The following is a 72,089-nucleotide window of genomic DNA, read 5'->3' as shown; positions in this document are numbered from 1 at the left end:
ATTATTCGTCTTTGATGGTCAAGAGCACGTGAAGGGGCTGTGAAGTTTAAACTTGTTGTCCAATTGAGGTCATACAATTAGGGAAACAATTGGGGTCATTTTTGTGTTTGGTGAAGCCTCAGTTACAAAACTGACCACAAAAGCAAGTTTCAAATTAGTTATGTAGTGCATGTGTGGTTTTTTAAGCTTGGATGAGCAGTTGGCTAGGCTGTTTCAATAGCGATGCTCTCCTTCATTTAAGGGAACATGTTAATTTTTGTCCAAGCTTGGGATTGATAATTGAGGAAGGAACTAGTAGGAAAGGCAATGGAAGTGGAGAAATGACAAATGAGAAGGGAAAATGCAAGTTGCACTAAAGCCAGGGGAAATACCAGTCACTTAGTACCATAAAAGAGAATAAAATCCCTGGTATCTGGCACCTAAGGGGAATGGTAGATGCTGGATAACTGTATTTTATGGTTGCTTGAGACTTTTATAATGCCTAATTAATACACTGATATTAAGAATAAACAGTTTGAAAGACACAAATACTATACTGTTTTGAATAAACTGAATATATAAACCTTAAAGCATTTTGCTTTCCTTTCAGTCATATTCCTTGAAAACATTTAACTGTTGCTGCATCTATAGGTTTCTCCCCCTCCAGGGAGCTGTCTGAAAGACGAACAATAACTTTATAGATAATTAAACAGCCTCCTTCCCCTGCCCCCCCCATCCATCTTTACGTTTACAGATAAAGCCTCTGACCAGGGCAACTCTTACTAAGCAGAAATAAGGAGACGCTTTAAGAGAGTTTCCCATTGCTGTTTCACATAACATTATTTAAACATCTGCAACAAGCAAAGCATGACCAAGACACTCTGCTTCTATCTTCAAAGGTTTGTGTTACTTCAGAGAACATTTACTTTTACAATTTTAAACTTGTGTATTTTTTTTTACCTATTATGATGCTTTTTAAAAAAAATTGATTTCTCTTTGCTGGTTGCTTGAGGCTGTCAGTTGCTTGAATTCTGGGTAACAGGTTTTACTGTATTTTTTAAAACAAATCAAGTAAAATGTAACTCAGTATTTGTATCAATTTTTTCTTGATTTATGTTGTTAATAGATGCTGACATAATGACAGGCAGAATGTATGCAGTCTATAAATCGAGTTGTTTATCTATTGGCAAATAAACTCCTGTTAAAATATCAGTATTACTCAATATTGGAAAGTCCAGGTGTTGTCTGTTTATTTTTCTTTATTTAAAAATTTGATGTTACAATCTTGTGATCTATATTGGCTAATGAAACTTTACAAGGGTGATTCATGTACCTGAATCTTTCCTCTATTGCCCATTCTCACAAGATCTAGGAGCAGAAGGAGCCTCATTGGCCCATCGAGTCTGTTCCACCATTCTAATCATGAGTTAATCTGCCCTCCCCCACCCCACTCAGCCCCATTCCCCGGCATTCTCTCCATAACTAATCAAATCCCTTGACTAATCAAATATCTGTCGATTGCTGCCTTAACCTTGCTTCCACAGCCACCTGTACTAACAAATTCCACAGACTCACAACCCTCCGACTAAAGAATTTTTCTGCATTTGTTTTTTTTCATGGTATTAGTACAACAAATAGCTGAGAGTGAAGCAGCTTTAGATGTGCCATATTTCTATTCTACAATGTCTTCCTACACTACTTTTTATATCTACTGTGCTTGAATCTTAAAATTGCAGTTCCACAGTCTTTCCTGACCTTTCATAGACACCTAATTCTTTATGTAAGGCTTGACATGCAAGTGTTCAAATACTTGCTTTGTTAGTTGGGAAAGGCATTACAGTCATGCCTGATTCATCCTCAATGAATAAATAGTTTTTCCATGAGATGAGAGTTTAATGGCATATGCACAAGTATAATGTGCAGTTGCTCCAAAATTCTTAAATCTTGCAACCACACTGGTATGCAATAATATAAATTAAATTCTCATAAATTACAAGACAAAAGGAATGATTAAAAAAAATAAAAGGGTAGATTCATAGTTCATGGTGCAACCAATTCATAGTTGCAGGTGGTGCAAAAAAAGTGATGCTTCAACAGTGTAGACATTTTTTGGTGGTCCCAGAATAAGGTTAAGGTAGTAAGAAGTTCAAGAATCTGATAACTGTTTGGGGTGGGGGGTGGGGGGTGGGGAACAGTTCTTGAACCTAGAGGTACTGGACTTCAGGATTTTCTGCTTCTGTTTGAAATTGGCAGTGAGAAGAGATTGTGACCAGATGATGGGGGTCCTTTTATTTGGCTGCCTCTTGAGGCACATCTTCAATGTGCATTTCTGTCAATAATTGCTGAATAACAACAGAAAGAGTGAATGTATAATATTTCTTCCCTTGCCCCTATGTCCGAACCAATAATTCTTTCCATCCTGAAAGTGAACTGGTATCTCGTACATTAGATATTGAGTCAGGGAGACTCTCAGCATAGCAATTCACTGTCAAATTAACTGGACAATTTCAATAATTGATTTAATCAACTCAAGAGGACTAAGATATCATTGGAATTTTGTACATGTATTTCATTCTTTTATTCATATTATAGGTTAATGGCAGTAAAAAAATATATTTTATTGGTTATCACAGAACATTAAATTTCATAGGTTCTCCCTGAAGGACAGGGCTGATTGGTGAACTGGGTTTTCACCTCTCTCCACTTTAAAATAGTTGTTCATTTTTAGCAATTTTTGTCTCCACATGCAATATTTAGGATTTGTAAATAATGCACATTAGGCTGGTGTTAGTTGGATTTCTGAATTAACATGAGAATATGAGTTAATAATCCAAAACAGATCTTTGAACTCAAACAAGGAAACATTTAAAATCTAATCATGAAATTGACCAACACATCATGTTGGAATCTGCATGATGAGTTTACTTAGTGGGATGCTGTTGAATGATTTATTGCAATCCAATTGTTGTACAGGAATTAATTCAATGATGTATCAATATGTATCTGCCATCTCGGGAAAGTGTTTTCATTTTTAATTTCATGGTCAAAGAGTATTTTATGGCAGTGGTGGGGGGGAGAGAAATTGGGGAACTCTTGTTCAATAGCCATTCAGGCTGCCCTCACATCTTGTGATAGAATTGAGCAGCATTAGTAGTTGTCCATTAAGAGGGTGGTTGGTTCTCTGGCTGGAGAATTGTATGGAGCAGAGCAATTTTTTTTTTTATGTCATGCTTTAAAGAGAATGAAGCATTCATGGAAATGATAGCTCCAGCTGCCAATATGCCCCATAAACGGCTTTTAATATGGGTTCAATCTACCATAACAGAAAATACATCAGTTATTCTCTGTATACATGTCTTCTCCTATCCAAGATAACTCATTCACTCTAGTTTTGTGGGGTCTGAAGTTCTATTGAGGCCAATGATGGACATTTGAGGATCTCCAGTCCTGCTGCTTAAACATTAAGCCTCTGTGTTCTCAATACCATCCCAAATATTCCTCCTCCATTTTATTTGGTCATGTGGCAAGGATTCCCAGGAGTTGGTAGGGATCCTGCATTCCTTCAGTGGCTTTACTCACTTGAATATTTTCATCTGCCCCATAGCAGCTCAGAATCTATTGGTGTCTGAGTTTGCACAGGCAAACAATATGGCCTGCCCAATGAAGCCACATGTAACTACAAAACATAGGAATAGAAAATGGCTATTCAGCACATTGAGTCTGCCCTGACATTTAATCATGAGGTGATGCATTTTCCCACTCGGCCCCACTGCCTGGCCTTCTGTGTGAGCTGCCTCAATGACTATTGCCCAGTACCACTAACTTCTACTGTAATGAAATGTTTCAAGAGGTTGGTCATGGCCATAACTAAGCAAATACCTGGACCCACTGCAATTTGCCTATTGTCACAATCGTTCCATAGCAGATGCAAAATTGCTGGCTCTCCACTCAGCTCTGGATCACCTCAAACAGCAATTCATATATACGGCTGCTGTTCATTGTCTACAGTTTGGTCTTCAATACCATTATTCTCTCAGTGCTGGTCTGGTCAAGAAGCTACAAACTCTAGGTCACTGTACCACCCTGCTTCCCCCGCAACTGGATTCTGGACTTTCTCATTAGAAGACCTCAGTCTGTACAAATTGGAAACAATGTCTCCTCTTCACTGATCATCAACATAGGTGCATCCCAAAGATGCCTGTTTAGCCCACTGCTCTATTCATTATATACCCATGACTGTGTGGCCAGACACAATTCCAATACTATCTATAAGTTTGCTGATGACACCACAGTTGTTGGCAGAATCACAATCGGTAATGAAGAAGAATACAGAAGGAGATAGATCAGCTCATTGAATAGTGTAATGAGAACAACCTTGAGCTCAAAGTTAGCAAAATCAAGGACATGATTGTGGACTTCAGGAGGAAGTCAGGGAACATGACCCAGTCCTCATCGAGGGCTCAGTAGAAAAGGTCAAGAGCTTCAAATTCCTGGGTGTCATCATCTCTGAGAATCTGTCCTGGAGTCTCCATGTTTTTTTTTTGGTTTTTAAATTTTTTTTTATTTTTCACACTATGAACCATACTGACCAAAATACACATAAACATTTCCCTCTTGAATATACAATGTCATTTTCTCCCCTTTTCCCCCCTCCCTTCCCTCCCTCCCTCTCCCCCCTCCCCACCCACTAAATGTTCAACATATACGATACATTAAACCCATTAAACAATGTCATCACACAATGAAAATAAACAAGAAAATTGTGTCATCTACTTTTACGCATTGGGTCAGTTCATTTCATCTTCTCATTCTGTCTTTTTAGGTGGTGGAGGTCCGCAGTAGGACCTGTTGTGTTCCATGTAAGGTTCCCAAATTTGTTCGAATACTGTGATGTTATTTCTTAAATTATATGTTATTTTTTCCAATGGAATACATTTATTTATTTCTATGTACCATTGCTGTATTCTCAGGCTATCTTCTGATTTCCAGGTTGACACGTGAAGAAATCATGTCACAGTTGCAAATGCAAAGTTTTTCAGCAAATTAGATGCATCATCAGAATTTTGGCAGCTGAAATTGGATGAGGCAAGTTCAAGACTGTACACATTCAATAGTCCATTTGGCAGATACAGATTCCTAAGGTTACCATTCTGAATTGCCTCAGCTCCTGAAGTGTATCACAAAACTATCCATATGGTCTATGAGCACCTGGATGGAGTTGATACCTCAATGGATGACATCATAGTATGGGGAACCACGAGAATGGAGTATGATGAGAGACTAAGGAAAGAGCTCAGGGTGACAGACTAACATTTTCAGGAGATATTATTGGCATTTAGGGCATCAGACCAGATCCCAGAAAGGTGTCCACCATTGGGAACATGCCACAATGTAAAAAGGATGTACAGAGGTTTAATGGAATCATCAACTACATGTGTAAATTCCTATCCAACCTCTCAGAAAAGATGGCTCCATTGAGAAGACTAACAGAAAAGAACATTGAATGGGAGTGGAATCGTGAGCATGAAAAGTCATGGAGGGAACTAAAGAAACTGCTCACAGAGGAACCAGTTCTGAGGTTATACAACGCAGCGAGACCCATCAAGATATCATCAGACATATCACATAGTGGGCTCGGTGCAATTCTTCTGCAAAAATATGATGATACGCTCAAATTGAAAAGGAGCTGATCAGCATCACATACACCTGTGAAAGGTTTCATCAGTGTAGAGACTGACCATAAGCCGTTGATTGCATTGTTCCAAAAGCCATTAAATGAATCTCCATTCAGAATACAAAGAATGACTATTAGGCTGCAGCACTATACACTGAATGTGGTGTACACTCCATGCAGCAGACACGTTGCCTAGATCTGTTGATGTGAGAGACCCTGCAAACACTAAAATGGATGAAGACATGAATGCCTTCATGGACATGATCACAAGTGCACTGCCCATATCAGGTGCACTGCCCATATCAAATGCACAATTGGAGCTCACAAATTCAGAGTCAAAAAGATGAAACTCTGAGATAAAGCATCTTGCATGGATGGCCCAACATGAAGCAGGACTGCTCACCTTACATTTCAGAGTACTGGAATTGCGTGGTGGAACAATCAGAGGTGAAGACATCATCTACAAAGGAAGCAAAATCCTTATCCCAAAGAGTCTGAGGAAAGAGATGCTAAAAAGGATCCATGGAGGACATCTCAGCATCAAAAAGTGTAAGAAAAGAGCACAAGAGGTGATGAATCAACAATGATATCACAAATGAAGTGTCAAACTGTACAATGTGCCGGAAATATCAAGCAAGCAATCCTGCAGAACCACTAAAGCCACACCCAGCACCACACAGACCTTACCAGAAGATAGGCGTTCATGTATTTGTATGTCAAGGGAAGGACTATCTTGTAGTCACAAACTATTACTCCCTGTATCCAGTGGTGTGCAGACTGAACACCACCACTGCAGAAGCTGTAATAACAGGTATGAAAGCCATATTCTCTAGACATGGTGTGGCAAGTGAAGTCTTCACAGACAATGGACTCCAGTTTTGCCAAAGAGTTGCACTTTGTACACATCACCTCAAGTCTCATTTTCCACAGTTCAATGGTCTAATGGAAAAATCAGTACAGTGAAAAGATTGATGTACAAGGCAAAAGACAGTGGAATGGACTTCTACCAGAGCATGCTCGTATACTACACAACGCTGCTTGTGTATGGTATGTCACCAGCCCAACTCCTTATGGGATGTAGGCTAAGATCAAACTTACCTATTCAGGAAAACCACCTAAAAACAAAAGAGGGATAAAGTGAGGAAATTCAAAGAAAACCAAAAGTATTACTTTGACAGAGGAACAAAAAATGTACTGGAACACCTCTGATGACCAAGTAAGGCTAATAGACAAAACAAACTTATGGACTCAGAAGGGAACTGTCCTTAGTGAAGTCCAACCAAGATCATACACCATTCAGACAGATGAAAGTGCTGTTCTGAGAAGAAATCATCGAGATCTTCAAAAGGGGACCAGCCACAGTAGATGGAAAGACGGATACTGTTGAACAACTGAGAAGATATCATTTGAGGCAACAACTCAGATTCAAGGACAATCAGTCAGGAGATTGTCAAGACACATGAAACTTATAGAGCAAATTTAAAGACTCATGTTCTAGAATGAAGTAATGCTATCTTAATTCCTCTTCAAATTTTAGTGTATGTAAATGTGAACACACAAAACCAGTATTAAAAATGTTAACATTGTGGATAATAAAGAAAATATAAGTTTCTGGTGTTAAAGTTAAAATTACAGAGTTATACAAAGAAAACATGTTAGTTAAAAGTAAGCTACTTTTGTTTTAAGAAAGGGAGATGTAATGATAGTGATCATGTTGCAATGCAACTAGCAATGCCTTAAGGATCATAGTTCGTGTTTGATTATACTTGGCTGCCAGCAGGGGGCTCACTCAGACAGGGAGAGTGCTGTATGAGAGCTATGTAATGGAGATTTGCAAGCCTCATGGTGCTGCTTACAACAACTTTAAAGAACGTTTTCCTTCATCCATGTGTTGTCTGAGAACTCGCACATATTTCTTCTTTGGCTTGGCTTTGCAGACTAAGATATATGGAGAGGTATGTCCACATCTGCTGCAGGCTTGTTGGTGACTGACAAGTCTGATGCAGGACAGGCAGGCACGGTTGCAGCGGTTGCAAGGGAAAATTGGTTGGTTGGGGTTGGGTGTTGGGTTTTTCCTCCTTTGTCTTTTGTCAGTGAGGTGGGGTCTGCGGTCTTCTTCAAAGGAGGTTGCTGCCCGCCAAACTGTGAGGCACCAAGATGCACGGTTAGAAGCGATATCAGCCCACTGGCGATGGTCACAAGGAAACCGGAGCCAACAGAGAAAACCCATGGAGATGCAGGGAGATCGAACAAACTCCTTACAGACAGCGAGGGATTCTAAACCAGGTCCAGTCCCGATCCCTGGCACTGTAAATGTGGCACAAACCACTGCACCAACCTTGTGGGCCTATATATATATATATGATCCTTGGAGAAGGTTACAGCAGTTGGAGTGGTTGAAGAAAAGACGACCCAACAATGTACCTCTGATCTAGATTAGACTTGACCCAACAATGTACCTCCGATCTAGATTAGACTTGACCCAGCAATGTACCTCTGATCTAGATTAGACTTGACCCAGCAATTTACCTCTGATCTAGATTAGACTTGACCCAGCAATTTACCTCCGATCTAGATTAGACTTGACCCAGCAATGTACCTCCGATCTAGATTAGACTTGACCCAGCAATGTTCCTCCGATCTAGATTAGACTTGACCCAGCAATGTACCTCCGATCTAGATTAGACTTGACCCAGCAATGTACCTCCGATCTAGATTAGATGACCCAGCAATGTACCTCCGATCTAGATTAGATGGCACGGGAACCCACCCAATGCATCTGTAGTCGGGCACTGATGTTGATGCATCGCCGTTCATGAGACTGCGCCAGAACCGGAGTCACGCCGTTGAGGCGAGCCTGAATCGGCAGCCTGTCCGCATGGCCAAGCAAAAGCGGCAACCTCAGGCTCTCAGGGAAGGGCCAGACCACTCAACCAGGAACTCATGGGGGTGGTTCGGATCCCGCGGGCTGGCCTGCGGCTCTTGCACCCTGCACCTGGAGCCCAGCGGGCCCCCACCAAACATGCACAGGCTGGGCCAGGGGCGAGCCCTAAGACTGCGCCCACCAGAGCGGCCTTGCCTGGGAAACCACCGGGGCGTTTTGCAAGGTGTGGGAAAGGTTGTGGTCCTGTGTGTTCCTGCCCACTTGACCCTGCGTGGTACAGCCAGGCGTGGAATAACCGAGCCGCTTGTCCGGGGGCTCCAGGGCCCAGCAGGAGGGGCAAAAGAAAGCTCGCCCGCACTGCCAACACTTGGCCGCGGCAGGAATAAATGGACCCAGGCCGATTCCAGGGCGCACCACTCCACAACTGTGGACAGCGGTCGTAGATCTCCAGATATGGTTCGACCTAAAAGGGGAGGCAGGCCTCTTCAGCCCGGTTAAGCAACCTGCATAGGAGAAGGACACTCCGATATAAAACCTACGACCCAAGGACCTCGCTGCCACATCCCAGCTTGCTTGGCCAAGGCACACAAACCATGGGTGTAAAGGGTGGGGCCAGTACTGCACACACTGCACTCCACCTAAAAGCTCCTTTGCGCAGGCCCAAGGACATGTTCACGTCCTCCCCCTCAAAAGATGCACACAAACTCAAGCTAGCATGCTGGAACATCGGAACCATGCTAGACAAGGCTGACAGCCATCGACCTGAACGTCGGTTGGCCCTCATCGCACGTGAACTCCTCAGACTCGACATCGACATAGCCGCTCTCAGTGAAGTCCGCCTTGCAGTTGTAGGCAGCCTCCAAGAACATGACTCACACATATAAATACAAGACAAAACACCAGACTTTACTCCATCGAGTTTATCTGCATGATGCGCTGTCTTAAGGAAGCAACCTCTATCCTCAAAGACACCCAGGCCATACCCTCTTCACTCAGGAGCTTAAAGACAAGCTCTCAATGGCAGAGGGATAGCTTCTTCCCTGTTGCCATCAGATTCCTGAAGAACCAAAGACACTGCCTTACTTTTTGTGCACTACTTTTTTATTTATAGTAATGTCATAAGATGGTTATAATATGAATGTTTGCTGTGTGACGCTGCTGCAAACACCTAATTTCATGACTTGTTCATGATAATAAATTCTGATTCTCCCATAACCTTTGTTCTGGTTAATCAGGAACCTGTCTTAAATACAACCAATAATCTGGCCTTCACAACAGCCTGTGGCAATAAGTTGTACAGATTTACCAACATCTGATTGAAGCAATTCCTCTGCATCTGTTCTAAGCAGATGCCCTTTAATCCTGAAGCTGTGCCCTCTTGTCCAACACTTTCCTCCATGGGAAACAACTTTTCAACATTCTCTCTGTCCACGCCTTTCAACATTCAATATGTTTCAGTGAGATCTTTTAAATTCCAACAAGAACAGGCAAAGAGTTATCAAACCCTTTCATTCTCAAAATCATCATTGTGAACCTCCTTTAAACCCTTTCTCCAACAACCTTTCATAAATGAGGAACCCAAAACTGCTTACAAGTGAGGTCTCAGCAGTGCCTTATAAAGGTTCAACATCGCATCCCTGCTCTTGGTTTCTATTCCTCCTGAAATGAATGCTGGCATTTCATTTACCTTCACTCCTGATTCAACATGCAGGCTATCCTGCATGAGGACTCCCAGGGCCCTTAACATCTGGGTATTTTCACTTTTCTCCCCATTAAAAAAAAGTCTACCTGTTTATTATTTTAATACCAAGTGCATGATCGAGCACTTTCCAACATTGTATTTCATTTGCTACTTTGCCCATTCTAATCTAAGTCCTTCTGCAGCCTTCCTGTTTCCTCAACACTTCCTACTCCTCTATCTACCTTTGTGTCATCTCTCTTCTCTTTGGCTTGGCTTCGCGGACGAAGATTTATGGAGGGGGTAAAAGTCCACGTCAGCTGCAGGCTCGTTTGTGGCTAACAAGTCCGATGCGGGACAGGCAGATATGGTTGCAGCGGCTGCAGGGGAAAATTGGTTGGTTGGGGTTGGGTGTTGGGTTTTTCCTCCTTTGCCTTTTGTCAGTGAGGTGGGCTCTGCGGTCTTCTTCAAAGGAGGTTGCTGCCCGCCAAACTGTGAGGCGCCAAGATGCACGGTTTGAGGCGATATCAGCCCACTGGCGGTGGTCAATGTGTCAGGCACCAAGAGATTTCTTTAGGCAGTCCTTGTACCTTTTCTTTGATGCACCTCTGTCACGGTGGCCAGTGGAGAGCTCGCCATATAACACGATCTTGGGAAGGCGATGGTCCTCCATTCTGGAGACGTGACCCACCCAGCGCAGCTGGATCTTCAGCAGCGTGGACTCGATGCTGTCGACCTCTGCCATCTCGAGTACTTCGACGTTAGGGATGAAAGCGCTCCAATGGATGTTGAGGATGGAGCGGAGACAACGCTGGTGGAAGCGTTCTAGGAGCCGTAGGTGATGCCGGTAGAGGACCCATGATTCGGATCCGAACAGGAGTGTGGGTATGAAAACGGCTCTGTATACGCTAATCTTTGTGAGGTTTTTCAGTTGGTTGTTTTTCCAGACTCTTTTGTGTAGTCTTCCAAAGGCGCTATTTGCCTTGGTGAGTCTGTTGTCTATCTCATTGTCGATCCTTGCATCTGATGAAATGGTGCAGCCGAGATAGGTAAACTGGTTGACCGTTTTGAGTTTTGTGTGCCCGATGGAGATGTGGGGGGGCTGGTAGTCATGGTGGGGAGCTGGCTGATGGAGGACCTCAGTTTTCTTCAGGCTGACTTCCAGGCCAAACACTTTGGCAGTTTCCGCAAAGCAGGATGTCAAGCGTTGAAGAGCTGGCTCTGAATGGGCAACTTTGCCATAATGCCATTTATTCTATAATCCAAATCATTAATATACAACATAAAAAGAAACAGTCCCAACACCACTACTGGCAGCCAACCAGAATATGATTGTTGCTTCCTGCCAATCAGCTAATGCTCTATCTACACTAGTATGTTTGTTTATTATACCATGTATTCTTATCTTGTTAAGAAGCCTCCTGTGCAGCAAGCTTTCTGAAAATACAAATACACCACATCCACTGCATCTCCTTTATCTAGCCTGCCTGCTTCTTCACAGAATCCCAATAGGTTTGTCAAGCAAGATCTTCTTTTAAGGAAACCATGTTAGTTTTTCCCCATCTTGTGCATCCAAGTGCTCTGTAACCTCATATAACCATAGAATATAACCATATAACAGTTTACAGCAAAGAAACAGGCCATATCGGCCATACGAGTCCACACTGGTTCGCTTGACAATAGCCTCCAAAATCTTCCCAACCACTAACGTCAGTCTAGCCAGTCTATAATCTCCTCTCTGCCAACTCCCTCCCTTGAATAGTGGGGTGACATTTGCGATTTTTTTTTCTTCTTCTTTCCCCCTCCCCCACCAGAGAACATTCCAGAATTTATTGATTCCAGAAAGATCATCAGCAATGCCGCAATAATTTCTACAGCTATTTCTTTCAGAACCCAAAGGTACAATCCATCTGATCTGGGAGACTTACCTTCCCTTAGATGAATCAACTTTCTGAGCACCTTATTTCCTTGAAATAGTAACTGCACTCACTTCCCTTCCCTGATACCTATCAACATCTTCCACAGTGAAGACTGATGCCAAATTCTCATTTAGTTCTTATGCCATCTCCTTGTCTCCCATTATTTCCAGCCTCATTTTCTAATGGACCTATATCTAATCTAATCTCACCTTTCTTTTACCTTTTTATGTAGCCTACTTTCATAATTCATCTTTTCCCTCCTTTTGAGTTTTGTAGTTACGTTCTGTTTTTTCTAAAAACTTTCCAATTTTTATTTTCCCACCAACATTTGCTTCCTTGTATGCCCACTTATGCTTTTACATAGGCTTTGACTTATCTTCTCAGCCACAATTGTGAAATTTTTCCATTTGAATATTTCCTCTTTTTTTGGAATGTATATATCCTGCATTTTCCTCATTTCTCGCAGAAACTCCTTCCATTGCTGCTCTACTGTCTTCCTACTAGCGCCCCCTTCCAATCTACTTTAGCCAGCTCCTCTCTCATGCTACTGTAATTCCCTTTACTCCACTGAAAATATTGCTACATCCGACTTTAATTTCTCTTTGTTAAATCTCAAATTGAACTCAATCATATTGTGATCACTGCCCCCTAATGGTTCCTTTACTCTAAGCTCTCTAATCACCTCAGATTCATTGCTCAACACCCAATCCAGATATTAATTGGGAATGTTTTATACCCTTCTTGACACTGAGAAATGGCTTCTGAGAAATGAAAGTGATCCAAGTCATTTTTGGATTTGATTTTTCAGGAGTGGCATTACACAGCATAGGTAGATTAGAGGAGGACCTTATTTTCAGTTCAATTTTGTTTATTATCTTCCGATTGCACAAGTACAGCCCAATGGAACAGCATTCTCTGGACCTCTGCAAAACATGCAGGCACACAAGCAGACATAACACACACAAGGACAAACAATGGATGTGTAGAACAAGTATCTGTATATAAAAATAAATAAATATTGTTTAGTTACATAGTGACTCAGATGAGCTGTTCCTTCAGTCATTCAGCATTCTCTCTGCCTGTGGGAAGAATCGCTTTCTCAGCTTGGTGGTGCTGGTTCTGAAACTCCTCCATCTCTTTCCTGATGGGAATAGCTGAAAGATGGTAAGTGTGGGGTTGTCGGGGTCCTCAATGATTTTGCAAACCCTTTTCAGATGACCATCCAGGTAGATCAATGGAGGGGAGGAAAACTCCAGTGATCCTCTGCCACTTTTGTGGTCCTGTGGATTGACCTCTGATCAAATTTCTACAGCAGCTGTACTATACTGTGATGCAACCAGTCAGGACATACTCGTTAGAGCTCCTGGAGGAGGTTGATGTGATGGTGGTCAGTTAGCCTTGGCTGCTTCAGTCATTCGTTTGTGGATATTTTGAGTGCTGTCCATGCTCTCATGCATTTTAGTGAATGAATTGTCCGTGACTTGGAGCTTAGCCTCTGAGAGTATGCATGTCATCTCTGTACTGCAGTTCAACAGTTAGTGTGACTTAGGCATAGGAGTTTGAACAATTTCCCATTTTCCTGTATTATATTCACTCGAATGGGACATGTATGTGAGGATATTGAGGAGACAGGATGATTTGAAGAGGACTGAAGTGATGTCATTGCCTTGCTTGACCCTACTTTGTCCTAGGATTGGGAGTCTGATGAAACTTAGAATCATCATGGAGCAAACACAGAAGACAACCAAACTTGAGGACACTCCACTCTCTAGTTAACCGAGTCAAGGGCTGTCAACTTCCAATCGTTTCATGCCAGTGGAGCGCAGACAAATCTGTTCCCTTCTTATGACAAAGTACACACCGGCCTGCAACACTCTACCAGCATCAAGAAGGCGCTGTCCTTGTTGCTCTTGAAACTCTCTGGAGATCTCTCGGGGACAGGGGACAACCTATTCAGGCAACTTCAGACGAGATCGAGTAGTCAATTGAGGCTGACAGGTTTGGCAGTCAAAGGAAGAGTGATGGAAAGAGAGACAGACGCTCTCAGAGGCATTCAAGATCCATCAGACAGATCATTCCATTTACAAATAAATCTCTAAACATCTCATCACCCTTGCATGTCCAATGGGCTGGTTCATTATTAGACAAGCAATGACGTCTAAAATTTTCATCAGTAAATCTGAAACGACGAGGGAAATCATGGAACTACAGTGAGGACGTTCCTGGTCGCGGCCTAAACTACAATTCCCAGCATGCCGCTTTCTCCACGGCGTGTTTGCACGACCGGAAGCGAAGGGATCGTTTCCGTCGTCGGTTTTGTGCGCAATTGCGAGGAGGGATCGTGCGGCAGAAGAAGCGGGTGAGTTGTGGGGAGTAGCTGCCGGGCACTGCGGGTGAGGGCGGCGCCTTGCTACGCTCTCTTCTCAGGGGTTGGCCGGGCAGGCTGTCGGCGTCCCCGGGTTCCCCGCCGGGCCGTGGCCAAAGGTCCCCTCGCCGGCCTGTCACCTGCAGTGAAGGGGCGCCTCGTTGCTGCGGTGCTTGTAGTCTCTCCAAACCGGGGAAGGGCATCGTCCTGGACAACTGACATTCCCCCACATGCAGATAATGCGTATCCTGCAGAATACTTCTGGAATTTTCTATTCTTGTATTCATCCCACCCCGCGGTTGTATCTCCCCTTTTCCCAGAGTGTAATCAATCGCCCCCGCCCCTCAAAGCTGATAGCTGCAGGTGTAGCTTCTGGATGTTTTCTTCCTTATAGGAGTCGAGGCACTATGATATGAAATTAGACTGCAGGTCAGTTTACTGGGCCAGGCATGATGCATGGTGAATTGAACAGCTGCGCTTATGTGACCAGTGTACACTAAATACCTCGCAAGCGTGTACACTACTGCGCAGTACAGGCCTTTTGGCCCTCTTAAATGCCCCTAATGTTTCAGCCTCCACCACCGTCCCTTGTAAGGCATTCCAGGCACCCACAACTCTGTATGTGTGTATAAAAAAAAAAAACAAAACCCCTGATGTCTCCCCTAAACTTACCTCCCTTCACTTTGTACATGTGTCCTCTGAGGAACAGGTGCTGTCCACCCTATCCCTTTCATAATCTGTAGATCTCTGTCAAGTCTCCTCCCATCCTTCTATGGTCCAAAGAGAAAAGTCCCAATTCTATTAACCTTGCCACATGATGCTTGTTTTCCAATCCAGGTAAATCTCCTCTGCCCTCTCTCCATAGCTTCCACATCCTTCCTATAATGAGGTGACCAGAACTGAACACAATACTCTGTGTGGTCTCACCAGAAATCACTTCTCAAATATTTTGAAACGGTAACTTTTATATCTCTTGCAGGCTGTTGGAAAACACAGTCATGGAAGTGCATTCAAGTTGTAGTTAGGGTTTCAGTGCATTTAAACGTCCAAGTTGTGCCTAGTAAACAGTAATGAGGTAAGAATTAGATCTGTTTCACAATTTCATTTGGGAGATGGGTTTCAGCTATTACTCATTGAAATGCCATCACAAACCTGATAAAGCATATAGGATCTTAGTTTAATACTGAATACAAAATAACCTTTCCTTCTGACTAATGCAGCCATCTACATGCACTTATTTTAAAATGGACAGTATTATTCAAAATTACCTGTGTTTTTCAACAACGATAGTCATTTTCCCAGGCTAGGGGAATCAAAAACTAGAAGGTATAGATGAGAGAGGGACCTGAGAGGTGCCTTCACACAGAAGCTAATGAGTATAAGGAACAAATTACCAGAGCAAATGGTGGAAGCAGTGATATCTGTAACGTTTAAAAGACTATTTAGATAGGTACATGGACAGAAGAGGTTTGGGTCAGAATTAGACTCGTAACTTGGACGGCGTAGACAAGTTGTGCCAAAGAGCCTATTTCTATGCTGTTTATGATTCTTGTAGGAGCGTGAGAGAGCAGAAAGATAGAATTTTCACCAGCAAGTGAATTTTTCACTTTACGGGTAAACATTTTCAAGAATGTTTCTTTTGAGTATATGAACCAATTTAGAGTTATTCTGCCTTTCAGCATTGGAGCTGCATTGAATATGTTAGTGGGTTATTGTGACTTTCTTTTTCTGCTTCAAGATATTTGATTTGCAAATGGATGCAGAATCAGAAGCGACAAACATTCTTGAAAAATTGGGGACTGTTCTAAACATTTCAGATGGTGATAAGAAGCCAAAGACATCCTCTGACCAATTAAGTTGTGAGTCAACTTCGTCCAGGATATCAACAGTGGATGGTAATGTTTCAGGAGCAAGTGGCAATGTTGATAAGTCACAATTAGATAGTATCACTGATGATCAAGAGGCAGCAGAAGAACACTTCTTTGAGTGCAAAGAATCACTTGAGCCTGATAGATTTGGAGGCATCAAAGATAATGTGACAAATTTGGAACAGGAGAATGATTCGGAAATAAAAGAAGCCAAAAAGCTTGTGTTTGACGAAGAATATTTACGAGAATTGGAAAAGGACCTGCCTGAAGAAGAGATAAAGGTAGGCAATGTAACTTTGTTTCATCACACGGTGACATTTGGGTTGAATTTGAATTTTGCTCTTTATTTTTTAATAGTTTGCTATCAATGTTGTTTTCATGTTGGTGTATTAAAGTAATTAATCCACACACAAATGATAATAAGGCTTTAGTTCTGGGTACCAAGTATAAACATTGTCGGACATCTTTGTTCCTTAAATGGTTAACTGTGCACATGTGCCATTTTCTTTTTTAAATTTAAAATGCAAGATGTCAGTGTGTATGCTTGATGGGATCTTAAAAATATGATGTAGGATGGCATTTGACCCATGACAATTATATTTTCCACAGCACAATGTTTACTCTTTCAAAATCATTACACTTGTAGTGTTTGCTGGGGGGTCGGGGGGGGGGGGGGCGGAGAATGTCCCCAGAGATGCAATCTTTCTGTGGTGAGGATTTTCCCTTTCTTGGTAATAGCTACAGTCTTGAATAGGCATTTTAAGGGCTCTGCAAGCTTTGCAACTAATCCTATTGAAGATCAGATACTGGTGCCCTGCACCAATCCACTGCTACTGCCGAACACGTTGAGAAGGAGAACCAGAGGAGATTACCCCAATGACGGTGACCATGGTGGCAGACCAACGAGGGCCCTGCAGTTGCAGGATACACACAGGCGGTGAGCTGTTACCAATTAGCGGGGAAGGAATTCACACAGGCTGTGGACTGCTGGTGACTTGCGGTCAAAGAACTCACACCAGGCCGGACTGGCTCATGAGAACCAGAAATTGGAACCAGGATTCGAGACGGTGCTGATGACAAAAAGGGCAATTGGCTCCTTTAATAGGCTGTTTAAGGCTTGTATGGAGATGTCAGCGGTAGGACTGGGTGGTGGGACTCTTCGGCAGAGTGCTGTATCTCCGCTTCCCGCTCTCCCGTGTCTGCATCCGCTCCGGCAGTGCTGCCATTTTTTTTACAATTACCCTTATACATCATATTCTAAAATCAACACTAATTTTCGATTACGTTTTTTTAAATAGAGCAAAAAATTAATATTTGGATGCACACAAGATAAAAGCTAAAATATAAGTAAACCTTAATCTTTATCATTATTAAAAATAGTGAATGATCAACCATACATACACTTTATTTTAGATAAGTGAGCTATTAAAATCTGAATTAACTTATTTGACAAAATGTAGGAGTTTCATTGCTTTTTTTAAAAAATTGAATTAAGTATATTGAATTCCTATCAGTTTGCAGATTTTGTTTGATTACAGTTTCACTGCCACATTGCATTTAATTGCATATCAGGAAAATTGTAAACAGTAACTTTTGCATGTGCACTCCAAAACCATCAGTCAGATTTCTCTACGATAATGGTGAATGTTAATTGTCTGACATTCTCATCTTGAATTTCCAGCTCATCGTGTTCCTTCCATCTTAGAATTTGTAGGCAAAAGTGACTCTCACAGAATAATTTCAATATTAAATGTTGCAAATTGTCTACCCTGGGTTGAATGCATGCATTTTCCCTGCATTTCAGGAAGTGATTTTTCAATTTTCTTGGTGATGGAGTTCAATCCAGATAAGTGTGAAGTGGTTCATTTTGCTAGGTCAAATATAATGGCAAATTATAGTATTAATGGTGAGTCTCTTGGCAGGATGGAGGAGCATAGGGACCTTGGGGTCCAAGTCCATAGGGCACTCAAAGGAGCAGATGGCATATGGTGTATTGACCTTCATTAATCATGGAATTGAATTTAGGAACCCAGCGGAAATGTTGCAGCTATACATGACCCTGTGCACAGTCCTGGTCACCTCACTACTGGATGGATGTGAAAGTGATAGAAAGGGCGGAGAGGAGATTTACAAGGATGTTGCCTGGTTCATGGAGCATGCTTTATGAAAACAGGTTGAGTGAACTCAGTCTTTTCTCCTTGGAGTGGCGGAGGATGAAAGCTGACCTGATTAGAGGTGTTTAAGATGCTGAGAGGCATTGATTGTGTAGATAGTCAAAGGCTTTTTCCCCAGGGCTGAAATGGTTGCCACAAGAGGACATGGGCTGGGGAGTAGGTACAGAGAAGATGACACGGGTAAGTTTTTTTTAAATGCAGAAAGTAGTGGGTGCGTGGAATGCGCTGTCTGCAATGGTAGTGGAGGTGGATACATTAGGGTCCTTTAAGAAACTTTTGGATAGGTACAAGGCCTAGTAATTTCTAGGGTAGGGACATGTTTGGCACAACTTTGTGGGCTGAAGGGCCTGCATTGTGCTGCAAGTTTTCTATTAGTAATAAATATCAGCTGAGAACCAAAATTCCCTAGGTATGAAAATTTGTTTGAGCTTTGCTAGTTTATACTCAAGACATTAAACACTATTTTAAAATTATATAGTAGAAGTAAAAAAAATCTGGATGCCAAAATTTGGACCACCTGGGAATCTGGACTTTTCGAAAACTCTCTAGCTTTTTTTAATTTTGCAGGCTTTTGTGTACGTGCGAGCATGTCTTATTGCCACAGATGCACAGTGGCAACAAGCGACCACTTTATTTTTCTTTACATTTGCTTGTTTTGATAAATGAAGCATGCTGAATTTGCTAACGAATAATCAAAATTTATATGTTCATCTCTTTATTCCTCCTTAAATTTGAATTTTAAAAGTACTGCCTGAGAATCTGGAAAATCCAGACCAACTCAATCCCTGAGCAGTCCCAATTGTCGGACTTCAACTGTAATTGTTTTATTAAAAATATTTTAGTCTGAGAATTTTCTCGTAACCATAGGATTTGAAGTGATCTTGTTCATTCTTCCATAAATCTATTTTAGTATTCCCAGATGCTTTTGAATAATAGATGCATGTTTTGTCCGACATTTAATAAAATTGTTCACATTGTCTATTGCGTAGCCTTAATCTCATGCATTTCTGTCAAGGATGGCAGAATAACAATTGAATTATCTCTCTTCTTCAAAGCAGGGAAACTAACAAATTGAATCAATTTATCCATCTTGAATGAGAACTGCTATCTATCTTGCACAGAATAAATGGAGTCTGGGAGACACTCTGCATGGCAATTAACTGTCAAATGAACTGTAGCTGACCCACAGATGGTTGAAATCTATTAGTTTACACATATTTAGCACCCATTAAGCAAGGTGAACAAAGTATAAATTCTGCCAGGTTAATATTAGAAAACACCTAAAACTAAACAATTCAGATTCTAATTCTATGTAAATTTTTTTGTCGAGTATTTACACAGGCTATTCTTGTAAGTTGCAAAATTTTTAAAAACAAAAATTGTTGATGTATAGTAGGATTTAAAATTGATCTGAGAAAGCTCTGGAAAATGCACGATTGGAACACTATGCTGTATGTCTGATTGTACTTGCTTTGTCATTAACCTGTATTTTGTATGAAACAAAGTATATGTGAAATTAAAATATTTTAATTCCTTGGAGAAATTCAAAAGGTAGGGTGATTACCTTTTTGGATGATCTATATCTGAATACAGTAAAACCTCCTTAGAACGCGGTAGTTGGGTCCAAGATTTCAAACCGCATTACAGCCGAGTCGTGGAACAGATGCAAATATGTCATGATTCAGGAAGCAGGAAAACAGAAAACTGAGACTCAAACCCTATATTAAAACCTTTAAGGCCTTTAAACTCCACATATTAACATACACATCTTGTAAATGAGTCGTAAGAGTCCATTTTTGAGTTTGTGGCTGTTAGCCACTGTTAGCCTGGCCTCCTAAAATGAATGTTTGGGGTCCACAGACACCCGCGCTATAAGCGATTCCGCGGATTAACGAATCGCGTTCTAACGAGGTTTCACTGTGCATCTAGTATCTTGTGATGTGAATAATTAGGGATAAACTTTTAAATTGAATATACAGTAACTACAACCACATTGTCACATGGTTGTGCAAATATTAGAGTAAAGCAATTATTCAGTTGTAAAAAAAAATAGGAACTTAGACCACTAAATAGCATTTAAAATGAAATGCAAAGAAATATTGGATAAAAACTGGTTGATAAAAATCCAAGTGATTTGAGTTAAACTTTGAATTAAATATTTGTTAGTTAAGAGCTCTGCATAAAGGCGGAATTCTCCTTTAACCTAGGAAAGAAACAGTTTTATTTTTAAAATATGATAGTAGAACTTTAAAAGGATAATTTTCTTTCACGAATTTACAATAATTTTGCACACATGCAGAAGAAGATATCCCCCAGAAACCAACTACAGGACAGTGGTTAAGATCAGAAGATAGAGCCAAAATGGAATTTGTTTATATATCAGAAAATTTTTTTAAAAATCATAAATTAAAAACAATAGGATACTTCAAAAGGATTGGTTAAGATATTCCAAAGACATTAGACTCTGTCCAATTTTCCAGATGGTACAAACCCAGTGAGTAGAGGTTGTCAATTGCTTGTCTGAGTTTTGTTGAATAATTTGTGAATTGCTTATTCGTAATTTAACAGTGAATCTGTTTTACAGCAAAGACAGATTGAAAGTTTGACACTGAAGGAAGTTGGCAATCGGCAATTTAAAAATGCAGGTCAGTTTTTCAAATAATTTAATCAAATATTACAGGATCATTAGTTGTTCACAGGCATGATCATTTAAAATAGTTTTCATTTTACCATCTACCAACCTGACTAATCACTGGATTATTATAAGAATAAATTTATTTCCTCATTCTGTGACCTTTCCCAAACTTTTTGTGATGAACTATTCTGAAATGTTGTTTCTCTTCAGCATATAGAAGGCATGATGAAACCAAGATTAGATCATTTGACTGACTTGGCCATTTGAGTACTTTCCAGTTTTTAGATTTGAAAAGCTCCATTCTTGCTTTGAGATCACTGTCTTGCTGTAGGATGAAGCGCCGTCCAATGAGTTTGGAGATATTTGCTCCAACTTGAGCAGATGAGCTGTTTCTGTGCACCTCAGAATTAATTTTGCTACTGCCATCATTAATAAAGATAAGGGCGCTAGCACCTGTGGCGGCCATACACACCCAGGCCATAACACTCCCACCACCACATTTCACAGATGAGGTGGTATGTTTTGGATCTTGGGCAATTCCTTTTCACCTCCACACTCTGCTCTTGCCATCATACTGATACAGCTTAATCTTGGTCTCATCTGTCCACAAGATCTTTTTCCAGAATTCTGTAGGCTCTTTTAAATACTTCCTGGCAAACTGTATTCTGGCCATCTTGTTTCTGTGGCTAACCAGTGGTTTGCATCTTGCAGTGTAGCCTCTGTATTTCTGTTCATGAAGTCTTCTGCAGACACTAGTCAATGACACCTACACCTGCACCTGCCTCCTGAAGAATGTTTCTGATCTGTTGGTCAGGCTTTGGAGATCTTCCTTCATTATGATGAGAATTCTTCTGTCATCAGCAATGGAGATCTTCCTTGGCCTTTGCAATTACTGAGCTCACCAGTACACAAGTTCTTTTTAATGATGTTCCAAACTTGATATTGGAAATCTTAACATTTGGGCAATACTCTTACTGTTTTATTCTTGTATTTTAGTCTCATAATAGATTATTTGACTTTCATTTGGCACAACTCTGGTCGTCTTGCATGCACTGCTCTTTTGAGGTCTATCTACAGATTTTTGATAATGTTTTTAGGTTAGGGGACTCTGGCAAAACCTTCAGCTTGCGACTTTTGAGGTACTCTATTGTGGATTTTGCGGTGTACTTCGGATCATTATCCTGTTGTAGAAGCCATCCTTTTTTCTACTTTTTTTTTACAGGCAGTGTGATGTTTGTTTCCAGAATTTGCTGGCATTTAATTAAATTCATTCTTCCCTCTATCAGTGAAATGTTCCCCAAGCCACTGGCTGCAACACAAGCCCAAAGCATGATTGATCCCCTCCATGCTTAACAATTGAAGAGGTGTTCTTTTTCATGAAATTCTGCACCCTTTTTTCTCCAAACATACTTTTGCTCATTACAGCCAAGATGTTCTCTTTTACCTTCATCAGTCTACAGGACTGGTTTCCAAAATGCATCAGGCCTGTTTCAAGGTTGCTTTGCATACTTTTGATGCTAAATTTTGTGGTGAGGATGGAGGAAAGGTTTTCTTCTGATGACTTTTCCATGAAGGTCTTTTGCAGTCAAACAGGGGTTTTGATTTACCTTTCTAGCAATCCTATGAGAAGTTTTCTTGATCTTCCAGACCTCAACTGACCTCCTCCATCCTGTTAACTGCCATTTCTTAATTACATTATGAACTAAGGAAACAGCCATCTGAAAATGCTTTGCTATCTTCTTATAGCCTTCTCCTGCTTTGTGGGCATCATTTATTTTAATTTTCAGAGTACTATGCAGCTGCTTAGAGGAGCCCATGGTTGGTGATTGTTAGAGGAGCCAGGGTATTTATAAAGTTTTGGAATTTGCATCACCTGGCCTTTCCTAACAAGGTAATTAAAGTCTGAGATGTTGGTAAAAGTTATCTGAGAGCTCAAATCTCTTGGGGTGCCCAAACTTTTGCATAAAACAAAAATAATGCATATACATTAAAATTTGCTTAAAATTTTGAAAAGAATCTGTCATCTTAACTTTATGACTTTTGGTGATCAGCTCATCTACTCAACTATTCACAGTAACAGAAATTTTGACCAGGGGTGCCCAAGCTTTTGCATACCACTGTGGGTGGGGGGTGGGTGGGGGGGGTGGTGTGTGTATGTATGTATGTATGTATATTTATAAATATATATATATATATACACACACACTGTAAAGGTATATATGTAAATGTATATATGTGTATATATAAACACACGCGCGCGCTGTTGGGGGTGGCGGGGTGGTGTGTGTATGTATGTATGTATATTTATATATTTATATATTATATATATACACGCACACACTGTAAAGGTATATATGTAAATGTATATATGTGTGTATATATAAACATGCGCGCGCTGTTGGGGGTGGCAGGATGGTGTCTGTATGTATGTATGTATATTTATATATTATATATACACACACTGTAAAGGTATATATGTAAATGTATATATGTGTATATATAAACACACGCGCGCGCTCTTGGGGGTGGCGAGGTGGTGTGTGTATGTATGAATATTTATATATTTATATATTATATACACACACACACACTGTAAAGGTATATATGTAAATGTATATATGTGTATATATAAACACACGCGCACGCTGTTGGGGGTGGCGGGGTGGTGTGTGTATGTATGAATATTATATTTATATATTATATACACACACACTGTAAAGGTATATATGTAAATGTATATATGTGTATATATAAACACACGCGCACGCTGTTGGGGGTGGCGGGGTGGTGTGTGTATGTATGAATATTTATATATTTATATATTATATACACACACACACTGTAAAGGTATATATGTAAATGTATATATGTGTATATATAAACACACGCGCACGCTGTTGGGGGTGGCGGGGTGGTGTGTGTATGTATGAATATTTATATATTTATATATTATATACACACACACTGTAAAGGTATATATGTAAATGTATATATGTGTATATATAAACACACGCGCACGCTGTTGGGGGTGGCGGGGTGGTGTGTGTATGTATGAATATTATATTTATATATTATATACACACACACACTGTAAAGGTATATATGTAAATGTATATATGTGTATATATAAACACACGCGCACGCTGTTGGGGGTGGCGGGGTGGTGTGTGTATGTATGAATATTTATATATTTATATATTATATACACACACACACTGTAAAGGTATATATGTAAATGTATATATGTGTATATATAAACACACGCGCACGCTGTTGGGGGTGGCGGGGTGGTGTGTGTATGTATGAATATTTATATATTTATATATTATATACACACACACTGTAAAGGTATATATGTAAATGTATATATGTGTATATATAAACACACGCGCACGCTGTTGGGGGTGGCGGGGTGGTGTGTGTATGTATGAATATTTATATATTTATATATTATATACACACACACACTGTAAAGGTATATATGTAAATGTATATATGTGTATATATAAACACACGCGCACGTTGTTGGGGGTGGCGGGGTGGTGTGTGTATGTATGAATATTTATATATTTATATATTATATACACACACACACTGTAAAGGTATATATGTAAATGTATATATGTGTATATATAAACACACGCGCACGCTGTTGGGGGTGGCGGGGTGGTGTGTGTATGTATGAATATTTATATATTTATATATTATATACACACACACTGTAAAGGTATATATGTAAATGTATATATGTGTATATATAAACGCACGCACACACACACACACACACACACACACACACACACACACACACACACACACACAATCTTTTAAACTTTACCTCTCTCACCTTAAACACATGTCCTCTCATTTGCGACTCTTTTACCCTGGGGAGAAAGATTCTAATGTCTGTCCGATCAATTTTTTTTAAATAAATTTTCAGCAGCTCTTTCCACAGCCTCTAACTCTACAGAGAAAACAATCCAACCTCTCCCCATACCTCATACCCTCTAATCAAGGCAACATTCAAGTATACTTCTTCTGTACCCTTTCCACATCCTTCCTGTAATGGGGTGACTAGAATTGCACACAAAATACTAAGGGTGGACTAACCACTTTTACATGGTTGCCATAGGACATCCTTACTCTTGTATTCAATGCCATAATGTTTTCATGAAGACCATTTCAGGGCCAGGCCAGAACAACTATGATATTGAATGGCAAGGTAGGGTGGAGTGTGTCGTGCAAATGACTGCCTCTTTTAGTGGTCTCTGCAGAGGACAAATAAGAAAACCTGATAAATACTGAGGAAAATTCGCAGGTTCAACTGGATAGTGGGAATGAAAGATGTTAAAAGACAATTGTTGCATCCCTTGCAATTACTTGAAAAGGCGAGTGATTCTTGTGGAAATGGAAAAATCTGAAAACCATGCTGAAAAGGGAGGGGGAGGGGGTCAATAAGTTTGGTAGTGGCATCATTGAAGATGGAAGAAATAGTGGTGGATGGTTAGTTAAATGTGCGGATTGGTGGGGAGGAAGGTGAAGGCAGATAGAACAGTATTCTTGCTCTAGTTGAGAACAGAAGTGGAACAAATGGCTTAGGTATGGTTGGAAGCCCTCCCCCCCCCCCCCCCCACCCCTTCCCAGACCACATCAGCTGTGGTAGAGGAAGGGCATCTTCAAGGAAGATGGATGTGTCTCGGAAGGTTTGACATTAGACTGATATGACAGAGCCAGACAAGGTTAGAAAATGGTCAATGTAATTTGATACAAGACTACAAAACATTAGTTATGTTCTTTCTACATTACCATGAATGGAAAGCAGCCATAACTAATATTTCATCTGTTTCCTTTTCACCTGCAGAGTATTCAGAAGCTGAGAACTCATACACAGAAGCCCTTGGTATTTGCCCAGCCTGCAACCAGAAGGATAGATCTATTCTCTATTCAAATAGAGCAGCTGCTAGAATGAAACTGGTGAGCATTTCTCATGTACCTACCTGTGGTCTGCAAGATGGATTTGTAGACATGTGGGTTCAAGTTTCACATTATACCTGGAACAATGAGAAAGATTCTTCCATGAGCAGTCTAGCAAGTCAACTCTGTTCATACAACTATACAAAGCAGCAGGGCAGCAGCAGGGAGTTACAATGAAAAACAACAATTAATGCATTGCAAGGATGACATGAAAGCACTGTTGTTGGCTTCATTTAGTAGCATGAAGGCTGTAGGGAAGAAACTGTCTTTAAGACTGTTGGTGTACACTTTCATTCTTTTCCCTAAAGAGGTGATTGAGAAGAGAGCGTGTCAAATGTATGATGGCTGCCTTTGTTGCCTCATCCCCACACCAATGTTCACAAAAGGTACTCCAGGCTATTAATGCAAAATGTTGACCCAAAATGTCAGCATTTCTTCCTGCCCCCCCCCCCCCATAAATGATGTTTCATCTGCCAAGTTACACACATGTTCTTGAATTTGCAGTCCCATGTCTTTTTTTAAGTTACTTACAATGTTTTCTTTCAAGGGGGAATTGTGAAAGACCAGTGAACTCTGATTGCAATTTGAGAATTGTTACAAGAGCAAGTAGAGAAGTTATTCTTTTGGTAATCAACTGCAGTCTCTATTTTCCATTTTTGATGAGGTTGTTATTATTACTTGAAATTTTATCAACCTTGTGTCAAATCTCTTTGAAACAGAAAAAATGTTGGACAGTGAATAATAATGTTGTACAATCTGATTAGAATATTATTCATAGAAATTATTTTGATTTTCTTCCCTGCTCAGGATAATAAGGAAGATGCCATATCTGATTGTACCAAAGGTAAGTTTTATGTTTAGTACATGATAAATTGTTAAAGGAATTAGTTTTAAATAATATATAAAATGCTTATCCTGTGTGGCACATTGCTGGTCATTTCTTCAAATTTAGACATACAGCACAGTAACAGGCCCTTTTGGCCTGAGTCTGTGCTGTCTAAATGCACCCAAGTTTTGAATGCTGGAAACCCACAAGAACGTACAAACGTTACCCACAGAGAACATACAAACCTGTTATAGAGAGCATGGGATTCAAACCCGGGTCACTGGCACTGTTACAGCATTGTGCTACCTTTGCCCACCTTATTGTAATATCATGTTGTGAAACAGAATATTTTGAATTGTAGTTTACATTGTCATGCAATTTTTTTCCCTCCAATTTGTAGCTATTGACTTAAATCCCAATTACATCCGTGCAATACTAAGGCGGGCTGAGCTATATGAGAAAACTGAAAAACTTGATGAAGCTTTGCAGGATTATAAAATAATTGTAGAAAAAGATCCATCAATAGTTCAAGCCAGAGAAGCCTGCATGGTAAGTAGGATATAATTGAATTTGTATTGTGGCAAAAAATGAAATGACCAACTGCTACCCAAATGTGGGTAGGTTTCTTGATTCAAATTTTCTTTCCACTTTGGCTTCATTGCATTTGGTGTTTAAAGTTGTGTTGATGTTATAGAATTTCTGCCTTCATACATTGAATCATAAGGAGATGAAGAATTTTGAATCTTTGGAATTCAGCACAGAGCTGAGGGAAACAGAATCATAGAATTTATTCAGTTAAGATGGATTTTTGACCTTTTGGAGAGTTTAATTATGAGAATAATCTGTGCTGAGGCCGCAATCAGATTACCATATTCTCATTAAATGTTAGAGCAGGCTCGAGATCAATTATACTACCTATGATCTTATTTTGTATGTTGGTGTGTTCAAGGAGAAGGGTCAATAAATTTGCTCTTTTGCCTCTCCTGGATATGGGAAATATACATAGCTTAGGGGGGAGCTCTATGCCCCATGATAGCAAGTTTCCAGTTTTGGAAAACTATAAAGAGGAATGGTTCTATGGATTTGCATCTGCCCCCATTGATTCATTGCATAATAGACCAAAAGCTAATGCAGAAGAAAAAGGGAAGAATACAAATACTCAAGAGGTTAGGTAGCATCTGTCGAAAATGAAACAAAATTAAAATTTCAAATTCAGGACCTTCAATTAGAATTGAAGAGTTTTCAAATTGAAATGGAATGTTGTCTATATACTCTTGAGAGTTTCTAGCTTTTTCTATATATATATATATATATATATTTCTTGTTTCTAGCATCTGCATTTTCTTACACCTCTATTGCCACCCTGGGTAAAGGGTTTCCGATGCAAGTAGATAAACTGTTGGTTAATTGATCATTTTCAAGCTTGTCATACCTGAGTTTAAGCAATTCAATCTGGAGAGATGCTTAGATTTAATATCAGAAATTAAGCATTGCCAGATTAAATTTCTGAAGGATGGACCACCCTATATTAACTGTATGTTTCTTTTTGCCATTCTATGTTTATCCTTGTTCAGAGCGGACATCAAATGGGTTTGCTTCTTGGACTTTAGTTGACTGATCAATTAAATTGTTTTTCAAATATGCTTCAAGATCCATAGGTTGTCAATATGCAGATATGCCTGGTGTGAGAACAAATACAATCATGAGAAAGGAACAATAATGCCTTCACTTTGGGGAGGGGGTGGTTGGAGGGAGGGGTGGGAAATAAATAACAATTGCAACTGGTGGGAAAAATATGTGCAGCGTATGGAGCAATGTTGAGAAGTTGCTCATTTGGCAGAAGATACTGAAGGCTTCTGTGATGAGTGGAGAAAAATTATTCTCCCCTGACTACAAGGTTTTTTTTAAAAGACTTGTGTAAAAGAGACATTTAATATTAAGTCTTTGTAAATTTCAAGAGCAATAAATTTATTGTATTGTCTTGGGTCATTTGCAAACCATGTTGAAGTCTTGTGAGTTCTGAAAATATAGCACTGAACTAGAAGTAGCAGTCCTGAATGGGTTGTCATTTATGGTCCAGCATTTCCATTGTAGAGCACTTTTCAGCCCTTTGACAGTAATGTTTCTCAAAATGAGTTTCTAGTAGAGGTGCAATGTGAAGGCTGTAATTGCCACATTAGGTCGCTGAGTGGCACTAGACTAGCCTCAAATTGGTAATTGAAATTCATGCTATCCAAAATGAAGATTTTTCCCAACATTGTGATTTTTAAATTTACTTATTCTATGATATTCTTTTTGTATCACAAGCTTTAGCCACTTCTAAAAACAGTGCTTGTTCTCAACATTTGTTCTGAACAGATCTACCAAGAGTGATCTGAATTTGGATTATGTAATTGATAAAATGCAGGTAATTACAAATCATCCAGAATTGCTAATTTGCTTTTCAGTTTTCTTTTAGATTTTGACATTTTTTTGTATGCCTTTATAAAATTATTTTTAAAAATGTGTACTGCTTTGTGCGGGAAATTCCATATGGTGTCTTGACTGAGAAGAAAAGACACTATTTTACTTGTGCAGTAGTGTCTGTACTTTATATTTAGAGTGTGCTAACATGGATATGCCTGATCACATTTGATTTGTCCTTGTTACAATTGTCTATATTCATGTGGCTGTGCTTTTTCTTTACAGCTCTTTTGAATTAGTTATCATGGAGATGTGTTATTTGTGGCCATTGATCAAAGTGGTGTAGGGCTACATGGGGTGTTTAGGCTTTGAGGCAGGTCCTGAGTATCTTCGAACCACCACTGGCAGCTTTTTAACAGGCTGTTGCTATTTTGCCAAATTACTCAACTATCACCATTGAAAATTCAGATTTGTGGCAGGATCCAGGATCACTTTCAATATCTCATGAGCCACCTGTTACTTAGACAAAAATGATGAAATTTACCTTCGCTGCTCCAGTGCAGCTGATGCATGAATGAAGAGTTTGCTGTCATATACATGAGTATAATGTACAGATGCAACAAAGGTCTTGCATGCTAAAGCATCCCAGCGACATAAAACACTCTAAGAACAATTTAAGTATAATTAACATTCTCAAAGAGGGGGCATGAATCATAAATATACAGCAAAATTCCCGCTATCCAGAGTTCAAGCAACCGGCAAAAAATATATAGGTGAAAAATGGCAAAGTTTAAAATTGCCACTCCCTCGTAATAGTTTGCCAATCCACGCAACACGCAATCTCAAGCAACCATAAAATTCACTTATCTGGCATATACCAGTCCCATAGGTACCAGATACCAGCAGTTTTACTGTAAAACTAATGGAATGATAGAAGGAATGAACAAACACAGTGTTAGTCAAAAAAAAATGTCTTGTGTCAGGAGTGCAGACAGATCATTGGTCTTAGATGTGGATTGCATCTGTTGTTTCAGTGTTAAGGTGGCTTGACACACAATAGACCTTGCACTAAACATTCTCAAAAAAAAGATTCTTCACTGATCCGTCTCAGTTTATTAATACCACCCCATAAGCAAGACCCAGGAAAACATGGCACACTTCCCAGAAGCCAAAGCAAAGCTATGAAAACAAATCATTACATTTACCATTGGCTCCTGTACACCCAGTGTATGTTCACAGTGTACGTTCAGAGTCTGTGGCTGACTACGAAGCTCATCTTCTGCTGAGGAAGAGTGACTCCTCGCCTCCAACGTTCATTGGACACACAGACAACTCACCTTGGGACACTGTCTCTGCAAAATTCTCCAAATCCACTTGCAGGATAATTAAATCAGCTCTTCATCTTCTCTTACACCTCCATCCAGAACACTGAGGATCAGATCATGCTAAATCAGCTTGTGTTGAGACAAGCCAAGAAGACAGAAACTCTTCAAGGGAATCCTCAAAATCCCCTTAAAAAAAAAATATCCATATCATGAGAAATCCTAGTCCATGGCTGCTTAAAAGAGCATCAGGTAAAAGAGCATCAGGGAAGGCTCGGAGCACTTTGTGTCTCTCCAAAGAAACATGAAAAGCCCAAGTGTGGAAGTGGGAAGAGCAAGCAAAAGCCCAATTAATTCTTCCGTCTGCCTTGTACAATACCAGCTGTTCTACCTGGGGCAATCTGTGGACCCAGCAGAGTGTTCCTCACTCATCAGAGACATTTAAAACATTTTTTTAAATTACTTGGAAAATATTAAACTGCTAGAAATAAATTAGAAACCAGGATTGAAATAATAAATCTCCAGTAATCACCATTTTAATTAAAGTCAGCAATGCTATTCATAGAGGGTAGTGGTGTAACGATGAATGGCTAAAGAGAATGTTGAATAATGAAAGGCCCCACCAACTCCCACAGGTTCCTCAACTACACGTCTTCATACTCAGTCCTCTGAAAGGATTCTAATCTGTCCTCTGTTCGCTCCCAGAGGAACTCAATGCCTTCTTCGCTCGAATTGACGACAATAACAGTGAAGAACCACCTTTCCGCACCACCACATCTGATGATCCCATCCTGTGTGTATCTGAGGATGGTGTGGGTGCTGCCTTCAGGAGAGTGAATCTGAGGAAAGCATCTGGTCCAGACGGAGTACCTGGCCGACTTACCAATATATTCATGGATATCTTTAATATCTCATTCCAACTGGGCATGGTACTCACCTATTTCAAACAGACGTCAATCATACCGGTGCCCAAGAAGAGTGTCATAACCTGCCTTAATGACTATTGACCAGTAGCACCTACATCAACAGTGATGAAGTGTTTTGAAAGGCTGATAATGAAGCATATCAGGTCCTGTCTAAGTGAATGGATCCATTCCAGTTTATCTACTGTAGAAACAGGTCTACGGTAATTGCCATCTCACTGGGTCTACACAAAGCCTGGAACATTTGGGCAGTAAAGATGCATTTATCAACTACTTTTCGACATTTAACACCACCATCCCCTCAAAACTGATCAGCAAACTCCAAGACCTGGGAGTTAACACACCACCAAGTAATTGTTTCATGAATTTTCCCATCTCTAGACCACAATCAGTGAAGATTTGTAAGAACATCTCCTCTGCAGTCTCCATCAGGACCGAAGCAACACAGGACTACATTGTTAGACATCTGCTCTTCTCACTTTACACCTACAACTGTGTGGCTCAGTACGACAATAACATCATCTATAAATTTGCCAACAATACCACTGTAGTGTGTTGTTTAAAGAAAGGTGATGAGTTAGTATACAGGAAGGAGATTGAAAACTTGGCTGAATGATGCACCAACAACAACCTTGCACTCAATGTCTTCAAAACTAAGGAACTGATTGTTGACTTCAGGAAGGGAAAGCCAGAGTTTTACAATCCAGTGATCATTGTGGGATCAGAGGTGGAGAAGGTGAGCTAATTTAAGTTAGAACCATAGAACATTACAGCACAGAAACAGGCCTCTTCAGCCCTTCTAATCGGTGCTGAAAAGTTCTTGGGAGTCACTATCTCAGAGGATCTTTTCTGGACTCAACACACTAATGGCATTGTGAAGAAAGCACATCAGCGCTTCTACTTCCTTAAGGAGTTTGTGGAGGTTTGATATGACACCAGAAACCGTGGCAACTTACTACAGATGTGTGATGTGAAGTGTGCTGACCGGCTGCATCATTCTGGTAGGGAACACCAATACTCCTGAGCATGAAGCCTCCAAAAGGTAGTTGACACAGCCCAGGATATCACAGGCAAAACCCTCCTCACTATCAAGAACTTCTACAGGAAATGCTGATGTCAGAGAGCAGCAGCAATCATCAAGGATCAACACTACCCAGCACACGCTCTGTTCTCACTGTGTCATCAGAAAAGAGGTATAGGCGCCACATGACTCGAACCACCAGATTCAGGAACAGCTGCTACCCCTCCACCATCACAGACTCCTCAACAACAAATTCAATTAGCGACTCATTTATGGACCCTTGTGCACTTTTTTTAATTCTCTCTTTATTGCACAGTTTATAGTTCTTTACATGTTTGTACACTGTACAGTGTTTTTGCACTACCATTAAGTGGTAATTCTGCCTCACCCACAGAAAAAAGAATCTCAGGATTTTATGTGATATCATGAATGTATTCTGACAATAAATCTGAAATTTGAATCCTTTCAATTCCTGTCTCCGTCACCTACTCCCAAGATGCAGCCTTCCATTCCAGATCATCTGAAATGTTCTCTTACTTCTACTCCATCAACTCAGCCTTTGCCTGCATCTCCTCTATTTCCTGCACATCTGCCCTGTCTCCCTCCGCCCTTAGATGCAACAAGGACAGGATTCCCCTTGTCCTCACCTACCACCCCACCACCAGACCCATCTTACCCTCTCCTCTTCCCTCTCCACCTTCCTCAGGGACAGCTTCCACCATGACTCTCTTGTCCACTCATCCCTTCCTACGAATCACTCCCTTGGTACCTAGCCCTGTTACTGCAGGAAATGCTACATTTGCACACACAACTCTTCTCTCACCATCATTTTGGGGTTCCAACAAAGTAAAGCATCACTTCACATGTGAAACTACATGGTTCATCTGCGTCTGGTACTCCCATTATGAACTCCTCTACATCAAAGAACTGGACGCAGACTGGGATTAAACTAATCGTTTTGCTGAGCACCTTCGCTCTGTCTGCTGTAGTAGCGGGGACTTACCAGTGGCCAACCATTTCAATTCCATGCCCAATTCCCACACCAACATGTCTGACCATAGTGTCATTTACTGCCAAACTAGGCCACCTGCAAATTGGAAAAATAACACCTCATATTACATTTGAGGACTCTCCAACCTGATGGCATGAACATAGATTTCTTTGGTTTCTTTTTGGCCACTCCCCAGTCTCTTTCTTTCCCTATCCTTCTGTCTCCTTTCCTCCAGCTCCCTACCCCCTTCCCTCTCCATTCGGAGAGCTATCCCCCCCCCCATAACCTCAGTTTTTTTTTCCTCCTGCCCTCCCAGCTGTGTTGAATCCAGGAAAGATCCTCTGAGATAGTGACTCCCAAGAACTTTTCCCTTCTTGCTTGTTGGCTTGTCCTCCCCTGTCCTTCTTTCCTCCTCCCCACACCTTTTTAATTAAGGTGCTTTATTGTTTTTTGCTCATGCCTTGACAAAGGACTTAGGCCTAAAACATTGGTTATATTTGTTTGCTTCCTATGAACACTGCATGACCTGCTGGGTCTCTACCACACTCTTATGTGTTAAACTACAATCACATCATCTGCAGATGGCTCAATGGCTCAAGAGAATTTTGTTGTCTGCTCAGCTCAGCACATCAATGTCGAGCTGGAGAGCAGGCCAGAAACATGGGTAGGGAAATTAGAATCGGGGGTGGGGGGGGCGGTTTTCATGCTAAGCTGTCAGCTCACAATGAAATTATTCACTCAAGAACAGCTTGATGCTTTCTTCCAGTTGTGGATTTTTTCCAGAAAGTGTTGAAATTGGAAGGAATTGGCTTTTATTACAAATTTTTAATTTCCTGTCCAAATTTTCCTTGTTGCTTTTTAAATCTTTTTGTCCTATCTTTTCCCATTTTAAGCTATTGTGGAGCTGTAATAGCACTCTGCGCCAGTTGTGTCACTGGGGCACCTTACTTGTGCCTCCTGGCTCCTGAAAGTACACTGCAGAGAAACACCAGTGCTCCACCTTCTTCCGTTTACTTCTGAAATAATTAATTTCCTGTTATCCAAAAGCAATATCAAAGAATTATAAATGTGCAGTTGTAATGCATAATTTTTCTTTCTTTTTCAATATTTTTATTGAAATTGAAATTCCACATTGAAAAATACAGAGAACATTAAGAATACGTAGTAAAAGTAAAAAAAATAATACTTGGCACTTAGATTATACCAGTTCATCCAAGGTACCCTGCATTCTCAATTAAACAAATTAAATTATAATAATATTTTATTATTTAAAAAAATCTAAACATACTACCAAAAATGAAGCTGGTTTGCAAAAAGAATTCCAAATCAAAGTAATAAATTATCTTATTAGTTAACACTTCTGCATTCATATAATTTTAAAACCGGAATGAAATCATCTTAAGGAAAGTGGATTAAAGGAAGGATTAGTTTAATGCAGGATCTGTGACATCTTCACACTTGCCCTGGGAGAAAACAGTTGGGAAATGCTTCTCCTTTTCTGATCCATTTATTCTTTACCCTAGAGCCCATTTCACACGCAAACTGACTTTACTCATTCTTTGTGCTTTCTAGCAACGCCACATGAGATCATCTTGTTTTTGATGGGTGTTCTGGAAATTGTGCACAAATTGTGTGGTATTCGATAAACATGTAAATAATTCAGGTCACAAGGCTTGGTTGTTCTTATAAACTTTTTGTTCTCCAAAGTGCCATTATAGAAAATGATAGAAAGTATAGTTTAAATTGGAGATCATTTATAAATCCCTTGTCATTGCTTTAAGCATTTCTGAATTGTGTCAATTCTGTTAATTCTTGTACAATATTTTGCTACATTGTCTTTGTCAAAGCACACCTGCTGTTAATCAGCTTGACAATGGATAAGGTCCTTGATGTAAGATGCTGATTCTAAAGTTATTTTCTTCACTTACCTCGCCCATGGTTTCCTCGGTTTGTATTGCAGGAAGAACCAAAGACTATCTGACAAATTGCCTTGTGGCCATTCATGATGCATCAGTGAGTGCTGAGACCATGCTTAATATGGGATAGGATAGAAACTCATAGCTGGCCCCATATGTATCTTCTTTCAACATCCACAGCAATGATGGCAGTTAGGAATGGAACCAGTAGTATTTTTGTGGCACTATATATGTGACTGAGATAAACTAGCTCAGTACACCCCAAGGAATCTAATCTGACAAAAATATTACACCGAAGAGAATCTCAGCAGGACTCGGTGTCCGTAGGAGGAAAGCTGTATAGCCAACATTTTGAGCCTGAGCCCTTGATGTGTTTCTCTAGCACCTCTGTGTATTTACAATAATCATAGCACATGCAGACTTCCTTGTTTCAATCTAATCTTTCTCCATGTTTTCCATGCTACTCAAATCACCTGTCGAGACTGAAAATACCCATCCACCAAGGCTTGGTTACCTCAGCTCAACTGCTTATCTACTTTATTTGGTATCACTGCATTGAAACAAAAGGTGATTTTATTTGCATTCCACAGAGCTAAATTTACAAATAAGTCAATTTACAAATGTTGTATCTTAAAATGTGGATGGTCATTAGGATTGGAAAATCCTAATAACACCTCTGATAGTTATGAAGAATGGGCTGCCAAATAATATTTGCACATTGTGTGTAAATAGGAATAAAAATAGAAAATAGATCTCAACAAGAAAATTAATGTTTTGAATAAACAATCTTTCATCACAACTAAAAAGTTAGAAATAAACTTTGATTCAGTGAAAGTGTGGATGGAAGGAGAAAACCAAAAGCTATTTAATTGAAGAGCATGTTTAATTATCTGAAGAGAATCCACAAATTCCGGGGATGTTATTTATTTTGGATTTGCATTTCTTGTTTACTGTTTGTAAATTGGTTGAATGTTGCTAGTTAACCATTTCCATTTAATATTTATCACCTCAGAATTGGGAGCAGGAATGGACCATTTGGCCTTTCATCTACCATGTATCAAGATTGTGGCTTGTATTTTATCTTGTGTATTATTTTCTTGCATTAGCCCTATAACCCTCGATTTCCGTAATGTCCAAAAGTATATTGTTTTGAGTCTCTACAGTCCTTCAGAATGAAGGATTTCAAAGGATGAAAGAAGACATTTCTCACTCCTTATGGCCAACTGCTCATTCTGAGACTGTGAACCCCCCCCCCCCCCAAATTAGCACCTCTCTCGTGGGAAATAGCGTCACTCCATCCATCCTACTTTCATTAGATTATCTCTCATATTTCTAGACTCGAGAATATATAATAAGCAATTATTTTTCAGCTGAAAATGGATTTTTCTCACAAATGAAATTATGTTCAAGAATGATATCCAATAAAGTTTTGATTTGTTTTTGTGAATGCGCTTTTATCTGTTCCTTCAGCATTTGACCACAAGATGGACTCTGAAGCATGTATCTATGCAATTGCAAAGACTACCCATTCCCATCTATGTTGTATCTCCTGTTTAAGCCCTCATTCATAACCTAAAGACTTAACTTTTCTAATATGCACCTTGTATAGTGCTTATTACAAATGTTTTACAAAACTGGTGGTCATCTAATTGTATCTCTGATCTGCATTTGATCACAAAGAAGCTTCAATTTGATCTTGAAATTCTCATCCATCCTCTCAGTATTTTACTGGGCCTTGACACTCCTTGACTCTTTGATCTGTTTCAGCACCATAATTTCTTGAATAATCGCTCATCCTCCATTTCTGACCAATAGATTATCTGTAAACATCATGCCATTATTGGCCTGCTTTTCACTGCCCAGGATCTCAGCTTTGAGGCCTTTCCCCTTCACATTTTAAGAATTTTTCTGTGAAGCATCATGCTTATATTGCTGTATAAATACAAATTGTTGTGTTCATAAATCATGCCACCAAAAAAGATTGCAGCCATGTGTATCAACTTTAAATATCACTGTTTCCTTCTGTTAAAACACATGTTGAGAATTTTCAGCGATTTACTAAATTCTCAGTAAGTAATGTTGTTTCAGACATATTGTTGCTGACAAGCACTTTGAGACCCTTTGCTGTTTGGGTGTTACTCTGGTCAGTTTGCTCAGTTGGATACGTTGGTTCTCGACATTCAGGCTGAGAAATAATTCATACTTTACAATTGACAATTGCCTTTGGCTGGGCATTCATTCCAAATGATAAACAATATGAGACCATAGACATATCAGCATGAAATTGGGGCTGGAATTGAAATGGGTTGCCACTGGGAGATTCCTGCTATTTTAGTGGATAGTGAAGGTACTGAATGAAGTGATTTCCCTGTCTCTCCAATGTAGAGGAGACTGTGATACAGAACAAGAGCACTGGATTAGATGCAAAAAGGTTCTACGTGGTGGAAATTTTCTCAGGTGCATCTATTTCAATGCAAGAATTATTGTTGGAAAGGCTGACATTAAAAGCATCTATTGGCACATGGAATTATGACGTTGTGGCCATTAGTGAAACAACTTTATTGCTGGTGGGGCAGGACTGGCAGCTCAATGTTTTGGGTTTCCATTGTTTCAGAAGTGATGGAGCGGTGGGGGTGGTAAATGAAAAGGGGGGGAGGAGTGGCATTGCTCATCAGGAAAATATCACAGCTGTGCTCAGACAGGATAGACCAGAGGGCTCATCTACTGAGGCTAGATGGAGTTGTATTATAGAACCCAATAGTGAGGATTGGAGGAGCAAATCTGTAGTGAGATAACAGACAGCTGCAGGAAACATATAGTTGTGACAGTAGAAGATTTTAACTTCCCACACATTAACTGGGACTCCCATGCTGTAAATGTTTGTCAAATGTGTTCAGAATTTTTTTTAATATATAGAGGTACTGGGGGAGTGGCAGGATGGCATAAGGAGAAGATGTGGGAAGACACCTCCCCCAGCAGAACTATTCAACACCTTTTGAAAAGTTAATGACAGTAATGAAAGATATGAATCTAGTAGAGATTTGGAGGAAATTAAACCCAAAGGAGAACGATTTTTCATTTTACTCATCTCGACATGACTCTTATTCTAGGATAGATTTATTTTTAGAATCAGCGCAATTAAAAGGACGAATTTTTAAAGTTGAATATAAGAGTAAAATTTTGTCTGATCATTCTTTGTTGTTAATTACTTGTACTGGTTCCGAGATAGTGGAGAATGAATATAGATGGAGATTTAATTCTACGTTGTTGAGAAATTCTGAATTTACTAAGTTTATGAGGGATCAAATACAGTTATTTTTGAAAATAAATGTAGATTCGCTTGGAAGTAAATTTGTTTTATGGGATACTTTGAAAGCTTATTTGCGGGGACAGATTTTTTTTTTGAGGGGGAGGATATGGAGGGGGAGGATGTGGAGGGGGAGGATGTGGAGGGGGAGGACGTGGAGGGGGAGGACGTGGAGGGGGAGGACGTGGAGGGGGAGGACGTGGAGGGGGAGGACGTGGAGGGGGAGGACGTGGAGGGGGAGGACGTGGAGGGGGAGGACGTGGAGGGGGAGGACGTGGAGGGGGAGGACGTGGAGGGGGAGGACGTGGAGGGGGAGGACGTGGAGGGGGAGGACGTGGAGGGGGAGGACGTGGAGGGGGAGGACGTGGAGGGGGAGGACGTGGAGGGGGAGGACGTGGAGGGGGAGGACGTGGAGGGGGAGGACGTGGAGGGGGAGGACGTGGACCTGTCCTCGGGCCTGCGCAAAGGAGCTTTTAGGTGGAGTGCAGTGCGCGCAGTACTGGCCCCACCCTATTTTTAGTTACACAGCTAAAATTTTAAAAAAAACATGGCTGAGACTAATAGAGAAGGAGATAGAGATTTTAGAAAAACAGTGGGATTCTAAGGAAGCTAAAAAAAGTCTACTTAACTAATTTGAAATTGCAATGTAATTCATTACAAACATAAAGTTGAGAAGTTATTGCAGAGGACCAAACAACATTTTTATGAGTTGGGTGAAAGAGCCCATAAAGTATTAGCATGACAATTAAAGACTGAATAGGTTTCTAAGACAATAAATGCTATAAGACGTGGCTCCCTAATTATTTATAAACCTCAGGAAATTTTGTTTATTTTATGAGAAATTGTATACTTCTGAAGTATTGGAAGATAATATTAAAATTGGTACCTTTTTGTCTGAATTGGCTTTACCGTCTTTGAATAATGCAGATATTAAGGATTTAGATCCCTTTTTTACTGTTACAGAAGTGAGGGAGCATTGCGATCAATGCCTGGTGGGAAGTCTCCAGGAGAGGATAATTTTACTTTTGAATTTTATAAAGAATTTCAGGACTTATTAATTCCTATATTGGTGGATGTATTAAAGCAGGCGATGGAGACTGTCTCTTTTCTGGATTCTTTTTCTAGAGCACTTATCATGGTTATTCTTAAGAAGGATAGGGACCCATTAAAAGTGGAATCTTATAGACCTATTTCTTTATTAAATGTAGGTTATAAAATTGTTGCTGAGGTTCTAGCTAATAGATTAGCTAAACATTTACCAGATTTGATTCACATAGACCAGGTGGGTTTTATTAAAAATCAGTATTCAGCAGATAATAATGTGAAGTTGATTTCTTTAATTAATACTTCTCTGGAGCAATCTGACCAACCTATGGTAATTGCTCTTGATGCAGAAAAGGCCTTTGATAGAGTGGAATGTAGTTTTTTTCTTTAAAGTGTTGGAGAAGTTTAAATTTGGGCCTCTTTTCATTGGCTGGATTAAGGCTTTATATAAAAACCCTACGGCTAGAGTTGTGACAAATGGACAGGTATCTTCTTCTTTTGTATTATCTAGATCGACTAGACAGGGCTGTCCTTTGTCACCAGCTCTATTTGCAGTGGTCATTGAACCTTTGGCTTAGTTAATTAGACAAGATAGTAATATTAAGGGTATTAGGGTAAAAGCAGATGAATATAAAATAAGTTTATTTGCAGATGATGTTTTGATATATTTAACACAACCTATGCACTCTTTGGCAAGTCTGCATGTTAGACTGGAGAGTGCGGTGAATTATTGGGATAGAAGATTAATTGGGATAAGAGTGAAATTATGCCTTTGGCTGATGTGGATTATTTGTCTTGTAGGCATGTTGCGAAATTTAAGTGGCCTGATCGAATTAAGTATATAGAAATTATAATAGATAGTAATTATAATCATTTATATGAATTGAATTATTTACCTTTGTTGTCTAAAATTAAATATGATTTAAATCGGTGGAAAGATTTACCAATAACATTAATAAGACGTGTTAATTATGTGAAAATGAATGTCTTTCCTTGTATTCAATATCTTTTTCAGTCTATTCCTTGTAAGATTCCCCAAAATTTAAAATTTATTCTTTCTTTGTTAAAGATTGGAGCCTGTATATGAGAGATATGGGACTGAATTTGCAATAGTTTTTTTTCCCCCACAGTTGTTGGGGTTGCACTAAACCATGGCAATAGTTGAAAGTTGTTCTGTAAGTTGATGTCCTATTCTATTCTCTTTTCTTTCTTTTAGGGTAGTTTAGAAGGGTGTTGGGAGGATGGGTTAGGATTGGGGGGGGGCGTTGGAGATTATATGGGGTAAAATATTATGGATTTACTTGTATTTTTACTGTATGACTTATTTTGATTAATAAAATTTGCAAAAAATGTATATATTCAGGTACCAACGAGAGAGTGCAATATTGGACTCCTGTTAAGGAACAAGACGGGACAGGTGACAGAATTATGTGTAGGAAAACATTTAGGGTCCAGTGACCATAATGCCATTAGTTTCAGGTTAATTATGGAGGATAGGTCTGGGCCTCAAGTTGAGATTCTAAATTGGGAAAAGGCCAATTTTGAGGAAATGAGCAAGGATCTAGAATGTATGGATACATGGATTGGAATAAGTTGTTTTCTGGCAAATATAGACTAGATAGGTGGAAGACCTTCAAAGGTGAAATTTTAAGGGTACGGAATTTGTATGAACTTGTCAGGATTAAAGGCAAAGTCAACAGGCATAGGGAACCTTGGTTTTTGATGGATATTGGTGATCTGGTTTGGCAGAAGAGGGGGGTGTATTGTAGGTATTGGCAACATGGAGCAAATGAGGTACTTGAGCAGTATAAAAAATATAAGAAAAACAAAAAAAAATCAGGAAGGTTAAAAGAAGGCATGAGGTTGCTTTGGCAGATAATGTGATGGGTTTCTGCAGGTATATTAAGAGCAAAAGGATAGTAAGGCACAAAATTGAACTCCTTGAAGATAAGAGTGGTCAACCTAACAATATTTATTCATTTATTTAGTTTTTAATCCAATTCATATTAGTTTCAATAATCAAAAAGTACACATTTACATACCAAATATTTTCAAAATCCTGACTGATTTTCTGTGGAAATCCCTGCCTAAGGAAGCAGTAAAGGTTGACTCAGTAAATATATTTAAAGATACTATAAGATAGATTTTTGCATTGTAGGGGAATTAAGGGTCATGTTGGGGGGGGTGGGGGGAGGGAGGGAGGGAGGCAGAGCTGGATTCATGGCCAGATCAGCTGTGATCTCACTGAATGTGGGAGCAGGCTCAACTGTCTGCTTGGACAACTTCTGCTTCTATTGGCCTTTCTTTGGGAATGGTGCTGCCACTGGTCTGCAGATACCTGCATTATTGCAGCGTTCACAGCCAAGTGCACAATGCACAAGTGGCCTGATGCAAAACTGTCTCTTGCAGCATGGCGAGATGAGGGGGCCCAGAGCTCTGCTCCTCCCCGTCCCACCCTCCGCTCCCCTCTTCCCAATTGCCGGTGGGATGCGGGGAGTGGCTGCTGGGAGCAGTGGCTGGGGTATGGAGCGGTCTTATCTCTGCGCTGCCTGGAATTGACTCTCCATCTGGTGGGGCCAAGGTTTGCACATGACCAGCTTGACACTTAGATGAGGTCCTCATTGGGAGCCCCCTCCAGCATCTCCTCGCTGACATTTTGCTTTGCCCTGACCACAGAGTGCCTTGGCTTGGATAGACACCCCAACTCTGGAGCAGGCCATGCCTCATTGGAGCTCTCCTAACTCATCTCTGACTTTCTGACCCCTGCAACCGCTCCCTGCAGAGGACCCTCAGTTTTGCCCGACCCTCCAACTGATTCTGGCATGTGCTACTTTCTCCGCTCCTCCGCCACGGCTGTTCCTCCAGTGCCCACTCCCTTGTTGCAATTATGTATTTACCTGCATCAGGAACAGTGGCAGTCACCGCAGTTGACATATATGGGGTCGGAACAGGGAGGGCTGAGTACACTGTGATGGATTGTGGATGCAGAAAGAAGAGATTAAGAGCGTCAAGATCACCTGTGAGGTGAAAATGTCGGGGGTTGGCTGGGTGATGTTTGATGGGGTGACAAAAGAGTTGTAATGGCTAAGAAGAATAAAGAGGGTCGACTCTATTTTGTACTGAAGAACAAATGAGTGTGTTCTTTTGGTTGTGTGCATACTGAGTAACTTATAACTGCTACATGTGGTGACTCAAGAGTTCACAGCACCTTCTAGGTAAAAATGAAAAGAGATGAGGATAGATCCCTTACACAGGAGCAGTTGGAGGTTCCCCGCACCCCCCTTTTTTTAAAAAAAAACTAACAATGCACTGGGGCATGTTTCACAATCCTTGAGGCACATTTCTCCACCCTCAGTGTGACAAATCAGAAGTCGAAATTTGGCACTTGGACTGCATCTTACAATTATCCTCGGACATACAGCACATCCAAGGGAAGGCGAATGCCGTGACCGTCGTCCTGTCCAGGTGTGACTTTGAGGCCTTGCATACGATGACCGTCATCGATTTTACTGCCATGGCTCATGCACAACACACCGATTCCTATCTCATCCCAGTACCACCATATCAACATATCCACCCATAAGATGTATGCCTAGATGACTCAGGTGAAAGAGTGGCTTGTGACTTTTCCACAAAGAGAGCTAGGGCTTGTGTGCTGGTGGCAATGTGGCGAGAGATTTTCAAGACTCTTCATAACCTGTCTCATCCAGGTGGGAGAGTGTTGATCAAGCTGATTATGGAATGTTTTACCTGGCCTGACATGAAGCTGAATGTCAATTTATGGGCAAGATCCTGCTTGCAAGAACCTGCTTGCCGTGTCAGTTCTCCAAAGTCTCCTGGCTTGGAGATTTTGCTGTTCCAAATTCCCGTTTCAATCACATAAATCTGGACTTGGTAGGTCTGCTTCTGCCATCCAGTGGATATAGTTATCTGCTCATGTGTGAGACCAGGCTACCAGGTGGCAGGAGGCCATTCCTATCATCAACATCTCTGCAGAGACTATCGCTTAGGATTTTGTGGATCACTGGGTTCTGCCTTTTGGTGTTCTGAGCACCTTTACGATGAACCAAAGGTCTCTGTTCGAGTTGGCATTGTTCCAAGCTCTCACTGATCTTTTGGGGACCACCCGCATTCGGACTACGGCCTACCATCCACAGGTCATGGCCTCATTGAGTGTTTCCACTACCAAAATTTACAGCAGTATTGACAGCGGGTGGTGGGTAACTTATAGCTGCTACACTCCTTTCCTTGTCAGGCAGCCCAGACTGACCTTCCCAGTACCCCTGGTCTGGCTGCAGTTATTAGGAGTGGCCTGGCGAGGCTTTGGGAGCGCTGATATCTCCTCCAACCTACATATTTCCACGAACTGGACATTATGTATCAAGGAGCCACATATGGCTCACAAGCCGTGGTTTGGCCACACCTGCACTTGTTTCACAAATGATTAACAAGGAAACCATCCATTTCTAAGCTGTATTTTTTGGGAAGGAGTGACTTCATCCTTCACATGTCCCAAAATGGAACAACACCAAGAAATGTCTCTGAGGTTCCATATCAATTACCTGAAAAGAGTTGATCATTTAAAACTATAGCAAATGTTGGCTCAGCACTGCCAACAATTTCTAAATTGGTGATATAAAAAATTGAATGCAACAAAATGTATCATTGACCAAATGTATGTTTGCTTGCTCTTTACACCTAACATTTGAGGTATTTGATTATATGTTATAGTCTAACCTAGTCTACTCTCGCTACATTAACTCATAAACCGCGAATAGGTTCTCAGGCCCTTATAGTTGCCCTAAGTACTACCACCATGGAGATGTCACCTTTTCACCTCAAACGGAAGAACTTTCATTCCTATTTAATACCATCTGTTTCTATTCTGAATACCGTAGCCCCACTCAAGGAGAAAAAAAACCTAAGCTCAAGACTGCACCTTGGCTTAATAACCTCACCAAAGCCCTGAGGAGGGAGGCAGGATAGCCAAACGTAAGTGGAAGCGAGACAAATTACAAATTTCCATCGAAATTTCAAAAAACAACCTGCACACATACCAAGAAACAGTAAAGGCTGTAAGAACAAAATACTTTGCTAACCTAATTTCCAACCACTCCCAAAATCCCATGGTCTTGTTCAATACCATCAACTCAATCATTGGTCCTGCACCTAACACCAACTCTGATGCTTTCCTTAACAAATGTGAAGAATTTAAAAAATTCTTCGTAAACAAAGTCGAGAACGTCAAGACCAACGTTCCCCCCTCCGCCCACAATCTAACTGTACCACAGCTCTCTACATCCAACCTGGACTGCTTTAGCCCAATTACACTACCCACCCTTAGAAATATTGTATTTGCCATGAAGTCAACAACCTGCCCCCTCAACGTTATCCCCACTCCCCTCCAGAGGGATGTTTTCAATGCAGCGGTTCATAGCATCCTTTCTATTATTAACAGTTCCTTAGCTGGGGGTGTGCCACATGATGACGTGGGGTTAGACTGTGAATCCCTTCTCTCTGAAAAAGTTTAAAAAAGAATTAATAAAGGTTGAAGAAGTTTTAAGTTGAAGATCAAATAAATAAAACAAGATATCACCAAAGAAAGAAAAAACAGCTGTAATTGCACAAGAAACTGAACAGAAAAAGAGACAGATAAGGAAAAGAGGCCTACCTTGAAGAAGGATCCTGGAGATGTCCGGGAGGTAGGAGTCCGTAGAGATAAGCCTGGAGCTGGGGAGACCTTGGACATTGCTGTGCAAGGTCCCCCCCCAACAATGGCTGACGTTACGGGAGAAGTGATTCTGTGCATAAGCGAGGAGTCGTGCATGCGCAGAGCACAGAAAAAAAATGATGGGAATTACATCTAGAACAAGGAATTATGACAAAAAAAAATTTAAATTTCCAATAATCTTTGGGGCAATTAACAGAATAAGTTAAAAAGTTTAGCGAGAGTATGATTGAAAATAAGAATTTTACAAAGAAGGTGAAAAGAATGATGCAGCAACTAGATAAGAAATTTGAAGTTGTGGAAGAGAAAATTAAAAGAAATTAATTTGAAATTCAAAATGTTAAAAGAACATGAAAAAATTCCAAGCTGAAGCAGCTGCAACAAAAGATCAACTAACTCAAAAAATTGACATTTTAGAAAAATTTAGTAGAAGAAATAATATAAAAATTGTTGGACTTAAAGAAGGCGATGAAGGTCAGGAAATGAAGACAATTTTTCAGCATTAGATTCCACAATCTTTGGAGGTAACTGAATTTCAAGGAGATATTGAGATTGAAAGAGCTCATAGAAACATAGAAGATAGGAGCAGGAGTAGGTAATTCGGCCCTTCGAGCCTGCTCCGCCATTCAACGAGATCATGGCTGATCTTAAAGTTCAGTACCCCGTCCCCGCCTTCTCTCCGTAACCTTTAATACCCTTATACTGAAGAAATATATCTAATTCCCTCTTAAATATATTTAATGAACCTGCCTCTACTGCCCTCTGTGGCAATGAATTCCACAGATTCACCACCCTCTGGGTAAAGAAATTCCTCCTCATCTCGGTCCTAAATGGTTTGCCTATTATCCTCAAACCATGGTCCCGGGTTCTGGATTTTCCCATCATTGAAAACATCCCTTCCGCATCCATTCTGTCCAGTCCTGCCAGAATTTTATATGTCTCTATGAGATCCCCTCTCAATCTTCTAAACTCCAGGGAGTACAATCCCAATTTGCGCAATCTTTCCTCAAAGGTCATTCCTGCCATTCCAGGTATCAGCCTGGTGAATCGCCTCTGCACTCCCTCCATTGCAAGAACATCCTTCCTTAGATAAGGTGACCAAAACTGCACACAATACTCCAGGTGTGGTCTCACCAAGGCTCTGTACAGCTGCAGAAAGGTATCCTTGTTCCTATACTCAAACCCTCTTGATATGAAGGCCAACATACCATTTGCCTTTTTAACCGCCTGCTGTACCTGCATGCTCGCCTTCAGAGACTGATGCACAAGTACCCCTAGGTCTCTCTGCACTTCCCCATCTCTTAATCTATTGCCATTCAAATAGTAATCTGCCCTTCGGTTTGTATTACCTCACATTTATCCACATTGTAGTGCATTTGCCATGTATCTGCCCAGTCCCTCAATTTATCCAAATCACACTGGAGCTTCCTGACCCCGCTCTTCCGTGCACACAACCCCTTCTAGCTTAGTGTCATCTGCAAATTTGGAGATATTACATCCAATCCCCTCATCCAGATCATTAATGTAAATTGTGAACAGCTGGGGTCCCAGTACAGATCCCTGTGGTACCCCATTGGTCACCACCTGCCACTCAGAAAACGAGCCATTTATCCCATCTCTCTGTCTTCTACCTGCCAGCCAGTTCTCAATCCACATCAATACTTAGCCCCCAATCCCATGAGCCTTGATTTTGGAAGCCAGTCGTTTATGCGGGACCTTATCGAAGGCCTTTTGGAAGTCCAGGTACACCACATCCACTGGCTCTCCCCCATCTATTTGACCTGTCACCATCTCAAAGAATTCCAATAGATTTGTCAAGCACGATTTACCTTTTGTAAATCCATGTTGACTCCATCCGATCCCTTCTCTGCTACTCATATGCTCCGCTATTACATCCTTAATAATGGATTCCATCATTTTGCCCACTACTGATGTAAGGCTCACTGGCCGATAATTCCCCGCTTTTTCTCTACCCCCCCTTTTTAAATAGTGGGGTAACATTAGCTACCCTCCAATCCATGGGTACTGATCCTGAGTCTATCGAGTTCTGGAAAATAATTCTTAAAGCATCTGCTATCTGAATGGCCACTTCCTTGAGTACCCAAGGATGTAGATGATCAGGCCCTTGGGATTTATCTGCCTTCAATCCCATCAATTTCCCCAAGACCATGTCCTTAGAGATACTGATTTCTTTCAGTTCCTCCCTTGCATTAGTCTCTATGTTTCCAAACATCCTTGGGAGGTTATTTGTATCCTCTCTTGTAAAAACAGAACTAAAGTAAGAATTTAATTGGTCTGCCATTTCCTTATTCCCCATTATATATTCCCCTGATTCCGACTGCAAAGGACCTACTCTGGATTTCACCAATCTTTTCCTCTTGACATATTTATAAAAGCTTTTGCAGTTGGTTTTTATATTTGCCGCAAGCTTACTTTCGTAATTTATTTTTGCTCTCTTGATTAATCCCTTTGTCCTCCTTTGCTGCATCTTGAACTGCTCCCAGTCTTCGGTTGCAGTACTTTTTTTGGCCAACTGATATGCTCTCTCTTTGGACCCAATGCTGTCTCTAATTTCCCTTGTTATCCACGGTTGAGTCACCTTTTTTGGTTTATTTTTATGCCAAACCGGTATAAACGATTTTTGCAATTTCTCCATTAGATCTGTGAATGCTTTCCATTGTCTATCCACAGTCAACTCCCCCATAAACACCATCCAATCAATCTTACTCAACTCCCGTCTCATATCATCATAATTCCCTTTATTTAAATTCAGGACCTTAGTCTCGGTTTTAATTTAATCACTCTCCATGTCGAGTGGGAATTCGATCGTATTGTGATCGCTCCTATCCAAAGGGCCTCGCACAACAAGATTGCTGATTAGCCCCTTATCTTTGCATAGTACCCAATCTAAAATGGCCTGCTCCCAAGTTGGTTCCTCGACATATTGGTCTAGATAACCGTCCCGTAAACATTCAAGGAATTCCTCCTCCTCTGTATTTTTACCAATTTGACTAGTCCAATCTATATGCAAATTAAAGTCTCCCATGATGACAGCTGTTCCCTTACTGCACGCTTTTCTAATTTTTAATGCCTTCCCTCACCTCTACAGTACTATTTGGAAGCCTATATACCACCCCCACTAACGTTTTCCGCCCCTTGCTATTCCTCAGTTCTACCCATATAGATTCCGCATCTTCTGAGTTAATATCCTTCCTGTCAATCGTGTCGGTCCCTTCTCTCACCATCAATACTACCCCACCCCCTTTTCTTTCCTGCCGATCCCTCCTAGATATCGTATACCCCGGGATGTTAAGTTCCCAGGCTTGCCCACCCTGCAGCCATGTTTCTGTAATCCCAATCAAATCATATTTGTTTATCTCAATTTCCACAGCTAATTCATCTACCTTGTTCTGAATGCTTCTTGCATTAAGATATAAAGCCTTCAGATTTGCTTTTTTCACCCTCCTTGCTCTTTCTGATTTTTTACTTTCGCTGCCTAACCTAACTTTTCCTGTTTTATCTTTTTTGTCCTTTGCCCTATCATACAAGTTCCCACCCCCCTGCCAAATTAGTTTAAACCGCACCCGACGGCTGTACCAAACCTAGCTGCCAATATATTGACCCCTTTTGGGTTCAGGTGTAACCCATCCTTCTTGTAGAGGTCATGCCTTCCCCAAAAGAGATCCCAATGATCCAAGAAGCCAAAACCCTGTCCTTTATACCAGCCCCTCAGCCACACATTCATTTTTCTTAACCTTCCATTTTTGCCCTCAGTTGCACTTGGCACAGGTAGCAAACCAGAGATCACCACCCTGGCTGTCCTATTTCTTAGTTTCTGTCCTAGCTCTCTGTAATCCTTTTTCAGTACTTCCTCCTTTTTATCTATGTCATTGGTACCCACATGTACCGAGACATCAGGCTGTTCGCCTTCCCCTTTTAGAATACCCTGGACCCGATTTGAGATATCCCGTGTTGTGGCCGAAGTGTTGTGGCCGAAGCTGCATCCAGATCAAGGTCCACGTCCGATATTGGTTAAATTGCTTCATTATGAAGTGAGAGAAAAGATCCTGGAACTGGTGGTGAAACAAGCGAAAGAAAGACAATCACCATTAATTTACAATGGAAATAAGATCTTATTTTACCTTGATACAAGTTTTGATTTGTTGAAAAAGAGAAAAGAATTCAGTGCGGTTAAAAATGTATTGTGGAAGAAGGGATACACCTTTGTCTTAAGGTATCTGGCAATATTGAAAGTTTTTGTTCCAGATGGAAAGAATAGATTCTTTTCAGAACCCAATGAGGCAAAAGTGTTTGCAGACTCATTGCCTGAGAAAGAGAGACAAGCAATGAGCTATGGATATTTGATTAATGTTTTATTCATTTTTTTCCTGTAATGATGCAAACAATTAAATAATTTTTTTTAAGCAGTGGGACACTTGAAATGAGAGATAATACTGAATGTTTATAGCTGATAATATAGAGAGAGAAAAAGGATTTTTTTTCGAGAGAGAGAGATTATTGGGGAGGAAAGTTTTAACCTGAAGGATCTATAAATAAGTACAAATTCTTAAAATTATATAGATGTATTGCAACAAGAGACAGTACAATGATTCAAGAGAGTTAATTGGGACTAACTTCTATGGAATCATGAGTGTGGTTTCGACTGCAATTTGTATAGATCAGGGTTTTAAAGATGTAATTTTAATAATGTATGCCTTTTAGTTGGGGGGGTCTGTCTTTTTCTGGTTTATATATCAAGAACATTAAGAAATATATTATTATAAAAATGAGGGATAGGAGTGGAAAAATGGATGAACTTTATTAGTATTAATATTAATTGGATACAGAATCAAATAAAGTGGAAAAAATGATTAGTGTGTGGCAGCCCTTTGCAGCTCCCCCACGGGGCCTCACAAAATGAAGGATGAACACGACGATCCAGCAGGCTGCACGAGGCCTGTAGCACTGCCCTCCAATTGGCCACAATCGAAAGAGCTTAACTGGCCGATCAGGGAAAGTGGATCACAAACACACCAATCAGTGCTGAGAGGGCTTTGACCATGCCCCTCAGTTTGAGAATAAAAACAGGACTGTGAGCTCAGTGTTAACTACACTCAACTGGTGTTCGTGTCGTTCTTTCTGAGAACAGCGTGTTCTTTCTGAGCTAACCTGCACACAGTTATAACCTCTCCTGCACTATAGGCTCCATAGAGCCAGCTACAAGTGTATATGAAAAAATTAAAAAATAGACTTTGCCTTTTTACAATAAACACATTTGACAGAAAAAGAACATGAAAAATTAAAAAGAGATTGGGTTAAATAAAAATTTACCAGTGAAAATATTGGATACAATTGTAGATACAGCAGGAAGATATGATAAATTGTCAGATTTATTCAGAGCAATGGACTTCAATGAACGCACCTAATGTAGATGATGGTAAATTTGTACAAGATATTTTTATGCAATTATCAAATGCTAAGGGAAAAATTATGTTAGGAGGAGATTTTAATTTTACTTTGGTCCCTAAACTGGATGGGTCAGGTGATAAAATGATGAAAAATAAAGTAGCTAAAATAGCAGGTAGGAAAGTTATGGGGTTAGTGGATATATCAGAAAGAATTCACCCAAATGAAAGAGATTATTCTTTTCAGCATAAAACATATTCACGAATAGACATGTTTTTAATTTCTGTACAATTTCAATCTAGAGTGCAAAAAGGTTGAATATCAAGCACGAGTTCTATCCGATCATTCACCTTTAATTTTGTCAATTTTATTAGAGGAAGAACAAAAGATAGGTTATAGGTGAAGATTAAATACAAAATAGCTGAAGAAAAAAGAATTTTGCGACTTTATGAGACAATAGATAAAAAAATTTCTTGAAACTAACAATGATTCAGTAATGAGTAGGTTTATGGGATTCTATGAAGGCATATCTAAGAGGTCAAATATTAAGTTATACTTCAAAATAAGGAAGGAATATATGAAAGAGGTCGATCAGTTGGAAAAAGAAATAATGAAATTAGAGAAGGAACTACATGTGCAAAAAAATGAGGAGAAAAGATTATTGTTAGAATCAAAAAAATTAAGATTTAAACCAATACAAACTTACAGAATGGAGAGAGATATAATGAGGTCACAACAAAAATATTATGAACTGGGTGAAAGAGCTCATAAAGTATTAGCATGCCATTTAAAAACATAGCAAGTTTCTAGAACAATGATAGCTACTAAGAAAAATACTGGTCAAGTTACTTATAAAACATGAAATAAATGATAATTAATGCCGAACTTTATCAATCAGAATCTTTGAAAGATGATGAAATAGAAGAATATTTGCGACAAGTTAAATTGCCTATGTTAAATGAAGATGAAAAATTAGAATTATCTAATACTTTTTCTGAAATGGAAGTGTATGAGACCTTAATGTCAGTACAGAATAATAAAGCACCAGGTGAAGATGGTTTCCCACCAGAATTTATAAAGAATTTAAGGAATTATTAGTACCTCTATTAATGGGGGTATTAGACCAAATGAAAGAGGTATATGACCTACCAGAATCTTTCAAAACAGTGTTAATAACAGAAATTCTGAAGAAAGGGAAAGATTGTCTACAACCTTCTTCATATAGACCTATATCAATACTAAATACAGATGATAAAATTATCTGGATAAGTGTTTTCAATGTAACAAGGAAATAGGGATTTTTTTTTACATTCGGTATGGTCCTGTGTGAAATTGAAAAAAATATGGAAAGATTTGAGTGTATTGTTAGGACAAATTGTGAAGATAAAGATACAAAAAGATCCAAGAATATTTCTGTTTGGGAATATATATGAAGAAGATATAAAAATGAAATTGAATAAGTATCAAGAAATTTTTTTAAGTATAGACATAGTGACAGCAAAGAAATGTAGTAACGTGCAAAACTGAGAATTTGGTAAAAAATAGATAAATGGCATATTGAAATGCAAAATTGTATACCTTTAGAAAAAATTACTTCTAGTTTAAGGAATCGAATTGAAAACTTTTCTAAAATTTGGAACCATATATGGATTTTATGAATAAAAGTCCATCCACATCCTCCACCTTGCCCACCCCCCTCAGTTAGTAATGATAAACAATAGTAAATGAATACTATATATGTTAGTAACATATATGTAGAATTAGGTGTACTTTTTCTTTTTTTCTCTTTTTTGGAGAGGGTGTTGGGAATAAAACTAAAAATTTATTGTATAATTCTGTATGGTTTGTTAAGTTACTATATTATTGAATTTATACTTTGCATTGATACAAATGATAAATAATATTTTCAAAAAAAACTGTTCCTTAGCCACTGGGATATTTCCAATTTGCTTCAAGCGTGCTGTGGTCCAGCCCCTCCTGAAAAAAAACAACTTAGTCCCCTCCACACCCAAAAATTAGAGACCTGTTTCTCAACTGCCATTCGTGTCAAAAGTCCTCGAAAAAGTTGTTCTTAATCAATTGTTGCCTTATCTACATCAAAACAACATCATCCGAAAAATTCTAGTCAGGTTATAAGGCCCGTCACAGAACAGAGTTGGCCTTACTAAGAGTGTACAATGGCCTGTTCCTTACCACTGACTCAGGAAGCTTCGCCACTCTAATTCTCCTCAATCTTAGTGCAGCGTTCGATACAGTGGATAACACTATTTTAATAGATCATCTCCAGCAGAGAGTCGGTGTCGACAGCATGACCCTGAATTGCTTTGAATCTTATCTCAGTAATAGGACTTTCTCGATCAACATGGGCAAATTTTCATCCTCATCTGCTACCCTTTCCTGTGGATCCCATGAGGGTCTATTCTGGCCCCATTCTCTTATATGTGCTTCCCCCTCGGCCACATCATCCAAAAACGTGGCATCTCTTTCCACTGCTATTCTGATGACACCCAGCTCTATCTCCCCCTGAAGACCAATGATCAATCAGTTAACTAGCCTCATCAACTGTCTGAAGGACATAAAGTGCTGGAAGCCTCAAAACATCCAGCAGCTAAACGAAGGCAAATCTGAGATCATCCTAGTTGGCTCCCCCAACTCCACCAAAATTATTGCCAATACCCTTAGCAACTTAAGCACCCTCATTAACCCACACGTCAAATCCCTTGGTGTGATATTCAGTGATCATTCCTGTCACTGAAAGACCTTGAGAAAGTTATCCACACCTTCATTTTCTCCTGTTTAGACTACTCTAACTCCCTTTACATGGGAATTAGTCAGTCATCATTATCCCGTTTGCAACTGGTTCAGAATGTAACAGTGAGGCTCCTGACACCCCTATTCTCACCTCCCTTCACTGGTTGCCAGTACGGCTCAGGATAGATTTTAAAGTTTTCCAGTTTGTTTACAAAGCCATCAATGGACTAGCCCCCTCCTGCATCATCAATCTCCTAATGTCCTACTCCACTTCAAGACCCCTCAAATTGGCCAATTTAGGGAGCTTGGTTGTTCTGTGCTCAAATCACAAACTCAGGAGATCGTGCCTTTTAGCAGCCCCCAAGCAATATTCCTCTAGCCATCAAATCAGCCCCTTCCTAACTCTTAAATCCAGGCTGAAGTTGTATTCTTACTCACAAGCTTTTTGAAGAGATTGTTGATTGCTACCATGTTGCTACAATTCTAAACCTCGAGTACCTGTTTTATAATGCACTTTAAATAGCTGCTTAAGTTAAGATGTGTATAGCACTTTGGTCAACGTGAGTTGTTTTAAACGTGCTATCTAAATAAATTAAACTAATATACATAATATATGCATGTTTGTATTTGAATCATTGTTAGGAGTTAACATCACTTGCTAACTCTTGTTTTGTTCTTTTCGTCCATAGCGGTTGCCACGACAAATCGAAGAAAGGAATGAGAAGATGAAAGAAGAGATGCTCGGTATGTATTTTTACCATCTCCCAATACTCCTAATGAAAATCTGTAGTTAAAAATAATGTTACGCAGAAATACTTCCCTTGTATTTTTTCAAGTCAATAGATAATTGTAGAGAAACGTATTCCATTTCAAATCCCTATGCAAGTTGTATGTTGTAAAACTTCGTACAATGCTTGTATGCATTTCTAAAGCCAGATGCTTAAGAAAATTGAATTCTGATTTCTCCTTTGTAGAACTACTCATTTAGTTTAAGGTTTGATATTAACTACATGGCAGAGCTCTTGCCATCCTTGCTATTGGACTGGTCCACAGGCTTGAGCAAAGGGACTGCCCTCTTCCTATTTTACCCTCACCTAATCTTGCAAGGTTTCTGTTCCCACCTCCTACCGGTCGATGCTTTCAAAATTGTTTCAGAATCCATGTTTGGTTTTGATTCCTCCCTCTTTCTCATCTAAATTCCTACCACTCCAGATTATTATAAAGAAGCATCACCAGGTCCCTGGTGTAAAACCAGCAGCATCATCTATATGTTACAGCCATTTCTTGACACTTCTATGATGGCAGTTTAGTTCCTTAATATACTCCCAAAATGAGCACCAGTGTTCTCCTTTCAACACTAGCAAAACAAATCCATTACTTTGCTTCCTCACCACAAATTCTATTTATTCATCATCATTTTTCAGGGCACTATTTCAGCAAATTCAAATGTACCATTTAAAACTAAAATGAGTTTCCAATCCCACACTTGGCACTAACCAAGTGTGTTTGCACCGGAAACATTAGTCTGTGTTATCACCTTCCATCCTCAGCTAATCCAAAACCAGTCCCTGTAACCAAGCCTTCATCATAGCTCTATCTTGTGAAGCTGCGAATAATAACCTCCTATATTAAATCTATATTAGTTTATAGTGATGGGTGCATTTAAAACAAAGGTCCTGGACTTCATCAGTTATAGCCGATGAGTTCGCAGATCACGGCCAAGGGTGGGGTTGTAAAACAATATTTGACTTTAGTTCCTTAACATAAAGAAGGAAGAAATAAATCACAAGGGTTCCTAATTCTAATCAACATTTCAAAACACTATTGATAGCAGAAGTATTAAAAAATAATCATGGATAATCACAGCCTAAGCAGCATCTGTAGAGAGAAAGAATTTGAATGTTTTGGATGTTGAGATCGTGACAGTACAATATATTGGTATCCTTCACCTGCTACTTTCTGAAGTTAGTTTGGAGTCTTAGCTCTGTCAGCACTGAGTCCACTTTTCCACAGTCTTTGGATTATCTGAATTGGGGTTTTCAAAAATGTATTAATCTGGTTTGGGCATTATTTTCCAGCAGCCATTCAGCAGTGGGATTGGTAGAGGTTGAAAGTAATCTGATTTAACAGTGATGGAGGGAGCAGAGAATTTCTTTGCAATTTATTCTAGAAACTTGTGGAGAATACAATATTTTATTTAATATCTAACCAACAGGTGCATTTATCTCAAAAGTGTACTTGATATAAAATGCTTTATTGTTGTTCCACCCTTTAAATAAATTATTGGTAAAAAAAAAAGATTTTTTTTGATAAATGAGTCTTATATTCAGTAAATGTAGTGTTTACTGTTCCTAAAACATGTTTTATTTTCAAGATTGAATTCATTTTTTTTCAGTTTGCATTAGTTTCAGTTAAATACTATTTAAATAACCTAGAGCACATTAAGATTCTGTATATGATCATGCTGTGATGTCTTTGGAGAACAGAAAAAAATAGTTTGTGGTGGTCTGAATGACAAGGATGCATGCAGGGATGGTTTTATTTAGAACTGTTTTGTTACTAGGGAAACTTGTGTGTCAGAGTTTCTGTATCATTAGCTAAAGCTAGTCTGTTTTGAGCAATAATTTTGTTTTAATAAAAGGAAGCTGAATTGTTTCACTACATGTGAACTAATTGTAACATGTTATAGTATCTTTCAATAAATTGCTATTTAGAGTAACGGATTATGTTTCTGCACATTAAAGAAGTAGCATTGTTTGGGCAAATTAAAGGTTCTATTATTGTCATGTAATACTACATTTAGAATGCAACATACATGAAATTCTTTAACTTTTGTCTACCATAAGGCAGACAGAGAGTCACCACTTTGTCCAGCACTTGGTGTTCCAGGGTGGTCTCCCCTCCAAGTACTTACCAGTCCTGAGCCTGCTTAGTTGCTGAGATCAGACAATCTCTGGTGTATTCAAACTACAGAGCTTCAGAGTTAGGGGGGAGGGTGCAGAGTGGAACTGAAAAAGAGAGAGAATGACCTTAATGGATCAGAGACAGATATTTCATTAGACCTGTAAGTGTTTCCTAGCCTAGCAGGAAGGAGACAGAGCAGATCTGTAAGACCTGCATATCATTTGATAAAGAAAGACTTTATCTACTCCATTATCAGTGTAGAGACAGAAGAGTGAAGTGCCACAAGTGTTCTTTTACCAAACTTTACCAAGAAATAAGGTACAATGAACAAGAAGTTGCTGCAGTTCGAGGTGAGCTAAAAATAAAGTAGATGTGCTAGAAAGAATTACATGATTCAAAAGTGCTCTTGATTGGATGCATGCTGGGTTGCTGAGGGAATTTAGTGAAAAGTCAGGTGTGCTGGCCACGACATTACAATTGCCCTTGGATGTTGGAGTTTTGCCAGAATCTTGATGATTGCAAGTATTGTACCCAGGCTCAAAGTAAAAAGCAAATCAAATTGGTAATAATGCAGTAAACTAACAACCTTTTAGACAAACAAGGACTAATAAAGGAGAGATAGCATGCTTTTGCTCTGAGGAAATTGACCATCTTGGCCTGTTTTTTTTTGATGAGGAGTTAGGATTAGAGTAATGTGGGAAGGTTCAAGTGCCTGATAGGTGTAGAGAGCAGCGAGAAGAGGTTGTGACCAGTTGTGATGGTCACCAGTGGATAGTTTTATTAAGAGACATTTGATAATTTATAAACAAAATTGAAGTCTGTGGGATACAAACAATTATCACAGTGTGGATGCAACATTGAATGTGAGATTGTGGGGGGTGTCTAAACATGGAAGTCTGCTGATACTGTGATTGCAGTTCAATGCACAAAAGTACTGGAGAAACACAGCAAGTCAAGCAACATGCCTTATATAGCAAAGATATGTAACTAGCATTTTGGGCCTGAGCCCTTAGTCAATTTATGAGCAAGAAAGCAAGCATGAATAAAAAGATGGGGAGGAGAAGGGGTGGAGCACAGGCCCACACACAAAAGATCATAGGTGGATATGAATGGGAGGGCAGAAGATTTTTTCTAAAGCTAGAAAAGGGGGAAGATGATAGTTCTGAATGGAAAGGGTAGAGAGTGAAAGAAGACAGAGGGATAGAGAAGAGAGAGAGAGTCTGAGGGGAGGGGAGAAGAGAGGAAGGTGTGTCAACGTGATGGGATCACATTGTAGGTCAGATCACATTATAGGAAACTGAGGAGTATAATATGTGAGGAATGTCTATTTTAATCACCATCAATAATTTTGATTTGAGGATGAAGGTTGCAACTTTGAAATTTGCTAATGGTGCTGAGCTTAGAATTTTAGAAAAATGTGAGGAAGATGTATTTGGGCTGGTGATATGGCCAGATGAAATGCAGCACAGAGAGATAATATAATAGTGGGAAAGAAAGAAAAGACAGAATAAGTTAAATTATACCATTTTTAATTGGGGTGCAAGAAGTAATATGCTGACAAGTGTTTGAGACTAGTAGGATGTAAACATGCAGGAAATAGAGCGCAAGGAATCCAGGTCCTTTAGATTTAAAAAAAAATGCTGAGAATGGAAAGGCAAGGAATCCTAAATGTTTATAAAACTTTAGTTTTTCCCCAGCTAGACAAAGGTGATCTGATCTAGGCATCCCATTTCAGAAAAGATTTGGTTCATTTTTGGGGAAGTTCAGAAGATATTTACTAGGATAGTGCTAGGTCACTGTTATGACTTTCCAATCCTTAGCATGGTGAGGACCAAGAGAATATCTGTTAAATGTCATGGAACATTTAGATTAATAAAAATAGACTTCAAATGTCTGAAGGATTGAGAAGTAGGCAACATGAGAAAATGCAAATCCAGACCAAGTGGTTAGAATTTGGAATGCATATTATACTTGAACTAGAATGGAAATGTTGTACCAATTTGGGTCAAGTTGTGCCTGCCTATGCTGTATGGTTTTATGATTAATTTACAGAGCAGATCATTTAGATTTGTAAATTCTTAATGCAGTTGTCAGATTATTAATGTGCATAGAAGAAAACATGCACATTTGTGCTTAATGTTCCTGGTTTGTTGAAGTTATTTTACTGGAGAAAGCTCCCATCCTTTGCTAAACTTGTTTTACAGATGACTTTATAGTTGAAGGCAGAAATTTGGAAGCTGATAAAAGATCTGATAGAAGTTTATAAAATTATGGAAGGCAGAGACAGGGTAAAAAGTCACGATCTTTTTCCACAAGATACAAGTGTCAAGAACTAGAAGACATGTATTTGAGTTGATGGGGGGAAGGATTAAAGGATATGCGCTGGTCAAGTTTTGTTTTACACAGCCTGGAACACACTGCCAGGGGTGGTGGACACTTAAATATAGTAAAACCCCTTTTATCCAGAATTCAAGCAACTGGCAAAAGCATCATGGATAATAGATAGCTGAAAAATATAATAGTTTAAAATTAGTGCGCCTTGTCATTAGTTTTCCAATCACTCAACATATAATCTCAAGCAACTGGAAAATTCATTTATCCGCCATTTACAAATCCCCATAGGTGCTGGATACCAGAGGTTTTACTGTATGTAGGGAATGGTAGGATAGAAGAGTTTGTTTAATTTGGCACACAACACAGACGTTGTGGGCCTAAGGGCCTAGACTTTTGCGGTACTAATGTTCTATAAATGGTAGATTTCAATTCAGATTGTAAAGATGAAAGTAATGTTTTCTCTGCCCTAACTGCAAGTCTTTTACTTGTTTTTCATCAGTCCAGTCCTTGCAGAAAATAGATCCAGGAATGCTGGCAGTTCTCTCGATAGACAGCAAATGCAATTCTTTTCCAAGTATTCACCAAGATGATGCAAACCTGCAGATTTTGTAACTGAGGGATTACATTTGACTTTGTACTCTCATTTTTCTGACAAGAATATCTAGTAAAGGACACAAAATTAATCAGAAGCAGAATTCTGGCTATTTTTAATCCATTTATTATAGACATTGCTTTGACTGAGAAGACTTAACTCCCTATATGTCCATATTCTTGGATAGCCCCCGATATCTTGCTGTTTTGTGTGACTTGGCTCTGTGCTGAACAATGCATTATCTTCAGAATTATTCTGGCAGTTGATAGTATTTTAATAAGATTGTCCCTAGTTCTTTGCTTATTTTGTATAATATTTTAAAGATTTAACTTTTTAAAGCAAATCAGTGAGTTGTATCACACATTATTCTCTGATTCCCACCTTGCAATAATAATGTAACTTCTATATAAAAAATAATAAAATTTTTGGCTTTTAAGCTTCATTCTTTCAGTGAAAAGTTTAAGTTTAACTTGGGAGAATTCAGTTCTTGCCAGATCATTGATTTCCTTTGATTACGAAACTAGAGGAAACCTTTCTAAGCCAAAATGGCGTAAAGCGAAGGCCCATTCATTACTATAAAAGGCTATTTTTGTGAAAGCAAAAACCCATTCAAAGCCCATTCATATCCTTTCATAAAGGAGAATACGGCTTTCTTCGTAAAAGCAAATTTTCGTAATTCAAATATCCGTAAAGTGGGGTATACATGTATTGTAAAATATTGGACCTTGCGGAAGATTAGAGAAACACATGGAGCAGCTTTTGAATTTCTACATTTTAGATTATCTGAAAGTTCCTGATAGCTTTGTTGCCAATTTATCTGCAAAATTCTGGATGATGGTTTCTAAGTGCAAAATATTTCATCCTCTTCCAGCTCTATCCCTTTCCTGTTCACTTCTAAGCATGATAACCATATAACCATTTAAGGAGCGGAAACAGGCCATGTTGGCCTTTCGAGTCCGCACCGGTTCACTGATTTTGTGCGCCCTCTTCAGGCATTGGTCCCGGTAGATCTTCATCAAAATGCAATTATCATGTTATAAAGTTCAATATTACACAAACTTCACTTAATTCAGACATTAAATAGAGATACGTTAGCAGAAAGTTAAATGAAGTGCTTCTTTCAGTCAAAAGAGAATTCCCTGAGACCCTGAAGCCCCCAAACCCAGCCCTTGCCCACAAGCAGCCAGCCGCCACCCACCCCTCCCCCCCCCTCCCCCCCAAGCTGTAAGTAGATTATGCTGAACTTGACTCGGTAATTCAATTTTTTTTGGAAAATTGGTCCAGTGCATTGGTAGGTTATCAGCTCAAATGATTATCAATTGTAAACAGTTTGTTGCAGAATGGGTTTTGTTGCAGTGCTGTCTCGTTTATTGACAGTGGCCTGATTTTTTCATGCAATTGTGCAGCATTCAAAACAAAACTTGTGTTTGACCTTATTTTAATTGTCTGCAGATTAAATCCTTTGTTTACTTGAAGAATCACGCTACAGATCATTTTCTTTTTATTGTAGGCAAGCTGAAAGATCTCGGCAACATGGTCCTGCGACCTTTTGGCCTGTCCACTGACAACTTCCTGTTAAACAAGGATCCAAACTCCGGCTCGTACTCTATCAACTTTGTGCAAAACCCAAATAACAATGATAGATAATGCTTATTACTAGTGTGCTCGAACAAATTTTAGTTGTACAATTTTTAAATAACTGCTTTTCTAGTCTCTCAGCAAATAGATTTGTTCCCATTTTTGCTGCATTTTTTGCAGGTATTTGTTTACAACTTTTAAGACACTTGATTTGAGCTGCTTGTTGGAAGTAAAGGCAACAGCTGAAGTTATAAGCTTTATCTGTCATTTAAATTTGGATGAGTATTAAACCAAGTATGATTATATCTGGGTTTTTGGAAGCAAATTTAATTTTAATTTTATGCAAATTAAAGTTGCCATATAACCATTGGGCAGATGTTTTTGATTGATATTTACAAATTATTGATGAGATGTCTAGTTGAGCACTGTTGATCTCATTAAACTTACTGCTTTATTTTCTGTGGACTTAAAAATATATATAAAGTGTGAATATCCATTGGTATGATTCAGAGAATGAAATAAAAATATCAAAACTGTACTTTTCTTTTGGTAAAATTTGCATTGTTTCCATATGCAAACAGAATAAATTTATCTGGGCCAAAATTGCTAGATTTCTTATCCAAAGTTAGTCGTACAGATCGATACCATTGTTTACTCTGCACCTTTGCTTCCTCTCAATCTATCAATTTTTTTTGGTTTCCTGTTAGTTGCTATTTACTTCACCTATCCTTTGTAATAGAAGTTTCACATATCTTGCTCTTAAAATCAAAGCATTTCTGTATATCTACGAGTCCCAGTTATTTTAGATCTTTCACATGACATAAAATAAGGCCATTTGACCCATCAAATCCATGCTGGTAGTCAGAACATTCCCATCAATTATATCCCCCACTTCCCTCTAACGTATCCTCTGCCACGTACTCCTTGATGCACCCATGTTTCTCTCATTAACCACCAACACTGTGGTTAATTTGTAGTGGCCAATTATCCTTACATATTTGGGTGTGGGGGGAAAAAACCCACATGTTCACAGTGAGAATGTACAAACCTTGTACAGACATTAACATTTTGTTCAGAATTGAACCTAGAGTGCTGCATCTGTGAGACAGTTGCCCTACTTGCAGAACAGGTACCTCTGTTCCAATCAAGGAATGATCAGTTCTGCTGTCAGCCTTTTGTCTTTTGAAAACATTAGAGCATTTTGTTCTTTATACATTTCAGTTCTGAAAATGTTTGCATTTTATCTCGTGCCTTTCATCTTCTTGAAAGTACAGGGATCAGAAAACTTTACATTTGTGGTCTAACTATCTTGTTGAAAAGGTTTTACATAGCAACTTTGTTTTTCAATTTTGTTCCTTTTGAAAGGAAACCAAGAGGTCTTTGAAGTGCTCCCTGAATATGCTGATGCACTATTTTTAGTGTATCATGATAATCAGGACCAGCAAATATTTTCTTTCTCTCCTTCATTTAAAACTATACACTGAGTTCATGGCTTCCTTAATGTGAAATCTCACACACATACAGAACTTTGCTTGCTATTTATCTGCTCGCTCTGCAAGGCTGTTGTTGATTTCCTGTAGTTTGTCACAGTTCTTTGTATTAACCCACATATACCACTCTCCACCCCCAATACTTTGAGTCTTTATGCACTTTTACACAGCAGAGAATTTCTGCTCCAGTGGGAGTGTAAAAATGTTGGGATGGAATTTTCATAAAAATTCCATCCTGTAATTTTTCCACTCGTACCCCTACACGTTTTTATAGAGCGGCTAAAGTGTAAATTGACCGCAGCAACTCCATAAAACAGGCCTAATGAATACGACATTCAGCCACTCCGTGAGAAATAGGCCTAATGAATACAACGTTCAGCCATTCCGTAAGAAACAGGCCTAATGAATATGACATTCAGCCACTCCGTAAGAAACAGGCCAAATGAATACAACATTCAGCCACTCCGAAAGAAACAGGCCTAATGAATACGACATTCAGCCACTCCGTAAGAAACAGGCCTAATGAATACGACATTCAGCCACTCCGTAAGAAACAGGCCTAATGAATACGACATTCAGCCACTCCGTAAGAAACAGGCCAAATGAATACGACATTCAGCCACTCCGAAAGAAACAGGCCTAATGAATACGACATTCAGCCACTCCGTAAGAAACAGGCCTAATGAATACGACATTCAGCCACTCAGTAAGAAACAGGCCTAATGAATACAACATTCAGCCACTCCGTAAGAAACAGGCCTAATGAATACGACATTCAGCCACTCCGTAAGAAACAGGCCTAATGAATACAACGGTCCCCCTCCGACAAATTCCACAACACGGGAAGGCTGTGTAAAAGTGCCCTAAAAGTGCCCCTGAGTAGACCACATTGGGACACACCGGAGGTAAGTATGCTCATTTTTTTTCAGAATAATTCCGAAGTTTCTGTGTAAAAATGCCACTTACCGAACATATAAATGTTTTTTAGACTGCAGTGTCGGGAAAATCGCTGAAAAAATTCAACATAATTACTGGGCACCTTTTTAGATTGCAAAGTATCTGAGTGCAACAGTCCCGGTGGTTGAACATGCAGCAGAGTGAATGACCGACAACTAATTTTTCCGGTACAATTTGCACTGCTTCCTCCAAAAAGTTGTAGGAGTCCTTCAGGATAAACTGCGGAGCAGGAATTGACTTAAAATTCCTGCACATTTCTTTTCAGACTGCCTGTGTGGCGGCAAAATGTTTTGATTGTGCCGTTACATGCCTGCATTCTAAAAACCATAATAGTGAACAGTGATGCTGGCAATTAACTATTCTCGCCTTTTCTTTGGCTTGGCTTCGCGGATGAAGATTTATGGAGGGGGTAAAAAGTCCACGTCAGCTGCAGGCTCGTTTGTGGCTGACAAGTCCGATGCGGGACAGGCAGACACGATTGCAGCGGTTGCAAGGGAAAATTGGTTGGTTGGGGTTGGGTGTTGGGTTTTTCCTCCTTTGCCTTTTGTCAGTGAGGTGGGCTCTGCGGTCTTCTTCAAAGGAGGTTGCTGCCCGCCAAACTGTGAGGCGCCAAGATGCACGGTTTGAGGCGTTATCAGCCCACTGGCGGTGGTCAATGTGGCAGGCACCAAGAGATTTCTTTAGGCAGTCCTTGTACCTTTTCTTTGGTGCACCTCTGTCACGGTGGCCAGTGGAGAGCTCGCCATATAACACGATCTTGGGAAGGCGATGGTCCTCCATTCTGGAGACGTGACCCACCCAGCGCAGCTGGATCTTCAGCAGCGTGGACTCGATGCTGTCGACCTCTGCCATCTCGAGTACTTCGACGTTAGGGATGAAAGCGCTCCAATGGATGTTGAGGATGGAGCGGAGACAACGCTGGTGGAAGCGTTCTAGGAGCCGTAGGTGGTGCCGGTAGAGGACCCATGATTCGGAGCCGAACAGGAGTGTGGGTATGACAACGGCTCTGTATAGGCTTATCTTTGTGAGGTTTTTCAGTTGGTTGTTTTTCCAGACTCTTTTGTGTAGTCTTCCAAAGGCGCTATTTGCCTTGGCGAGTCTGTTGTCTATCTCATTGTCGATCCTTGCATCTGATGAAATGGTGCAGCCGAGATAGGTAAACTGGTTGACCGTTTTGAGTTTTGTGTGCCCGATGGAGATGTGGGGGGGCTGGTAGTCATGGTGGGGAGCTGGCTGATGGAGGACCTCAGTTTTCTTCAGGCTGACTTCCAGGCCAAACATTTTGGCAGTTTCCGCAAAGCAGGACGTCAAGCGCTGAAGAGCTGGCTCTGAATGGGCAACTAAAGCGGCATCATCTGCAAAGAGTAGTTCACGGACAAGTTTCTCTTGTGTCTTGGTGTGAGCTTGCAGGCGCCTCAGATTGAAGAGACTGCCATCCGTGCGGTACCGGATGTAAACAGCGTCTTCATTGTTGGGGTCTTTCATGGCTTGGTAATGTCTGAGTAATCGCTTAGAAGCTCTGGGTGTCTGTTTTGTAGCTAGTTTGTTATCCATTCTGCCCAATGTACCTTGGTTGTATGTATTCTGATCTTTTTCTTAAACATGCTATGTAGTACCTTTTTAGAAATGCAAATTTTAGAAAATCAACTGCATTGTTTCCTCTGTCACCCTTCCATCTTAGCGACAAAAAAATAATTCATTGATTTCGATCAAGCATGTCCTTTTGAAATCTCTGCTGATTTTAAAAAATATATATTTTCAGTTTCTGCATGTTTTTACATTATCTCTGGGTGAGTATTAAATTTTTTTTCTCAAACTTATGTTTAAGTTTGTTGGGTTTGTTCAACTTTTTAAAAAGATAATAGAGTCATCTTAAGCTGAACTATGAAAGAATTTTAGTTAGTTCTATGAATTAGTTATTCTCTGTTTTTGCTTGAATTTTTTTGCACTAATATAATCAGCATTACCTTGAGGTTTTTCTCAGTTTGATTGATGTTGATTGATCATACGCAGCCATAGATTCACAGGAATTCCCACTTGGCAATGTCACATTCTTTCGTGCCACTGATTCTCTTGACCTGTTCCTCCTGTCATGTCCTGTTGCACAATTATGAAACGTGTGTAATCAAAGCCTTTGCAAAAACCCTGCTACTCATTATGTGCTGTGATACTTTTCATTTAGAAAAGCTTTGGATGGGACAAGACTAAAACACTCGAGCTGAAGTTCATTCCCTCTGTGTTTCATTATTCTTAAAGCAACATGCTTGTTTGAAGAAGCTAAACATGTAGTTACTGAAAGCACAGAAAGCAAATTGATCTAAATAATTTTCTGTTCAAAGTTTGAGTAGTTATTTGCAGTATATTACGTGAGCATTTTCAAGCTATCTTTTAAACTATTATTTTAGCTGTATTAGACCTTCAGAAACTAAACTGCACCTGCATATCTTTGTAAGTATGGTGTGATTTAGGCAAGCAGGTAATATGAGAACTCAACTTGTGTATCCAAACCATTAACCACTGTGGAAAGAAGCAGCCATGAGTCCTTGCTGTATCTTCCATTCGCAAGGAAGTGAGGCAGCACATGATTATTGAATGTATTATATCTAACTATTTTAAAATCTGTATCCAAGTAATGTTTGACAACTACCTAAGTAGCTAAATTGATATTTTAATGTCACCACATGTGTTAGAATGCTATTGAATATCAGTTTATCAAGAATAAAATAGCTGTATTGGTTTCTGCTCTCTTGTTTTATAGCATAATGTTATACAATTTCTAGAGAATATAAAAGAATAGATGTTTAAGACTAGGATGCTCACAAGTTGAGCAGCAAGTCCAGAATAAATTATGAAATATGAAGCTGGAGAAGGTTACAAAAATTGGAAAGGGCAAGGCTGTCAGGGGACTACATTTTTAGAACTTGGATTTTGCCAGTCAAAGAGTCAACGTAGCACAGAAAACAAGTGAACTGACCTTGATGTGGGTTAGAATGCATTCATCAAAATGCGGATAATCATCCAACCACCAAAAGAGTCAAGCCCAAATTGAGCAAAGACGTGGCAGGAAATGAATGGAGGTAGGGCAAAAATTGGACAATGTTATGGAGGTGCAAGTAGGCAGCATTAATGATTTTTTTTCTTTTGGCTGGAGTATAATATTGTGGGCAAAAGCAACGTTTCATACCCATTCCCAATTGTTTTAAAATGATGTAATCCTGACCCTGTTTCTACTTGTGTCTGATTTTGCATTATATGCTATCAGACATCACTGTGCGTGTCTGGGCTCCTCCATCTGTTAGTGGGTCAGAAATACTTGATCTTCTATTTGTTGAATCGTTGAATGTGAATTGGGACTACCTCTTGTCACAGCCTGTCAACATAATGACTGAGAATAGATGAAATCATATGGAGAGTGTTAAATTGACTGGAGACTGGCTTCTGTAGTGGAAACTGCAGGAGGTGGCTAAGATGTGTCATCTAAGCAAGCACAAAGATGATTCTAAAATCTAAAAGCATTGGCCTTATATTTTTCATTTGCATTTTTTAACTCTTTCTGCACTCTTCTGTCATTATGGATGTGAATGTTCTTGGCACCTCTGGTTGCAAGTTGTGCAATTGTTCCCAATCATTTTCACCTGAACGTGACAGGAGCTGTAGCGTCTAGGTATGATTCATCATTGTTGAATTGCTCATCTCCCTGGTGATGTTAGGCTGCTTTTGCATAATCCTCTGGAGGCTTCAGCAAGTTGAAACTCATTTTTAAGTATGCCTGTTGCTGCGTCAGAATACCCATCTGCACTCTTCTTTGAACAGGGATGGATTTTTTTTTTTGGCTGAATGATTGTGCATTGTAAAATTTCCCAAGTCATGATGTTCGAATTATTGGTACAATACAATACTGATGATTGATCCATATTGCATCATGTACGTTGTATATGTAGCCACATATTATGCTGGTTGTCCCTCGCAAAGGCTGAAAAGACTGGAATTCAGATCCATAAGGAGAATGCATTGGGATAGCATGTAAAAGGTCAATGCCTACCCAGATTTTGTTCCATCCCTTATGTCAGTCATTGGACTATTGGACCAATTTTTATAGCAGTTGTAGAAACTATATATAGATATGCATGCATGAGGGAAAGGGAAAAAGATATTGCTCTTCATTCTGATTAGCAGTCATTGTAAGGCAACAACCATCTGTCTTTCAGAGGATAATGACACCTTCTGTCTCATTTTACATTTCAACCAGACTAACCTTGGATTTAATTACAACCAACAGTTTCTTGCTTTGTGTTTGTGTCTGTGACTCATCCTCCATCTTCTTCTAACTTTCTATCACCTCTTTTGACAGCTCTATTAACCTTCATTAGTCCAACTGTTTAATACAAGATTTCCCTAATATCAATCCATTTTATTCCACTCACAGTTGTCAGTTTGGTTATTGTGTGATGGACAGTGGGAATATCTAAAACAGTGAAGTAAGGTGCCAAGAAAAATTAATGGGGTAGATTTATTTTACTGGAGCCTAACCCAAGAATCTCTCATCTTGACACTAAGTGGGTTGTGCTTGATGTTGTCATGGAAATGAGCACTTTTGGCTGCTTTGCTAATTGTCACAGCTGCTGTAACCCACACATTAAACTAAACTAAACTTTTAAGAGAGCAAAAATTCATGAAAGCTATGCTTTATCTAATGACCATCTCAGGTTGGTTTATTTTCAGTTTTTCTTTTAAAACTTGGCAACAAGATCCAGAATTTAAATATCAATACTTGATTGTCAATCAATCTGCATCTGTAGATATTAAGTGAATTCAATAACTTACAAATTTGAGGGGTTTTGTGAATCTCTGTGTCAGATTTCAGATTTATTGTCAGAGTACATACATGATATCCTATACAACCCTGAGATACTTTTGCCTGTGGGCGAGGCAGAATTACCAGTTATTGGTAGTGCAAAAAAAACTGTACACAGCATAAACATGTAAGCAAATAAAGAAATGTAAACAGATAACAAAGGTAAAGTACAATACAGAGAGAAAAATATCAATAAAGTTAAACCCTACTTTGGAACTTCAATTATTTTTGTTTTTAGAATCAACTATAAATAATTAAAAAGATTGAATTTTACTATTGCTGCCATACCATTTTACAGTCATGAAGTTTCAAGTTCCTCTGAATGTGTCTTCTACAAATTTGTACTGTACTATTGCATATACCAATTCTAAATACACAGCTAGCAGATCTGATTTCAGATTTATTATCACTATACATACATGGCATCACATACAACCCTGAGATTCTTTTTCCTATGGTTATGGCAGAATTACCACTTATTGATAGTGCCAAAAAAAAAACAACACAACGTGCACAGGTAAACAAATAAAGAAATGTAAATAAATTGATTGTGCCACACAGAGAGGAAAAAAAGTCAATGAAGTGTAAAAGAGTCCATGAATGAATCCTTGATTGAGTTTGTTGATGAGGAATCTGATGATGGAGAAGTAGCAGCTGTTCCTGAACCTGGTGGTGTGAGTCCTGTGGTGCCGATCCCTCTTTTCTGATGATAGCAGCAAGAAGAGAACATGTGCTGAATGGTGTGGATCCTTTGCTGTTGATCTCCAATGGCAACGTTCCCTGTACATGTTCTCAATGGTGGGGAAGGTTTTGCCTGTGATGTCCAGCTGTGTCCACTACCTTTTGCAGGGCTTCCTGCTCGGGCATATTGGTGTCCCCATACCAGACTGTGATGCAGCCTGTCAGCACACTTTCCACCACACAGCTGTAGGAATTTGCCAAGGTTTCTGATGTCGTACCAAACCTCTGCAAACTCCTGAGAAAGTGGAGGCACTGACATGCTTTCTTTACGATGCCATTAATGTGTTGAGTCCAGGAAAGATCCTCCCAGATGGTGACTCCAAAGAACTTAAATTTGCTCACCCTGTCCACCTCTGATTCCCTAAATGATCACTGGATCATACACCTCTGGTTTTCCCTTCCTGAAGTCATCAATCAGCTCCTTGGTTTTGGTGAGATTTGTTAGTACGCCATTCAGCCACATTTTCAATCTCCCTCCTGAATGCTGATTCATCACCCTTTTTTATACAATCCATGACCGAGGTATCGTCAGCAAACTTGTAGATGGTGTTGTCATTCAGAGCCACATACTCATAGTGTGAAATGAGTGCAGTCCTGAGGTGCTCCATTACTCATAGATTGTGGAAGAAATGTGCTTACCAATCGCTGATTGTGGTCTGGAGGTGAGGAAATCTAGGATCCAATTGTACAGTGGAGTGTTGAGGCCCAGGACTTGGAGTTTGCTGATCAATTTTTAGTGGATGATGGTGTTAAATGCCAAACTGTAGTCAATAAAGACCATCCTGATGTATGCATCTTTGCTGTCTAGGTGTTTCAGAGCCAGTGAGATGGCATCTGCCATAGACCTGTTGCTATGATAGGCGAATTGGAACGGATCTATGTTACCACTCAGACAGAAGCTGATATGCTTCAACATCAGCCTTTCAAAACACTTCATCACTGTTGATGTAAGTGCTACTGGTCGACAATTCAAAGTTCAGATTTATTGTCAAAGAATGTACATACATACTTGAGATTCTATGCCCAGCAGGTCAGACTGAATTTCTACTTATCGATTGTGCAAAAAATGTACTCGAGAGAAAACAAAAGACTGAAAAGTAAATAAAGAAAGAAATGTAAACAAACTGTTCAATTCAGAAAAAGATATTTAGTAATAATGTGCAAATTAAGAGTCTGTAATGAGTGGTGTAGTGAATAAAGCACAACGCCCGACCTCTGAAGTCATGCATCTCCCAGACACCGTGAATTCCTGATCCTGCAGAGGCCCACAACTATAGTCGCCGGTTTGATAATGGAGTGCTGCAGTTTGCCACATAAGCCCCCCGCTCCAAGAACCGGAGTTCAAAGGTGACACCGCAGTCTCACCTATACGGCTAGAACGGGCCGGTGGACGCCCCCTGCGCCAGGGGCATGCCACCGTACCGGCTAATCTAGGTCCACATTTGTCACCGTAAGGTGATCTACTCAATTGTTTCTTGCCTGCCACCAATGTCTATAACAAACGTGGAGCAGTCATTCCATACCACCTTGAAAAGACCTTCATGAGGCCGTTGCAACAGCGTCCTATGCGCATCCCTGTGCAGGAATACATAAAGGCAATCCTTGAGTTCAGGCTGAATGTATGAAATCATAGACCCATGCCAAGTGTCTGGGATAGGCGCCAGTGTACCCACCTTCTCCCTGTGAGTAGCAAAGTGGGAGATTCCTGCTGTCCACGTGCTGCCGGAATGAAATCCCCTGGGACTGTTAGCGGGGGCTCCATAAACCAATTTTGCAAAGGAAGTAGCTAAATCTTGCTTCAGTGCGGTATGGATACCTAAAAGTACCTAAGGCAGTTCTTCTATCCAATCCGGTCCCTTAGGACATCCCATTAGAGCTGATTTCATATGACGGTGAAAAAGTTCCATTCTGGAGATGATAGGCCATCAACCGATGCAGTTGAGTGCCCAACAACTGTGCGATTGTGGACCATAACCCTGACGTAAACTGAGCTCCTCTGTCAGAGGAGATAATTCATGGGTAGTCCAAAATGCGCGATTCATTTGGCGATGAGGGCTCTCGCACAAGCTGAGGCTTAGGTGTTAGAGAGCAGGACGACCTCTGGCCATCTCGTGATCCTGTCTACTATTGTGAAAAGGTGAGTAGCACCCTTAGACGGGGGCAACAGGCCGATGATATCCATGTGGATGTGATTAAACCTGCACTGCGTCGGTTCAAAAACCTGTAATGGGGCTATGGTGTGGCGCTGAACTTTTGAGGTCCAAGCGCCAACTTGTTTGTGCAGGCTGTGCCACATAAATTTGCTCCCACAAGCCTTGTTGTCGTCCTATTCGAAGGATAATCCAAACTGTATGGCGTCACCACGCAGCAGGTACAATGGGCCTTGGTTGGCTGGTGGATACGTCACAAAGTAGGGAGGCATTTGCTGGACCAAAATGTATGTCCTTCACTTTTAGGCTCTAAATGGCAGTGGGATACATGGCCATCTCTTCAGCTTCCTACTGAGCTGCTGTCAATGCCCTGTCGTCTACACCGGGAGCAGGCGAATGGAGGGAAGTGATGATGGTACAGGATAACTTGTCGCTGACTAGATTGTTTTTTGTTGTAGTTGTAAATGCTGAAATGTAGGAGAGTTGTCATGGTGACCGCAGATCAGCAAAGGCGAAAGTCAACGGCTTGTGATCCGTGTAGGCTGTGAACTCTCTGCCCTCTAGAAATAGCAAAAATGCCTTATGGCCAAGTAGAGGGCAAGGAGCTCTCTGTATCTTTGCTCCGGTGGTCTCAAATGTTGACTAAAGAAAGCTAGGGGTTCCAGATGCTGTTGATGGGCTCCAGGACCCCGTCACTGCA

The 72,089-nt window shown here is 39.9% G+C and overlaps 1 protein-coding gene across 3 annotated transcripts; it reads left to right on the top strand.

The window, feature by feature from the left end:
- Positions 1 to 14,323: 14,323 nt before the first annotated feature.
- On the top strand, positions 14,324 to 61,734 carry ttc1 (tetratricopeptide repeat domain 1). Of its 3 annotated transcripts, XM_069898879.1 has the most exons (9): positions 14,324 to 14,493; positions 15,479 to 15,574; positions 16,238 to 16,648; positions 21,126 to 21,186; positions 26,038 to 26,150; positions 26,958 to 26,994; positions 27,377 to 27,525; positions 54,478 to 54,532; positions 61,129 to 61,734. In XM_069898879.1, the coding sequence occupies exons 3-9, from the start codon at positions 16,253 to 16,255 to the stop codon at positions 61,263 to 61,265; spliced, it is 948 nt and encodes a 315-aa protein (XP_069754980.1). In that variant the 5' UTR covers positions 14,324 to 14,493; positions 15,479 to 15,574; positions 16,238 to 16,252; the 3' UTR covers positions 61,266 to 61,734. The 3 variants fall into 3 exon arrangements, with proteins under 3 accessions (XP_069754980.1, XP_069754981.1, XP_069754982.1); XM_069898880.1 differs by lacking the exon at positions 15,479 to 15,574; XM_069898881.1 differs by lacking the exons at positions 14,324 to 14,493; positions 15,479 to 15,574 and adding an exon at positions 15,370 to 15,456.
- The last annotated feature ends 10,355 nt before the right edge of the window (positions 61,735 to 72,089 follow it).

The sequence above is a fragment of the Narcine bancroftii genome, chromosome 9 (assembly GCF_036971445.1).
Source record: "Narcine bancroftii isolate sNarBan1 chromosome 9, sNarBan1.hap1, whole genome shotgun sequence".
Lineage (NCBI taxonomy): Eukaryota > Metazoa > Chordata > Chondrichthyes > Torpediniformes > Narcinidae > Narcine > Narcine bancroftii.
This window is presented reverse-complemented; position numbering and strand designations above follow the sequence as displayed.

What these genes read in the sequence shown, in the direction of transcription:
- ttc1 (XM_069898880.1), top strand. Translation starts at nt 16,253, where the DNA reads ATGGATGCAGAATCAGAAGCGACAAACATTCTTGAAAAATTGGGGACT. An exon ending in TCGGCAATTTAAAAATGCAG is followed by an intron (nt 21,187 to 26,037) that starts GTCAGTTTTTCA and finishes TTTCACCTGCAG; the next exon opens with AGTATTCAGAAGCTGAGAAC. An exon ending in GATGAAAGAAGAGATGCTCG is followed by an intron (nt 54,533 to 61,128) that starts GTATGTATTTTT and finishes TTTTTATTGTAG; the next exon opens with GCAAGCTGAAAGATCTCGGC.